Source organism: Eleutherodactylus coqui, chromosome 8, assembly GCF_035609145.1.
Source record: "Eleutherodactylus coqui strain aEleCoq1 chromosome 8, aEleCoq1.hap1, whole genome shotgun sequence".
In the NCBI taxonomy this organism is placed as follows: Eukaryota; Metazoa; Chordata; class Amphibia; order Anura; family Eleutherodactylidae; genus Eleutherodactylus; species Eleutherodactylus coqui.
The window spans coordinates 176,236,165-176,308,056 of NC_089844.1; the positions used below are offsets into that span (position 1 = coordinate 176,236,165).

At 45.2% G+C, this 71,892-nt stretch overlaps 3 protein-coding genes across 3 annotated transcripts in view; 1 reads left to right on the forward strand and 2 right to left on the reverse strand.

The window, feature by feature from the left end:
* Positions 1 to 2,960: 2,960 nt before the first annotated feature.
* Positions 2,961 to 9,890, reverse strand: LOC136577701 (uncharacterized). The gene is made up of 3 exons (XM_066577618.1): positions 9,766 to 9,890; positions 4,085 to 4,396; positions 2,961 to 3,790 (listed from the first exon to the last, which is right to left on the reverse strand). The coding sequence occupies exons 1-3, from the start codon at positions 9,854 to 9,856 to the stop codon at positions 3,432 to 3,434; spliced, it is 762 nt and encodes a 253-aa protein (XP_066433715.1). The 5' UTR covers positions 9,857 to 9,890; the 3' UTR covers positions 2,961 to 3,431.
* Positions 9,880 to 34,465, reverse strand: LOC136578036 (uncharacterized). The gene is made up of 6 exons (XM_066577944.1): positions 34,391 to 34,465; positions 26,223 to 26,515; positions 26,033 to 26,089; positions 24,776 to 25,075; positions 10,014 to 10,125; positions 9,880 to 9,898 (listed from the first exon to the last, which is right to left on the reverse strand). Exons 2-6 carry the CDS (start codon positions 26,497 to 26,499, stop codon positions 9,880 to 9,882), a joined length of 765 nt encoding a protein of 254 aa, XP_066434041.1. The 5' UTR covers positions 26,500 to 26,515; positions 34,391 to 34,465.
* A 24,239-nt stretch (positions 34,466 to 58,704) lies between these two features.
* Positions 58,705 to 71,892, forward strand: part of LOC136578037 (uncharacterized) — a 19,005-nt gene continuing 5,817 nt past the window's right edge. The window contains exons 1-7 of the mRNA XM_066577945.1: positions 58,705 to 58,770; positions 63,647 to 63,818; positions 65,254 to 65,276; positions 66,398 to 66,656; positions 67,801 to 67,998; positions 68,385 to 68,410; positions 71,029 to 71,311. Of these exons, the coding sequence (XP_066434042.1) occupies positions 58,705 to 58,770; positions 63,647 to 63,818; positions 65,254 to 65,276; positions 66,398 to 66,656; positions 67,801 to 67,998; positions 68,385 to 68,410; positions 71,029 to 71,311 (1,027 nt within the window). The remainder of the gene's footprint in view (positions 58,771 to 63,646; positions 63,819 to 65,253; positions 65,277 to 66,397; positions 66,657 to 67,800; positions 67,999 to 68,384; positions 68,411 to 71,028; positions 71,312 to 71,892) is intronic.

A 71,892-nucleotide genomic window follows, 5' to 3' on the forward strand; every position in this document is an offset into this window, starting at 1 on the left:
GTTGTCAGCTGTTACTAACAGCTCAGACCCCGACCTGCTCCTGCTTGATTGCAGGGGCAAAGGCTTTAATCATTTGCCATATTTCTATGATTGGGAAAGATTAAAGCCCAGGACCAAGCGCCATAAATGTACAGCACTTGGTCTTTAAAGGTTTGAGGCAAATTTGCTTGCATTTTAATTTACACTACAGTACAGTTAAAACTTTATGGTATGTTGCCTAGTGTAGCAATTTATACCTTAGCAGATCTTTGCATTCCCAAACAAATGCATTTTATTACCCATAAGTTTGTGAAATCTCTTCTGAAACCTATGCATTGTTCTGACAATTGGGCATTTCCATTCCCCTTCTCAATGCTTCACTGTCTACACTGACTCTGTAAGGAAACATCATAGTGGGTTATTAGGCACAAAAATTAACTGATTTTACTATTGATTTAATCAGATTTACCATAAATTGTAGCTGTCTTCTGCATAAGAAAGTATTTCAGCTTCACAAAAGAGTACCACCATGGAGACAAGGTTTATACCAAGCTATGGTAACTCTTCATATAGGAAGGTGAGAGTTTATTATACACCAGTACGGATCATTGGACAGGTCTGGTCCTATGGGGTTCACTCACTTTATTGGTGATGTTGGAGTGATCCCTTAATTTAGGTGATACTCAACGGGTAATGCAGCCATATCAATCAGGTATGCCTAATTTGATCAATGCATTGGAGAAGAGACAATGAGAAACACTCAGATGATGTTTTCAAGCTTTTCTGAAATGCTTTATTATTGAATAGTTTATATACAGAAATACAGAGCAGTGATAATAGTTGTCCAACTATCGTAAGTAAAGGCCCATTTTCAAGGGATGAATGTCAGGCAAACGATGCCTGACACTTGTCCCTGTGTGTCCTTGCTGCCATGCTGCTGCATAGGAGTGGGTATCACTGGCTCTCTGACAGAGCGGCCAGCAGGGGGCCGGGATGGCTGGAGGAGATTTCACTCCTCGCTCTCCTTCGCCCCTCTCTATTCACTTAACACAGAGGTCATTCAGTAGTGAACGGCTGCTGTTTATACTGAATGATCATCGGTCAGGATTTTATGCAGCTTAAAATACTGAACGACGATCGCTCAGTGTAAACAGCAGCTGTTCAGTACTGATCTTCAGTGCATACACAATAAAATTGTGCATGGAAGCCGATTCATACATAAGTTGCTAGGAGACTAAATTATAAATGGCATAAAGGAAGCAGGAATTTCTAGGCAGACCATGCAGGACGGAGTCTAGGGAGCATCACACCCATCCAGACTGCTGTCTGCAACTTCCGCTTGTTCTTCTGGGCTCTTCCATCACAAGAATAATGGTTTTGTTTTTAAAGTGGTTTATACTACTTCCGAAATAAGTAATACAAAACTAGCCAAGCCAGAAGAACAGTATCCCATTCTGAAGGTTCTCAAAACAGCTTTCTCCACGACAGCACAAGCAAATGTCACCTGGGCAATCAATGAAACGGATGCTTTTCTGTAAAGCTGGAGGCAGCTATATCTATATATATAAGGACGAAAGCCCTCACTGACTCACTGACTGACTGACTCGCCAAAAGTTCTCCAACTTCCCGATGTTGTAGAAACATAAATTTTGGCACAAGCATAGATTATCACCAAAATAGGAAAAGTAATTGGGTCCCAACTCGATTATTCAATTCTAGCGCAAAAGAAATGGCATCGAAATTTAACGTACATAATCTAAATCTCTCACTTCCCAATGTCATAGAAACTTAAAATTTGGCACGCGCATTGAATATGTCATAAATAGGAAAAGCTAATTGGTCCCAACTCGATTATTCAATTCTATGCGCAAAAGAATTAACGTCCAAATTTTACTTACGGAATCTAATTTTCTCACTTTCCGGTGTCATAGAAACGTGAAATTTGGCACGAGCATTGATTATGTCATAAATAGGAAAAGCTAATTGGTCCCAACTCGATTATTCAATTCTATGCGCAAAAGAATTATCGTCCAAATTTTATGTACGGAATCTAATTTTCTCACTTTCCGGTGTCATAGAAACGTGAAATTTGGCACGAGCATTGATTATGTCATAAATAGGAAAAGCTAATTGGTCCCAACTCGATTATTCAATTCTATGCGCAAAAGAATTAACGTCCAAATTTTACTTACGGAATCTAATTCTCTCACTTTCCGGTGTCATAGAAACGTGAAATTTGGCACGAGCATTGATTATGTCATAAATAGGAAAAGCTAATTGGTCCCAACTCGATTATTCAATTCTATGCGCAAAAGAATTAATGTCCAAATTTTATGTACGGAATCTAAGTTTCTCACTTTCCGGTGTCATAGAAACGTGAAATTTGGCACGAGCATTGATTATGTCATAAATAGGAAAAGCTAATGGGTCCCAACTCGATTATTCAATTCTATGCGCAAAAGAATTAGCGTCCAAATTTTACGTGCGTAATCTAATTCTCTCACTTTCCGGTGTCATAGAAACGTGAAATTTGGCACGAGCATTGATTATGTCATAAATAGGAAAAGTTCATAGGTCCCAACTCGATTATTCAATTCTATGCGCAAAAGAATTAGCGTCCAAATTTTACGTACATAATCTAAATCTCTCAATTCCCAATGTCATAGAAACATGAAATTTGGCACAAGCATTGATTGTGTCATAAATAGGAAAAGCTAATGGGTCCCAACTCGATTATTCAATTCTATGCGCAAAAGAATTAGCATCCAAATTTTACGTGCGGAATGTAATTTTCTCACTTTCCGGCGTCATAGAAATGTGAAATTTGGCACGAGCATTGATTATGTCAAAAATAGGAAAAGCTAATGGGTCCCAACTCCTTTATTCAATTCTATGCACAAAAGAATTAGCGTCCAAATTTTACGTGCGGAATGTAATTTTCTCACTTCCCGGTGTCATAGAAACGGGAAATTTGGCACGAGCATTGATTATGTCATAAATAGGAAAAGCTAATGGGTCCCAACTCCATTATTCAATTCTATGCGCAAAAGAATTAGCGTCCAAATTTTACGTACATAATCTAAATCTCTCAATTCCCAATGTCATAGAAACATGAAATTTGGCACAAGCATTGATTGTGTCATAAATATGAAAAGTTAATGGGTCCCAACTCGATTATTCAATTCTAAGCGCAAAAGAATTAATGTCAAAATTTTATGTACGTAATCTAATTCTCTCAATTCCTGATGTCATTTTATATAAAGGAAACGTCGCATGGTTGCCTCCACGTGGTCTTTCCTGGGTAACGCAGAGAACTATGCAAAATGGTGAACATATGTTTTTCCTCAGTATCTCTAAAGTAACCACGACTTCATAAGATTTTCCGTGTGAACACCAGATAAACACCAGTACCAAATTAACTTGGGCGAAGCCGGGTATATCAGCTAGTATTTCTATAAAAGTCCACACAGATAAGTTACTTGCAGCCTCTCTGTACGTTTCTCTATGGGTCTTTCCAGGGCGGGATGCTCCACCAGACACTTATATTGTGTCCCTTGATGTATCCCCAGTATTGGGATGATGGTCAGACGGGCTTTACAGCTGTAGGTGTTATCGGCCGCTCTCTTGGACTTCACACTCTGGTAAGCAGCAGGGTCAATCTCTTCATATTTGTGGTATCCAGTACGTCTCCACCAAGTAACATCAATTTCATCCGGGAAGTACCCTGAGATATTACACTTCAGGACGGCCGGGATGCCATGAACAACAGGGGAAATCTGAATCTCTGTTACACTTGGAGTCCATCTGTAATCTACAGAATAGGATGGAGAAATGCTTTGTAATTTGAAACCAACTTTACCAAAGAAAAAACATAAATATCACACAGGTATGTAGTGTAAGTAACATGTCAAGATGTGATGTGTAACGGCAGCTCATATTTCATAGAAATGGATGTGTTTAGCACAGGGATATAATATATGTAAACTGAAATGTTGCAGCCAAACCAGAGCTCTGGTCTTCAGGAGTAAGTCTCTTGTTTTTTTACTGTGCTCTCCATATATAACAGTATTAGGGGTCAGCGAGGAGGTAATATCCCACTCCTCACCTGAATCTCTGATAGACAGGTCCCTGGATTCTGGTTTCTCCATAGATTCATGTTCCCAGGTCACTCGTACTGTGAATTCTGGATCCTTATGGCGATTCTCAGGGATTCGGATCTCACTAGAGATGCTATAGGTTCTGTCAGGATTATCGGCCAATGATTTAGTGGATAATATTACTTCCTTTGTTCTCCCCACTTGGCACATCCATGTAATCTTGATGCTTTTAGGATAAAAGTTCTCTAAGTTCAGCAAATACTTCATCTCTCCGGGAATACACAGACTTCTCATCACTGGCTGTGACAGCCTGGGCTTTACTGAAATATGAAGGACAGAATGAGGTGAACATTTCCACATGTCATAGCACTCTTCATCCAGACTAAATAACTACACCTCGTGTCTACTCATTGAACATTAACAACTGGCCACATTTTACAGTTTATTTTAAAGGGATTGTCCCAGAATTTCAACTAATCCCTGTGAAGATTTCCATGCTGCCACCTGTGGTTCTATTGGTTTCCAGGAGCACACCTTCAAAGGTGTGGAATAATTGTGCTGGCTGGGTGTGGATTTCTCTTGCCAGCTAAACTCTACTGGTCTGCTGCACATATATACCAGTTCCTCTGCATAAGGAAGCTGGTATCCCTTCTCTCTGAACTAAGTGTTATGTATGTTAGTCTGTAGTGTTTCTCTCACCTTCCCTGAGGATGGTCTGGACACCTGTTGTCTCTGTCAGCATCTTATGCGAACCTCCTTCTCCCTTCTCCTGTTACACGTGGACCCTCTAGACATCTAATGTCTCGTATGGTCAAATGGGTGATTCCTGACATGGTTCCCTGTATGTCAGCAGTGTTTGAATTTCTTTCCCCTTGGTATGAGGACACTTGGTCTAGCTGTGGTTTGATATCTGTATGCATGAGAGTTCTGAGTGGAGTCCAGTTCTGTGGTATAAACAGCGATTTGTTTTGTATGTCTGTGTAGGTGGCCGGACATTTGGTGTGTACAGTCCTGTTCTGGGTTGCATGCAATTCCTGGTGTGAACTGTGTCCTGTCCTGCTACTTAACTTTTACCATCTCTGAGTGGGTTAGGTCCATAGGTTTCAGTGTGGGGCTGTCCTTACTGGGACAATCGCCCTGCTTGCAGGCAAGTTTCCTGGGGTAGTTTTCTTGTTAGAGAAAGGACCCGCGAGACAACAAACACCCATGATGTGGGCTTGCGGGCTTAAGTGTGTTGGCCAATTCACAAACTAATACCTTGTACTTCTATAGCAATTCCATCTGGTTATGTGTGCAGGTATGGTTAGATTCATGGTTTGAGCATGGAAGGAAGGATAGAACAATCCCTTATTCAAAGTACAGCGTTAGTGTACTTGGCTTTTTTCAGTAGTCCCACATAGATGAATGGAGTGGTATACTCACCTGCTGGCTCAATTCATAAAGGGGGACACAAGACCTGATTTATGTCAGCAGTGGGGCTTCAAGTGGTCAGACCCCTACCAATAAGACACTTATGCCCAATCTAGTGGAACAGGGATAAGATGAAATCTTGGGACAACCCATTAAAGGTTATCTGATAGTATCAGGCATACATAGCACCACACAGACAATGTAATTAGGTAGAAAGATAAAAATAGCATTCATAATCTGTGTTTTTTGAACTATCTGGCCATTACAGTTAATTTGGAGGGGAAGTGCTGAAAGATTTCCTTTAACAAACTAACATTTTCTGATGTTATATGTATCCCCAGATATAGCCATTAAAATATGCAAGTACTGTATATACTCAAGTACAAGCCTAGTTTTTCAGCACATTTTTTTTGTGCTGAAAAGCCCCCCCTCGGCTTGTACTCGAGTCAGGGGAGGCTTAAAAAAAAACCTCTGTCTCCGGCAGCGGGGCGGCAGGTTGCTTGAATTCTCTCCGCTGTCATCCCCCGCTGTCATTCCCCTCCATCCTCTTTGCTCGGCTCTGTCATCCCGCGCCGTCAGCGCTTTGTAAGTAAGAACTGTGATTGGATCAAGCATCAGCCAATCACAGCCGGTGCTTGATCATTCACAGCCAATCAAGCTGCTTTAGAATTTCCCCTGCTGTCATTTCTTTGCTCGGCTTTCAAATCCCCTGCCGTCAGTGCTGTGTAAGTAAGCGCTGTGATTGGATCAAGCGCCAGGTGTGATTGGCTGGCGCTTAATCCAATCTCAGCGCTTACTTACACAACATTGACAGAGATGACAGAGCCGAACAGAGAGGATGGCGGGGGATGACAGCATGGAGAATTCAAGCAGCTTGTTGCACAGATAAGCTTGTCGGCTTATACTTGAGTCAATAAGTTTTCCCAGTTTTTTGTAGTGAAACTTATTGTCTCGGCTTATACTCGGGTCGGCTAATACTCGAGTATATACGGTAATCACAGAAAGAACAAACCCTCATATGGGTAGGTCGAGGCAGAAGTTAAAATATTCAGCCCTCATATCACAGAGATGCAACACAAAAAAAACTAAGTGTGATTGTTCTTAGGGAGAGAAACCAAGGAATCCTGTAGATATGATACCTTTTAAAGTCTAACAAAAATACATGATGTTAGAGCGAGCTTTCGGGGATATCTCACCTCATTTGTCAGGCTATTGAATGAAACTAGTTTGGATTGCACATAGTTATAACATACAGATGCAGAGGGGAGGAGAACACATTCCTTCTGATCTAAATAAATGTTCACACACAGAAATTTGAGACTGTTTTGCACTCAAAACTTAAAACAGATAAACAGAGTGGAGACGTACATTGTTTACAACCAGCTACTTGCAGGACATCACAGACCTACTGAACAAACTGTCAACCATAGATCCCCTCACAGATGATGCAATCCTGGCCACTATGGATGTGGAGTCCTTATACTCCAACATCCCACATAAGGAGGGACTGACCGACTGCCAGGCGCACCTTGAGGCCAATGGGGTTGCCTCTGGATCTGTGTTACAACTCACTAGATTCATCTGCACACACAACTATTTCTCCTTTGACAAAGAGATATTCCTGCAACTTACAGGGACCATTATGGTTAGTAAAATGGCACCACAATATGCCAACCTTTTCATGGCAAAACTGGAGAGTGACTTTTTGGCCTCCTGCCCCAACAAACTAGTGGCCTACTTCCGCTACATTGATGACATCATAATCATCTGGACCAACACCAAACAAGAGCTAATAGAATTCCATGATAGATTCAATGCATTCCACCCCACCATAAACATGACATTAAGCTACTCGTATACAGAAATCAACTTTTTGGACACCACCATAAAAATTTCAAACAACTCAATACAGACATCCCTATACTGGAAACCAATTGATCGGCCCACAAACCTCATATGGGACAGTTACCATCCTAAACACATCAAAAAGTCCATTGTCTACAGCCAGGCCATCAGATACAGCCAGATCTGCTCCAACCCTACAGACAGAGAAGAACATTTACACAATCTCAAAAAGACATTTTTAAATCAGGGCTACCATCCCACCTTAATTGATGACCAAATCACCAGAGCCACCAGGATACCCAGAAATCACCAGAGCCACCAGGATACTCAGAAATCAACTACTCCAATATGAAGAGAAAGAAAAAAAATGGATGTATACATCTAGTGACCTACAACTCACAGCTAGAGATACTAAGGAAGACTGCAAAGAAACTCCATCATACCTACACAAGGGTGACCATCTGAACATCATATTCCCAGACCCTCCCCTCCTATGTTACAGGCAAGCTCCTAATTTGAGAAACTGTATTATCAGGAGTGCATTGTTCTCTGACACAGAAAAAGGAACTTAGCCTTGTAAGGTAAGGACCTGCTCACATGTACTGACTGCGGACGGGATATAGATCTCAAACACAGCCAGGATGAGATCTCATTGCTACTCAGTTACAGAGGGAAATACTGAACTACCTGTGGCAAAACATTTTTGTGGTCAGGGACCCAGCATAGAGCAGATGAGAGTTATTATACTGAAGAGCAATTTCAAGTTGCAGCATCACAAAAGAATTTAGGAGTTTATACTTATAGTCATGTTTGATACCCTCAAGAATGGAATGAACCTCAACCCGAGATTCTCGCATAAGTGGAAAATATGAAAGGTTTGAAGGAGGTCCTCCTCCGAATTAAAATTTTTTTTTTTCTCTTTTTTTGTTTTTGTTTTTTCCTTTAAAACTTCATAAAAAACAGAACTTGATTTGTAATAATGTTGCCATCCTGTTTTGCCAACTAGAAAACAACAAGTTCGGATACGGCTTTAAAGAATGACAAGTTGGTTGATACAACACAATTTATTAATAAAATGAATAAATGATTATGATAAAACAATGACATAAAAATAGGTAATGTTGCATAAAAGTTTACAATGATTCTCTATAGGTAAAATACATATAGGAAGTGATAAGACATAAACACACTTTACAATACAAAAGACTTATAGACATACTTACAACCTTAAACACTTCTGCCTGGAGTTCATCTTTTCACTGGAGAAGCCGCAGTGAAGAGCAGACAGGTTTCATGGACCAACACTGTAAGAGATGGTCTTCACCTTACAGGTACAACATGCTTCTAATGCATTACGATTTGTATCCTATTTTATACACTGTAACTTGCTGAGTCATAGGCCATATTCTCCAAGCTTTACAACCAAGATGTTATCAGTCTGAGACCCCCCACCATCTTAAGTAGCCAGCTTGATTGATCAAAGGTTCAGAATCAACAACTCAATTCCCTAGACAATGCTGATGGAATCACAGGATTAACAAGACAACAGATTCCTGGCCATACAATGTATATGGACAGAGCTCAAACAAACATATACAAACAGAATTATAGTTAATGCAATTAGCATTGTTCTGTATAACTAAAACCAATATACATGTTAGACCTCTATCTTATGCAAAGAATTAACAAGTCGCATACACATTTCACAGTTACATCAAAGCTTCCTACACCAAGCAGGTTTAAGGTCCACAGGAGTGTTCATAGCATTTCACATTTAAGATAAAAAAATCGAGGATAAAGGAACATAAATAGCCATTTATATAGGCCTGCATTGGAGGGCTACAAATAGGCAATTATATTTGCACCACACATCCACTAGGTGGTGCTGCATCTCCTTCCATGTGCAGGTTGAAGGAGAGATAAGACACGCCACAAAACTGTCCTGAGCTCTGTGGACTGATTGTCTATTTGTTTGTTGTTTTAAGTTTTGAGTGCAAAACAGTCTCAAATTTCTGTGTGTGAACATTTATTTAGATCAGGAGGAATGTGTTCTCCTCCCCTCTTGCATCTGTATGTTATAATTGTGTGCCATCCAAACTAGTTTCATTCATTAGCCTGACGAAGGGGGTGAGATATCCCCGAAAGCTTGCTTGCTGTAATATCATGTATTTTTGTTAGTCATTAAAAGGTATATCTACAAGATGACTTGGTTTCTCTCACTGAGAACAATCACACTTTGCTCTACTGGCTAACACCGGACCAAACTTTTTTTTATTAAAAAAAAAAAACAAAGAACCCAACAATCAGCTGGCCATGGTCACAGTAGATTATCCTCTCTGCAGCTAATTGTACAGAAAAGTGTCTACACCCATTCATATGTTAGATCGCATATATGCCTTTTTAGTTTATATATTATAAATTCGGGATATCTTACCATAAATGGTCTTACAGTAAAACATCTTCTCATCATTTTGCTGATTGCTGACACCTCTACAGATGAAGGTCACATCTTTGTGTCTTTCCATACGTGGTATGAAGCTCAGTGATGTTACGTACTGATGTCCCTCCTGGTGTGATTTGATCACATAAGAGCTATTCAGTAAACTCTTTTCTTCCTTTTCATTTCTTCTTATCTGAGACGTCTGGATTACCTGATCCTGTCCAGCTCTTCTTATCAGCCACGTCACACGCAAGTCCTTGAGGCAGTGGTCCACTGTGCAGTACAGGGTGGCTTCTTCTCCATGATTCAGCTTAGGAGGACCCTCAATATCTCTTATTATGAATGATGCATTAGCTGTAGAAACAGCATAAAATAATCAAACATTACATGTACAATAACATGAAGCAGCAGTATGGATTTCCATCTGATATATTGTCACATAGACTCATCAGAAGGTTCTCCAAATCTCTCACTGGTAAACAAAATAAACCTTTTTTTAGCATCGTAAATAGAGATGAGCGAGTATACTCTCTAAGGCACATTACTCGAGCGAGTAGTGCCTTAGCCGAATATCTCCCCGCTTGTCTTTAAAGATTCGGGGACCGGCGCCAGTGGCAGGTGAGTTGCGGCGGGGGGGAGAGAGGGAAAGAGAGATCTCCCCTCCGTTCCTCCCCGCTTTCCCCCGCCGCTCCCTGCCAGCCCCCGAATCTTTAGAGACGAGCGGGGAGATACTTGGCTAAGGCACTACTCACTCGAGTAATGTGCCTTAGCGAGTATACTCGCTCATCTCTAATCGTAAACAATAAAAAAACATTTTTCTAGACCAACTTTTCATGCTGCTTCCAAATATGCATTCAGTTTTCTCCTATCATGTTCAGTTTTTGAAATATGACCACCTATGATTTTTACTGATTTTATGTATATTTCCAAAGTGCACCACGAATGGAATCATTCCAAAGTGCACCTAAGTTACATATATCATGCACATTTATCATCAATTTGTAATCATATTCCAAACAAACCATTAAAATTGCTGTGAACATGATTTTCTTTTGTACACCTTGTCTGGATCATCCCCATACAACATCCAGCAGTAATCTCCCATCATGCTTTCATTCCAGAATCCTTGGCAGCGACTTTGCATCCGTTGAACATCTTGGTGAAACCGCTCACCTTGCTCTTTACACACTGCTCCCAACTTTTCGGGAAAAAAGTTGAGATGGGAATCCAAAAAATAACAATGACATCTCAAATTTCTGTGTGAACATTTATACATTTATTTAGATGTGCCCCACCCCCCTTCCCTCTGTATGTTGTAATTGTGCTATCCAAACCAATTTGATTTAGTCTGATGAAGGGTCGATAAGAAAGAACCCGAAAGCTCGCTATAACATCATGTATTTTTGTAAGCCACTAAATTGTATCATATCTACAAGATTACTTGGTTTTTCTTACTGAGAACAATCACACTCAGATGAACTGATGTGCAATTGGTACACATGGTTTTTGATTCCCATTATGTAACAGAACAGCTTCCAAGCGTCACTTAGATGAGTCAATGAACAGACACCAGTCAGAATCTGTGTGTAATTGTGCTAAATTTTAAAAAAGTCCATTAATATCGTGGCAATAACACAATGGCCCATCGACAGTAAAAAAATGAAGCGAAGTCATGGTTACGTTTTCGATAGTGCCACACTTTAGCATTTTTTGCAAACAGGTGTTTCTGCTTAAGTCTTGATGCCAAAAGCTCTGTGTTATCTTTTGAGAGATAAGTCCCTAATCAAATCATTCAGCTCTTGCTAGAGGAATGGTTTCTGGCTCTTTTTCAACACCAGCGCTGTAGTCTAAAACTGCAGGATCTTTACCAGCAGTGGCATGCATATCAAATTCAGTTTCTTCCTTAATGGAAACCAATCCATTAACTGGAGGTACTGGAATTGGCAGTGAGGCATCATGAGGAACTGGTATAATGGCTGAATCCAAATTTGAATAAATGATATTTTATGTCTATTTTTTGCAGAAAAGCCAAATGTAGTAATGCTGCAAAACTAGCAATCCTTGTCATGATCCTTTGGCTCCCACCATATCATGGGCATCGCAAATGGAAGTGAAGCCTTCCAAACATGAAGCCAATCACGCAATCCACTAGAACATGCTGAGCAGATAACATGCAGAGCCCATGATTTATCCTGATCACCCACTGCACATCCCAAGGATGATGTGTAGATTTTTGAAAAACTTGCTGCAATTTTACAACACTGTCCTAAAGCTGTAAATAAATCACAGACATAGTTATACGTGTTTGGGTGATTTTTTGCATTTTCTAGGCATGCCAACAAATACATTTATGGCAAATGAAATCAATTCTGAAATGGTAAATAATACTGATTACATAGCACTCATATTACAACCAATACTGAAACATCATGCATCTCATCACAGAAACTAGACGTGCTACAAAAAACTGAAAACAGATTTGAAATCGACATGCAAAATCTATCTGGTCCGCCTGAAACCAACTCAGATGAAAAAAGTTTGTTGATTAGTGTGATCAACATCATATTTTTCCAAAGTAGATTTTGCCCGTATGAACAAAGGGCTCATTTACATGGGGTTGTGCAATTTCTGTGAAAAGGTACAGATTTCACTGCGCGTGTATCATAGAATCATAGAATGGTAGCGTTGGAAGGGACCTCCAGGGTCATCTGGTCCAACCCCCTGCTCAATGCAGGATCACTAAATCATCATAGACAAATGTCTGTCCAGACTCTGTTTGTAAACTTCCATTGAAAGAGAACTCACCACCACCTGTGGCAACCTGTTCCACTCATTGATCACCCTCACTGTCAGAAAGTTTTTTCTAATATCTAATCTGTGACTTCTCCCTTTCAGTTTCATCCCATTGCTTCTACTCCTTCCTTGTGGAAATGAGAATAAAGCTGATCCCTCTGCACTGTTACAGCCCCTCAGATATTCATAGATCACTATTAAATCTCCTTTCAGCCTTCTTTTTTTAAAACAGTATTCCAGATGAGGTTGGACTAAGGAAGAGTTAAGGGGGATAATGACCTCGCGTGATCTAGACTCTATGCTTCTCTTAATACATCCCAGAATTGTGTTTGCCTTTTTTGCGGTTACATCACATTGTTGACTCATGTTCAGTCTATGATCTATTAGTATACCCAAGTCTATTTCACATGTGCTGCTGCTTAGCTCAATTTCTTCTTATTCTGTATGTGCTTTTTTAATTTTTCTTTCCCAGATGTAGGACTTTGCATTTCACCTTGTTAAATACCATTCTGTTAGTCACCGCCCACTGTTCAAGTTGGTCTAGATTTTTTTGAATACTTTATCTCTCTTCTCTAGTGTTAGCAATCCCTCATAGCTTTGTGTTGTCTGCAAATTTATTGTTTTCCCTTAATTCTCTTTTGTGTACAAAAGTATACAAAAAAGGATGTTACATGGATGTTACATGGGAGTATAAGGAAATACAGGTATGAACAACAAGACAACAACTAGAAGCAACAAACGAGACAGTCCATATGCAGCAGCATATCTCCATGGTCTGACAATTTGGGCCTGTGGAATCCAAAATTATAAAGAGTTCCCCTGAACAAACCTTCTCCCCAACCCGTCTGAGGTCATTTTGAGAGATGTAGAAGGGATTCTTATGACCTCTGAAAAATCATATTTCCATATGATTTTCAGTCATATTTCGGTGGGAGGCCATCAGATCAGGAATATAGGCCCGGCATATTTCTAGTCAGGATTTTATCTATTAATTTATATCAAGCATGAAAAATAAATTATGCCAAGGTAGGCAGATATGCCATTTGGGGGTGATGCTGAGCTTCTACTGCAAAATGTGTGGATGTGTTTTGTTCAGCTTGCCAGCCCGATTCTGAAAATATAATTCAGATCGGGTTGGGACCTTCATACATCTAATAGTTTTCATTAAAAAAATTTGTATTTAACTGATGTGCCTAAACATATGGGAAACTCAGTTGTAGATCAATGAGCTTCCTGAGACTTCATTACCAAGTGCATGGTCATTGTTTTGCCAACTGGAAAACAGAAAGTTCAGATATGGCTTTAAAGAAGGACAAGTGGGTTGATACAACATGATTTATTAATATAAATGATAATAAAACAAATTTACATAAATATAGGTGATATTGCATAAATGTTTTGTAAACAATTCTTAAACAACAGTTACATCAATACTTACATCACCAAAAGCCTTAAAGGGGTTGTCCCGTGAAATCAAGTGAGGTTATACACTTCTGTATGGCCATATTAATGCCCTTTGTAATATACATCGTGCATTAAATATGAGCCATACAGAAGTTATACACTTGCCTGCTCCGTTGCTGGCGTCCTCGTCACCATGGTGCCGTCTAACGCTGTCTTCTCCTTCCATTTAGACGCGCTTGCGCTGTGCGGTCTTCTGCTCTGTTCAATGGGGCTGCTCCGGCGTGCTCGCGCTGGAGAGCTGGTCTGCGCATGCGCAGAAGACCTTGGCGGCGCGAGCACGCCGGAGTGGCCCCATTGAACAGAGCAGAAGACCGCACAGTGCAAGCGCGTCTAATGGAAGGAGAAGACAGCGTTAGACGGCACCATGGAGACGAGGACGCTAGCACCGGAGGGGGTAAGTGTATAACTTCTGTATGGCTCATATTTAATGCACGATGTACATTACAAAGTGCATTAATATGGCCATACAGAAGTGTATAACCCCACTTGATTTCACGGGACAACCCCTTTAAGTATACTTAAATGCAACAGCAAAACGTAAGAGAGCAGGGGGACTCTTGGGAACTACACAATGAGAGGGGATTCCCCATCACAGGTCCAAAATGCTTCTAACTCCCCCAAACCCTCTCCAGTCTTTTATATTTTTTATGATTTATTGATTAGATATTTGCATCACAAATATCAATGGATGGAGTTGCTTGTTGGAAAAGGTCATAATCTGAAGTGACAATTAACCAGATCAGATAAACAAAACTGATTCTTAAAATAATGACAGCACCAAGCTCCAAGTATACATAAGGCTCTAGTTCAGTTTTAACGCTTTCCAATCCAATTTGTATTCTGGTTTTCCTAGAGGGCTTACTCTTTCTCTTCTGTTATACAACGGCGCTATATGCTGGCTAAAGCCAGTACTGCATGAGGTGTCATGTTGGATAGGCTCTGACAGCAGAGAGGCTGGCAATATACAGTAAGAGAACCCCGACGGATGTCTTCCAACATCGGAGCTGTACAGCCTTAATTTAGCGGGTTTAGCGGGTTTAACGCATTTGTCTCGGTTTCTTCAGAGTGGATGTTGGGATCAGGGTCGCAACTGTAGTTAAGAGTGGGTAGAGACTTAGTGTACGGCCTCCGGTGTTCGCCGACCCAGTAAGAAAGAACAGAAGAGGGGGCTATGTTCCCCTTAAATGGTGGGTTGGATGTTAGAGGACTGGCTCTCGCCCTACCTGACGGAAGTCGGCGCCGCGGACCCCACGTCTACAATGGCGCTTCTAATTTTGCGCCAGGGGTTCCATGTTTTTAGGTATCTATCGTGGGTACCATTGTGCCAGCTAGATAACTCTTCCAGATTCGATAAAAGATCCACTCTGTCCCTCCAAAAGGTCAGGGTGGGGTGCTCTTGCTTTTTTAACATAAGAGGGATGAGGGCTTTGGCTGAATCAAGCATGAATGCAATCAACCTATGTTTTAGGGGATGGAAGGCAGGCGTTGGCTTCCACAAGAGAACCACCTCAGGGGATAGGCTGAGATTCGGGGAGAGCATTTTCAGAACCCTCTCCACCCCGCTCCAAAAGGGGGCAAGGAGGGGGCAGCTCCACCATATATGTATGTATGAGCCCGGGGACGTCTCGCACCTCCAGCACCTGTCATGTGAAGTTAGTTTGTGATCGAATAACCATTGCGGGGTCCTGTACCATCTTGCCAGAAGCTTGTAATGCGACTCCTGGGAGGTGACACATAAAGAAAGGCCGAAGGCCGTTTTGAGTATAAGTTTAGTCTCTTCTTGGGTAAATGTAACTCGAAGTTCTCTCTCCCAGGAGGATAAGAAAGCTGGTTTCGAGTCACGGGGGGGGGGGGGGGAGATGAAATTATTTCGGAAATGTGAAATTTTCCTCGTAGTATTAGGTCCCGCTCTGATTGTAGTTTCGAAAGGAGTCAGAGGTCTAGTGGACCTGAACCGCATGAAGAAAATACTGAGCATTATTTCTATGTGTGCGGACACCAGAAAGGGGAGCGTCCGGTTGGGGAGGAGCTCTTTTAATATTACTGAGGGAGGTTTGTGGGCTAGATGGAGGGCATCTTGGATCTTTTTGTCTGCAAACAGATTCCAAATATGGGCCGAGCAGGGGTCTAGGGGTAGCTCCAAGACCTTATATAGAGCTCATAAGGGGGTGCAGGGGGAGGGCCCTGGGGCCAGAGTTTCCCTCAGGCTGTCCCATGTTTCCGCAGGCCCCCTCAGGAGCGGGTCGGCCCTTTTACCTATCAGGTTTTCTTGTCCGGGAACCAGAGATCTTCCTGGAGGGTGGGACCGTAAGAGGCCCTAGCCAGTGCCTGGACGAGGGGGTCTTTACTAGGATGGGAAAGTTCCGTCCCATAATTTAGTTGAGTGGCTTGGTAAAATTCCTGAATGCATGAGAGATCTATACCTCCTTCAGTGCGTCTCCTGACCAGAAGGCAGTAGGCCAGTGTTGGCCTCCTCCCGATCCATAAATATCTAGAGAAAATTGAGCGGAGAGTCTTGAAAAAATTGGCTGGGATAAATATTGGGAGCAGTCTAATTTTGTATTGTATAATGGGGATTACATAAGATTTTAGGATATTTTTCCTTCCCATCCAGGAGATGAAAGGAAATTCATATTGCCACAGAAGATTCTTGGTCTTGGTTATAAGTGGGGGAAAATTTGCTGTGCAAAGGTCTTCAGATTTCCTAGTGAGTCTTATTCCCAAGAAATCAATTCCAAAATCTGTCCATGAGAAGGGAGAGTTAGACTTCAGAGAGATATATCGAGATGCGGGGATTGATATGTTGAGTGCGGTGGATTTATCAAAATTGATTTTAAAGTTCGAGAGGGAGCCAAACTCCTCCAGGAGTAGAGTAAGTCTGGGAAGGCTATCCTCAGGTTTTGTGACCAGGAATACGATATCGTCCGCATACGCTGCGGACGAAAGAGTTTCTTTACCAATTTTTAATCCATGGATTAGAGGGTCATTTCTGACCCTTTGGAGGAAGGGTTCCAATGCCAATACAAAGAGAATAGGTGATAGGGGGCAACCCTGGCGGGTGCCATTATTTATATTAAATGCCGGGGAGAGGGCGTTGTTAACTTTTAATCTTGTGTGGGGCATGGCGTACAGGGAGAGAATTGCCCTGACAAAATCTGAGGGGATGTTGAATTGCAGAAGGACTCTCTCCATGTACAGCCAATTGACGCGATCGAACGCTTTTACAGCGTCGGTACTTAGGAAGGCTAAAGGAATGTTGTGGGTTTGGGCGTATTTTGCTGCATGCAAGAGTCTCAGGCAATTATCTTTAGCATTCCTCCCTTTGATAAAGCCCGTTTGTTCTGGATTAATTATTTTAGTGACATATTTTTCAAGCCTTTTGGTGAGCAGTTTCGCCCATAGTTTCATGTCGAAATTAATTAAAGAAATTGGCCGGTAGCTTCCACAGTGTTCTGGGTCTTTGTTTTCTTTGTGGACTAAGGTTATATGAGCTTCTTGTGCTTGTTTTGTCAGGTTATCACCCTGTAGAAGGGAATTAAAGAGTCGGGCTAAATGTGGGGCTAAGGTGGCTCTGAAAGATTTATAATAAATTAGCGGAAGGCCTTCCGGGCCGGGGCTTTTCCCTGCTGGGGAGGAGGAGAGAAGGTCCTCTACCTCCTGGATGGTAACGGGGGTCAAAAGGTCGGGCGCTGCGTCGTTCGGTATTTTGGGTAGGTTCAGGTCTTTTAGAAAGGAGTCAATCTGGGACGTGGCGTAGGCTCTGGTCTCCCGGGTAAGTGGTTCGCTGAGGTTGTAAAGGCGGGAATAGAATTTTTAAAATTCTAGAGCTATTTCCTCTGTCGAGGAGACCTGAGAGCCTTCATGGGTTTTGATAGATTTAATGTAGTTGCGGGAATGAACTTTTTTGATAAGGGATGAGGTGAACTTGCTCCCCCTGTTGCCCTGAGCATAGACCGTGTGTTTGAGATAGAGGTGTTTTTTGTTGAACTTCGTTTCAAGTTTAAATTCCTTTCGGAGCGAAGTTAATTTGTCCTGTGTTAACTTGATTTCTGAGCTTTTTGCTACTTGTTCAAGTTTAGCAATTTGCGAAAGCTTATCATCTATCTCTTTTTGTTGTGCTTTTTTCGTTCTAGTGCCCAGGGCAATCAGGAGTCCCCTGATATAAGCCTTATGGGCTTCCCAGACTATCGGGAATTGATGTTCTTCAGATGTATTAATTTGGAAGTATTCTTCCAGGGAGTTATTCAATTGTGTTCTATCTCGCTCTAAGTCGAGCAAGGAGGGGTTTAGTTTCCAGCGCTATTCTCGCCGAGAGGTGTTAGGTAAATTTAGGTAAATATGTACCGGCGCGTGGTCTGAGATAAGAATCGAATCAATCCTTGCCCGAAATGAAGCTTGTAAAAGAGAGGAGGAAGTGAAAATATAATCAAGGCAATGGTAGGATGCATGGACTGGGGAGAAAAAGGTATAATCTTTCGAGGAGGGGTTCATAAACCTCCATACATCCACCACCCTGACTTCTGAGAAGGTGCGAATGAGTCTTTTCAATTTCCTCTGGGAGATCTGAGACCTCCCAGTGGAAGAGTCTAATAATGGGCATAAAGCAAGATTTAGGTCACCTCCCAGGAGGATGGGGCCCGAGGCAAAATGCTTGAGAATCTCTAATTGTTTAATTAACCAAGGTACTTGGTCCGTATTTGGCACGTACAAGTTAGCAAGGGTCATTCTGACATGGTTGAGGGAGCCTCTTAAGAATAGAACCCGGCCTTCCTCGTCTGAATGCTTGGCTTCGCATGTAAAGGGTAAGGTGCTGTGTAGGAGGATTGAGACTCCCTTCGAGGCCGAAGTAGGGTGGGTACTGTGGAAACCCTGCGTATATTGCCTACCTGGTAGGGACAGGCACTTATTTCCCCTGAAGTGGGTCTCCTGCAAGAAAACAATCTTTGAACCATACCTCTTTAGAAGTAATGCGATATGGTGCCTTTTAGAGGGTGAGTTGATCCCCTTAACATTGAATGAGGTAATGCGCAGAGGGGAGTCCACGACGGCGGAGTCCGGCAGGCAGGCTGGGCGGCTCGCAGAGAGTGGAGAGCGAGGGAAAGAAAAGAGAGTTAGACAATGGAATTGCGTGTTGGTTTAGAGGCAATCAGGCCCGCTCTTATGGGAATGGGAAGGAGAGGGAAATCAGGGGAGGAGGGGGAGAGAGGGAGGGGAAGGAAAAGTGGGCACAAAAGGAAGGTAAGGGGACTATGGACACTTACACGTAAACAAAACAGTTAAGCAATTGCAAATGAGAATACGGTTAGGGAGAGGTCCAAAATCGGGACCTCACGCTTAGGTGGGGGCTAGTTGTCTGAACTACGAGAAGTCGGAGGACAGACAACCGAAGGTACAGCCTGGTCAGTCAGGCGCCCACAAGGTCTTAAAGATGTGCGACATAAACTATATGGACAATAACAGCACACTAAGAACATGAAAACAACGCTGCAAGGTTGCATAAAATTAACGCAGGTAGATTTGCGGATGTTGAGGGTTTAGGACAGTTTAGGCCATTGAGAGTCCAGTACTAGCTCGGAGAGGAGAACAGCCACCTCCTCCGAGGTGTTACTTCTTTTCTGGGGAATACTCCAGAATGGGCTAACGGGGACCGAAGTCCAGCACAAAGAGCACTAACATGGAGCGGCTCAGGGGGCAGGGGCGCTCCCCTCAGGTGTCCACATTGTAGAGGGGTTCTTTGGTTTTTTTCTTTTTTCCCCTAGGGGATTTCAGGCTGCCAGCCTGCTGCCAGGACTCCGGGGGAATCAGCTTTGAGAGCTTCGGAAATTCGGAAAGGTGAAGCCAGCAGGGTAAATCAATGGGGTCGAGCCCTAGGTGTTCCCAGCTTTTTTGTAGATCCTCAGGAGATCCAATGGTGAGGCGGCGGCCATTGTGTGAGATGCTGATGCCGAAAGGAAAAAGCCACAAGTACTTTATGTCCTTTGCTCTCAGTGCTACCAAAAGAGGGCGTAGGAGACGGCGTTTCACCAGTGTCGAGGGGGACAAATCCTGGTAAATCTGTACGGGGGAGTCCCCATATTTAAGGTCCTTTTGGGCTCTTCCAGCTTTCAAGATGGCCGAGGTGTCTTGAAAAGAGAGGAGTTTGCAAATAACGTCCCGTGGGGGCTCTGATGAGGATGAGGGGGGGGGGGGGGGGGGGTCTGAGCGCCCTGTGTATGCGCTCAATAGTTATTGTAGAGGCTCTTTCTGTGCCCAATAGGGTTGCAAAAATTTTGGCGGCTACTTTGCAGAGAGCCTCAGAAGCCCAGGATTCCTGGAGCCCCTTGAAGCGGATGTTACAGCGCCGATTGCGGTTCTCCAGGTCTTCCTGCATGACTAGTGCCTGGTTTATGTGGTCATGTTGGTCCTTAAGTACTTGCGCCATAGCTAAAGCATGTGAAGAGACCGCAGCTGAGGATGACTCTAAGTCCTCTATTCTGCGCCCCATATGCTTTATGTCCTCCTTTATTTCAGCCAGTTCAGTCATTACAGGGTGAAGGGCATTCAAGATAAGGTCCTTCATAAATCCTCTGGACACATTCTCTCTGTCCTCATCATCCGAGGAGAGCTCCCCCTCCCCCTCCTTACTGTGTGCTGCAGCTGCCTCATGAGCCGGCGCCATCATGGAGATAGGGTGAGGAGAACGAGCGGCCCGTTCTTTCAGGCACCGCTGCATTCCAGGCTGGTTTTTCATAGAATGAGGGGTACCCAAGTGCTCAGTGCCTTTGTCCTTGCAGGTCCTTCCCATGTTCGCGGGTCTGTGTAGCGGTGAGAAACCTCCGTGGGTGCCGTTCTGCAGGAGCTCAGGACTCAAGCGGCCATCTAGCTCGGCAGTCAGGCTCTGCCCCCCAACTCAGTATCTTCATGATGATACTACCCAAATAAATACAGGTGGGAGAATAAAGAAAGGGGGGTTATTTACATCACAGCACAGCTCTTGTCCGCGGAAGATGAGATGATGGCCTGTTCTAAATTTAAATATCAACAGGCAGGGGAACTGAGAAACTGTCATACCTGCATCCTAACTATTCAAGGCCTGCATGGGGATTATACAGTGGGTAAAAAAATTGGACGCTAAATATAGATCTAAGGCTGGACATACAGAACCAAAATGGCTGACGGCCTAACAGTCTCTATATCACAAACACGGTATGAGATACTTTGTCAAATGCTTTACTAAAGTAAAGATATACTATATATACTGCATTTCCTGACCAACCCAGTCTGTGATTCTGTCATACAAAGAAATGATATTAGTCCGCCATGACTTGTTTGTTACAAACCCATGCTGGCTCTGGTTAATTACTCCATTCTCATCCAAATACTTGCATACATGCTGTTTAATAATCAGTTAAAAGATCTTTCCCGGCATAGAAGTCAGGCTCACAGGCCTATAGTTTCCTGAATCCACCTTCTTCCCTTCTTTGAAGATAGGGACAACATTTGCCCTTCTCCAATCTTCTGGGACTTCTCCTGTCCTACAGGAATGTTCAAAGATTATGGTGAGTGGTTCTGCAATTACCTCTTTACATATGTTACTATGTAATTCATCTGGGCCTAGAGACTTGAATTAATTTATGTTAGCTAAGTGTTCCCTCACCATCTCTCTGCTTATAGTTAGCCTACAATCTTTTATTCATTCAACAGCACAGGGAAGATCAGTTGATGCTACATTTATTTTCTGAAACAAAACAGATACAAAATAGGAATTTCAAAGTTTAGTCTTCTCGATATCCTTTTTAACCCATCACAGAGAGGAGAGGGGACACCCCAAGTGATCCCGCCTCTACTGCCGATTTTTCACAGATCAACTATTCGAGTATCCCTACTGCTATGATCAAGCGTCATGGAGAGCCTTGGTCGATCACTATAGCGTGATTGCAAGCACAGAATCGTTAGAGTATAGGTGGATTTGTACCCAGCTTTCCCAGGCCTCCGTTTACATGCAAAGGGAAAGCTCAAATCACCACCTGGTCCAGTCTAATGGCTCACACACTCTACAATACATCTGCACACCCTCGCTGCCACCACCAGCTTATTCTCCGACGAGCTGGACACCAGATTGAGTTACTACCACATGCTCTTTGGAGTATGGATAATTTTAAATGGACAAGGCTCAGCTAATAAATTGCAGATTTATTCTAAAAAAAGGGACTAGCAGTGTAAATAAATAAATAAATAAATATATATATATATATATATATATATATATATATATATATATATATATATATATATATATATATATACACACAAAGGATATACAACAAAAGGTGCTACACAGGAGCATAAGTGTATATGTACAAGCAGTACTAAAAAATACACAAGGAATAAAATAAAACAAAGATACCAGGCTAAAGATCAGTCCAATTTTTGGTAGTGCAAGGTCATGCGAACAATGGGCAGCCCTTTGTCGTAGCGGATCTCCGAGATCTAGCAGAGGGCAGAGGGAGTCCCCCCGACTTTAAAGTCTCCTCGGACCACACCTCCTCCAGTCTCCTTTCAACATCACTAAGGGGTGTATTGAATGTATGCATAGCCTACTTTGATGGAACTCCAATTAAATTTTTTTGGACATTTTTCCTCCAGTAGCACTACCATGGGAAGATTATGGCTGCCAGGCTGCATACATAATACCAGCTATCTGTGGGTACGAAACACGATGTGCAGCTGATGAACTACTATGCATATAGGCCATTCGGTGGGTCCGGATGGTCACGCAGTGGCAGAAGTGCATGTGTTAGGCCTGCAGCGCTCTCCCAGTTATGAAAATAAAATTGGTGTTGCTTTGGGAGTTTTGTATGATCCATAATTCCCCACTATGGATTTCCCCTATTATCTATAACTCGTGCCGATTTGTCTGCCTGATGTCCCTTGCTTTAAAAGAGAGCCAGGGCCATACACAACTTAGCACATTCCTTTCACTGCTCCCTTGTTTATATGAGAAGGACATCTGCTCCTCCAGCCTGGGGACCTTAGCACTTCCAAGACACTGGGTGGGAGGAATGCAGGTGATTTCTGTGGAAGCTGGGAATAGCAGAGTAACAGTTGCCTGCTCACCCAGCTATCTCTGAATGGCGGTGGTCCGATACACCAAGATGGGTAATGATTTTCGGGATGCCCTATATCACATAACCAATTCACCATTTTCATCCTGTATTTTCATCCATGGTGGAGTGGACAATGGTTGAAGACTACAGGTGAAGAAATGCCTGGGCCACGCAAGTTGCAAGCACGGTTTCCGGGGACATCTCCTGGTTCCCGGCTACCTTCAGGAGCCGGGAGCCAGGACATTTTAAATTTACTAGGGCTCCCAGCCTTCTTGAAGATAACGTTGGCTCCATAGCAGGCCAACCGCCTGCCCATACAACAGCTGATTAGTGCTGCTCCCCTGCCTCCAACAATCAGCTTTTGCATTGGCTGCTCTGCTCTCCTGCTGTGCCAGCTATGTAGGCAAATGGCCGGTAGCTCTGTGAGAAGGATTTGCAATCTTTTTCAGCTGCCGGCCTGGTCCGAATTTCGTCATGTTCGCTCTATAGGACACGCTGCGACTTATAGAGCAAAAAATATGGTACCTTTCTGGAACTTGCAGTATGTGTGTGTTGCAAGGTGCTCTTGTTGTGTATGCACATTTTTTAATGTCTCTGTGGCATCCGTTTTTCGCGCTTGCAGTAAAATGCAGGAAGGCCCAACTAATGTCACTTTTCTTGTTTTCACTGTTTTTCGGCAACATGCACAAAAAAATGCAGAGCATGTACAAGTAACATCCATATTCACTTAGCTTTTTTATGCTCCTATAAACTTTCATGGGGAATTTTAATCTGTGAATACAGAACAAAATAGGACATTTGCATTTTATTGAATATAATTAAATTTTACACGTGTGGATTTTGAGATCCATGTTAAGAAAAAATGACATGTCGATTCTTGGTGTATTTTCTGCACAGAAACCATGTTGAGGTGGCTGCACACATATTTGCCCCATGGGGTTAAATCCACGTGTGGATCCGCATGCAAATTTGCAGCATTCTCAGGGTCAGACGTGATTTTTGGTTAATTGTCAGATTTGTGTCACAAGAATCTAAAACCGCAGCCAGTTCCATTCTGCTAGTACCTGCACCCACACGACTCTTCACCTTATGCTGCAGCAGCAGCTGAAGTAAGCCAGTGAATGGCTGCAGTGGCCACATGTCTCTGGTTTCTGAGACATTACCACAAAAGGAAACACAGAGCAGCAGCTGACTGATGGAATGTGACAACAGGGTTGGGTGAGGCAGATGAGCCTTCTTTTATGTTTTTCATCACCCTGAGCAAGTTTTAAAAACTTTTTGGGCCTGTATACCCTCTTTAATTTATCACGCCATCACTGAGCTTAAAGGATGCATTACTATATGCAAAAAACCAATGCTAAAAATAAGTCAGCAATAGCTGATCGTCTGAGGTTTCCTGCTCAGGCGCCAAAACACAGTGTACAGAGCGGAAGCAGATCGCTCCACCTCCGGTTAAGTGGCTAGCACTGGTAATTAAAATCAATGGGAGCTTCATCTGCAATTACCAGCGCTGCCTACTACACGGGTCTGTGAAGATACGTCATCAGTAGAAATGACTGGGAAAACCCAGTTAAGTTCAGGACTCTGATTCAGCCATTCCAAAACACAAATCTTCTCACAACTGTATTGTATCTGATAGCTCTTTATAGAAATCTTCCTACCTTGATCTATGATAGACAGTGTTTGCTGCCCCCTGGTGTTTGTATACTCGTGTTCCCAGCTGACGTGTACTGCAGACTCTGGATATCGGAGGGAATCTTTAGAAATTCTGACTTGACTGCACACTGAGAATGATGTTTGATCAGGATTTTCTTTGTAGAGCTCCTGGGATGATAAGATTTCTGTTGACTTCTCTCCTCCACACTTCCATTCAATGTGGAGATATCCGGGATATAATGCTTCTAAGGTGACAGAGCACATCACCTCGCCCGCGTCACTCAGGCGTAGCGTCATGGGTCTGTCTGAAAACCACAAAATATCTTCATTTTCTTTACAAACTATCATTTCACCTACCAAATACCCAATGATTTTGCATCAATGATAACTCCATCGGTACTTCTGTACTTCCCTGCAGCTGAGGGATATTTTGTTTTATGGGATGCTCTGGGGTTTTGTTTTTTATTCATATCTTTTCAGGAAAGTTTGGCAACAATAACCATGTGCAGTTATCCACTATACTTGTATTATATCTAATAGTGCTATCAGCAGGCACAGGTGACACAGTTCGTTTCTACTTACAGTTAGTTAGGAGAGGTAGTGCTACTCGTTTTACAGAATGCCAAGACAGCATCAGGACTCATATAGGCCAGGCAGGGCTCCTTTGGAGAAAGGTATACAAATAATAGATGTAAATGCCCCAGAGCACTACTTATTGAAAAGTAACTTTCCTATAAGTCAATGATCGATCCTTTTAACAAGCCCTGTTGCATGACTAAAGTTATAAACCAGAGTCTTAACCATAAGTTCAAGTCACCTATCTACAGATTGCTGTTTAGGGGTTCTGATGAACCCTGTTGTGCACTGATAAGGGGCAAGAACTCCAAAACAGCTGACTGCAGATGGGTGGCTTTTCCATATGGAGAAGACTCTGGATTTGCTTATATCCTTAGTCCTGTAACAAGGCCTGTTGAAAGGTCGGTCATTGACTTATAAGAAAGCTACCTTCCAATAGGTGGTGCTATGGAGGCATTCTAACATCTCCCATGTGTATACCTTCTCACAGTTGATATTGGTAGAATGGCAGCTGATCTCCATGAAAGTCAAGCAGAGAATAAACAGATCAGATCCACAGACATCAGGAAATATCATGAGATCACTATTACATTACTGATGTCTCTGGTCAATACGTTTGGCATTTGGGAAATCAGTGCTGAGATGGAGCGGAGAAAGGAGGAAATCTTGTGCTTTCTCATTCTTACCTTCAGGAGCTAAACACCTTGATTTCACCACTTGGTTTAGCCTTACAAATCGGTTTACTGTACACAAATAGAGGAAAAGGTTAATGGCAGTAAAAAGGTGAATCGAATGACTTTATAATTAGTGAAAGTGCCAATACTGTACTCTCAGAGCTTCCTTCGGATAGTTTAAATATTTAAGGCATTATGTTACCCATTAACAAGTCTTTCTGGAGCTCATCCGCTACTTTCTTCTCATTGATCTTGTCTAGAACTTGCAGGGTCACCTCAACCCCATAGACATCCTTGTAGTATTCCCTGATCAGATCAGCAACATCCCCCCAGTCCTTGTCTTCCAGTTTGCCCCTTGGGATCCTCCTATAGTTCTGATTTACTTCAATTTCAGATAGCTGATTGCGAAACTTCTTAAACCCCATCTTCTCTAGATTCTCCAGAGCGTAGACCAGGACGTCTCTCACCGTCAGCCCCATCTTCCCCTATAAGGGACTATCAAAAAAGTTTTTGTAAGACAACACCATTAAAGGCTACAATAGAAATAAATCTAGTAGACAGTGATGATCACTAAATGACTACTTTATTAGAGACCCCATCTAGCACATTGGATCTCCTTTGGCCTAGAACTGCAGCAGTTTGTTGTGGTGTAAATTCCACTTCACTTTTGTGGACTACATAACGCTCACCTAGTAAGTGGAAGTGCTGCTTCCGAGATTCAACCCAGGTATCACTTGATGGATGGGTGCCCACTAGCATGGCAGAGCTGCAGGGTCTTAGCAGACCTAGATCAGATCTTCCAGTTACTATTGTCACTACTGGGAGATGTTTTTCCCCATAATGGGGCTCCCATGAATGCTGCTCCTATGGACACCCCATGCACAGTGGAAAAGTGTGAAATGGAAAAACAAAAATGACAGTGTGAATAACCCTCAGTGGTCTTAAATGACATCATGGGGGATACAGATGTTAAGAAAATATGTAAAAACATTACGGGATAAAATAAAAATATATTTATAAAACAAAAACAATTAACTGTTGACACCAACCTAAACCATATCCACTCTGTAATCTGAGACTATACAAATTATATATTAAAACATCCAAAACAAGATGGGGAAGCCCTTCCTGTAATTTATTTTCGTATAAATCTACTAATTTTAAAAATTAACAACTATAAAGAAAACTTTTTTTTTTGCTTCTTGCCTGTAATAAAACAAAAAAACGGAAAAACACAGTGAAAAAAGATATAAAAAAATAGTCCTTAATGTAATGAAAAAGAAAATGTAGCAGCAATAATTTTGGTAGCTGAAGAAAGAAAAATAAGGCCTTAAAACCACCACATGGGTAAAATCCATAAAACATGTCTGATCCTATACAACTGAAGCACCCTGGTACTTAAAGGGTTAAAATAGCCACAGCCCTTTTGTATATCATATAATATGACATACCTACAAGTTCTGTTGACCTTATCTCTGGATTTGTGTAGGAAACTATTAATTTGGCCTGATGGTCAATTGAGGGTGCTATGGTTCCAAGAGGAATCGACCCTTTGTAACATTCTGACTTTGGATGTAGTATCTAGTAATACAATGTATCTGAGGATCAGCTCTCTTCTCCCCTCTGATGACAGTGGTCACTAATAGTCTGTATGTTGGTTGCTGCATACAGAGAGGGCAAGCAGGATCAAGTTCATGGCGCAGATAAGCAGCAAACCCCGGATCCTTCACCCTCCACTTTTGCTGACGAGGCCCAACACATAGAGCACATTTCTCGGGTTTTCGCTCACTTCAGATTGACACATTTCCTGCCTGTACAAGTCTGAGGAAGTGAGCGATTTCATCACTGTTTATGTTGTGTCTAGACATACAAAGCTTCAGCACTTGTTGTAGGAGCTTACACTCTAATATAATTCACAGTTCCCAGTTACTTGCAGAGAGATCACACTTACAACCTCTGAGCTCTTCCATACCTTAGTGCTGTACAAACAAAGAAGGGAATATTTGGGGTGCTGGAGTCACTTACTTTGCTTTGCTCCTGCTTGGCTTCCTCTTGCTTAATTTGGGCTTTTCAGCAATGAAACAACATTCATCCCACCCATCGGGGAGTAGACAATGAGGTCCAGCCAGCTCTGCCTATTGTATATATATGCTGGGAGGGTTTCTATTTGAGCACTCATAGTCAGAGCTGTCGTAGTGTACTAGCCCACTTGACAATCTTCCCAGTAAGGACAGAATTAACAACTACCGATAAAGGATAGCTGAAGAGAAAATTAAATTCTCTAGACAAGACTGATGAGGGCATAGCTTACCATACCACTCTCCTCATTTGCTCATTTTTGAATAAACAACCCACTCTGGCATGACTTCCAGAGTCTCACTTCGGGTGTTGGCATTTGAACGTGACAGTGTGTGGGATAAAGGGACTGCCCAGTACCTGTTTGGAAATTCTGCTGAGCCAGGCGGAACCTGGGATGCATCAGCATATGCTATGGGGTCCTTATATAATACTTCTCCTCAAAGCCTGAAATAAAGAAGAACAAACACTGGGACCAACATTCAGACAGAAAAAGAATGTCTTGTTAGGAGAATTTAAGATGGACAGAAGTGAAAAGAGATTTTACTACCCCCTTGCCTTAGAAGACGGAACATTTTTGTCGACATACTTCCAGACTAGACTATAAATGGAAGCAAAATTACAAAGCCCCTAAGCTGCCCCTCTCCTATTAGAGCGTAATACTCTACACCCTATCTAGGGTACTGCAGCTGGAACCCTCATCACTCCAGACAAATATGGGGATGCACATACGGAATAAATCCAATTTGAACACTGGAGGTTTAGTAGGACACACATTTCCTAATTTGGAGGAAACCTCACTTACACCTTCAGCTTCCACCTGTAAGGACACTTACAATAGATTATGTGGGAGTTAAAACATTTCAACACTCCACTACTTCATCTCCTGCACGTTTTCTTAAGCGTTTCAAATAAAACAATTGCTCTAAACATCATTAACTTAAGGCATTTTCAGCTACGACAATTGTCCTTAGAAAATAGTCCTTCGAAAACCAGTGCTAAGTTGTTGCTTGGGTACGTTGCTGGACAATCCTACATTTAACTATCTCAGTGTCTTGTCTCTGGGTGCAGGTCAGAGCACACATTCCATATTGACACAATTATGTCTGTACCGACTGGTAAAAACGTTGAACAGTAAGAAACAACCATCCTGAAGCACAAAAAAGGTGGTGTTCCTCTTTAAGTCAAGTAGATGAAGGAATGGCTTAAACAGCGATTGTCCATAATGTCTTTACATACACAGGTTGCTCAACCTCAGAGAGAATCTCTAGTCATTTTGTACATACAGCAATAAACTATTTACAGTTATTTACAAGTCTCTACCTTGCAGGGAGTCAATTTTTCTCTGTTACTTATCAATAGCCCTCACTCCTGAGGCATTCCCAGGGGATTACATGGTCCTTCCCTTTTGACTGTCTGTCGTAAACCCGGTGGGGGGCTCATGCATCTCAAAAGAGTCAATGTCCACTGCCCAAAATTGTAAATGGGGTACCCGATAACATAGGGCCACATTATTTTCATGGACAAGCATTCACGACAGGTACTTAGATATCACAGGTCCAGTTGGGGCCGCCCTGGGGAAAAGTATTTTAAATAGAGAACCCTTAGGGCGAGCACCCACTGGCGTTTTTTTACCTGCGTTTTGCGTTTTTCCTGCACAGGCATAGAGATAACGTGTTCCTGTCCACTGGCGTTTTTTTTGCGTTGCGTTTGCGTTTTTAACATAGGAACTGTCAGTTGCATATGTGTCCCTATTTTTCTCCTAATGCACCCATGAATGTCAATGGAAATTAACGGAAAACGCCGCGAAAACGCCGCGAAAAACGCGCGGAAAAAACGCGAGAAACGCGGCGAAAACGCTGCGTTTTTTTCCCGCGGAGAACGCAAACGCCAGTGGGTGCTCGCCCTTAAGGAGTAACCACACTACGTAATGACGCAGCATGGGAGTGGCTAGCATACGCATCATTAAGTAGCGTGGTTACGCCACTACCGGCCGGCTCTGTGGAGCGCAATGCTGCGCCTGACCTCACTGGCTATGAAGACCGGGATAACGCAGCGACGGTCATCATCGCTCCCCCAGAGCTATTCCCTGGTACACCTGTTGGGAAAACCCCCCTCCATAATCCCAGGGACCGCAACGGGGCGTTCTACCCATTATGACGCCATCAAAAAGGGTCGGCCAACGTTTCGTGAATGCCCACCAGTCCCTACAAGAATACTTACCACCTATTAAGCTTTTGGCGTTACATTACAGTAAGGGAATAATGGAGACATGGCTTGATGATAAGTGCGATTGGGCAGTGAATTTACAGAGTTACAACCTTTTCAGAAGAGACCGTCGAAACCAGAAAGGGGGAGGGGTATGTCTATACATTAAATCCTACTTAATGCCGAGGCTACGGGAGGATATAGGTGCAGGAAATGAACACGTGGAATCTCTGTGGGTAGAAATACAGGGAGAAAAAAAATAACAAAATCCCGATAGGGGTTTTCTATAGGCCACCAAAGCAACAGAAGAAACTGGAACCTTACTACTAAGGCAGATAGAAGAGGTGTCAAACCACAATGAAGTAATTATCATGGGAGACTTTAATTGTCCAGATATAATATGGGAAAACGAAACCTGCAAATCTCACAGGGGTGATAAGTTCTTGAGATCAATTAAAGATAACTACCTTATCCAACTTGTGCAGGAACCAATGAGAGGGAGGGCAATTCTGGACTTAGTACTAACTAACAAACCGGACGGAATAAAGGGGGTACAGGTTGAGAGGCACTTGGGGAACAGTGACCACAATATAATCAATTTCCAGCTGTCATTCAACAAGAAGCCTTATCAAGGAGTGACAAATAAACTAAACTTTAGTAAAGCAAAATGTGATTAGCACAGAACTACTATCGGTAACATTAATTGGGACAACATCCTCAAAAATAACAGTACAGAGGACAAATGGGAAAAGTTTAAAAGGATCCTAATCACCTCATGCGAGCAGTTCATTCCTTTAAAAATTAAAGAGCTTCAAGTAAAAGGAAACCAATGTGGCTCGACCAGATGGTAAGGGGGGCAATAAATGAAAAAGAGAAAGCTCAAACTACTAAAGCAAGAAGGCAGCGAAGAAGCGTTAAAATCATACAGGGAAAAAAACTAAATATGCAAAGATAAGATCAAAATAACTAAGGAGGAGGCAGAAAGACTGATTGCCAAAGAGAGCAAAAATAACCCTAAACTATTCTTTAATTATATTAACAGTAAATGGATTTGCACCGAGAGCACCGGACCTTTAACAAATAATGTAGGAGAAATCATTGAAGATGATGGAGGGAAGGCAAACCTATTAAATAGTTTCTTTTCAAGCGTATTCAAGAACAAAAAGGAAATGCCACATGAGATATAGAGGAATAAAATGAACCCCTCACAAAATATCTCATACCCAACGCAGGAGGAGGTGCGGAACTGGTTAAAGAAGATTACAATCGATAAATTGCCAGGCCCAGATGGAATACACTCAAGAGTTCTAAGGGAACTAAGTGATGTGATAACAAGGCTGCTATTTCTAATATTTATGGATACTATCAAGACCGGGGTTGTACCATTGGATTGACGCATTGCCAACGTGGTTCCAATTTACAAAAAGGGCTCCAAAAGAGCGCCTGGTAACTACAGGCCGGTAAGTCTCACTTCAATAACTGGAAAAATATTCGAGTGATTTCTGAGAGACGCCATTGAAGAATACCTCAAGGAGAACAACGGAATAACTCCTCACCAGCATGGGTACATGAAGGGTCGATCATGTCAGACCAATCTGATCAGCTTCTACGATGAAGTAAGCTCTAGGCTGGACCTGGGAGAGTCTATTGATCTATCATTCTGTTCAATATATTTATCAACGACCTGATAGAGGGGCTGCACAATAAAATATCAATATTTGCAGATGACACAAAATTATACAATATAATCAATGCAACGGAGGACAATGTACAGATACAAACTGACCTAGATAAGCTGGGGGCTTGGGCAGAAAAATGGCAAATGAAATTCAATGTTGATAAATTTAAGGTTATGCACATGGGCAGGAGAAACGGATGTCACCAATATACACTTAATGGGGTACTGCTAGGGAAAAGTGATATGGAAAAAGACCTGGGGGTACAAGTGGATTGTAGATTAAACTGGAGTAACCAATGCCAGTCGGCTGCTGTAAAAGCTAATAAAGTCTTGGGGCACATTAAAAGAGGCATATGGGCGAAGGATGAGAACATTATCCTCCCACTATATAAGGCACTTGTCAGGCCTCACATGGAATAAAGCGCACAGTTCTGGTCACTGGTGCTCAGTAAAGATGTTACAGTGCTTGAGGAGGTTCAGAGAAGAGCAACTAAACTAATACATGGAATGAGGGGACTGGAATACCCAGAGAGGCTATCAAAATTGGGATTATTTACCTTGGAAAAAAGACGGCTAAGAGGCGATCAAATAACTCTGTATAAATACATGAGGAGACGATACAAGGATCTCTCCCACGATCTGTTTATACCCAGGACTGTGACAGTAACAAGAGGGCATCTGCTACGTCTAGAAGAAAGCAGGTTTCATCGCCAACACAGAAAAGGGTTCTTTACTGTAAGAGCAGTTAGACTGTGGAACTCTCTGCCTGAGGATGTGGTGATGGCAAAATCCATAGAGGAGTTTAAAAGGGGACTTGATGTCTTTCTAGAGGGGAAGGATACTACAGGATATAAATCTTAAATTAATTGTTAATCCTGGTATACAGGCAAGTAGGAACCATTAGAGGTTGATCCAGGGATTAGTCTGATTGCCATAAGGGAGTCGGGAAGAAATCTTTCCCCCAAAAGGGCTAATTGGCTCCTGCCTCTTGTATTTTTTTTTTTTGCCTTCCTCTGGATCAACAACATAGGAGGATAAACAGGCTCAATTAGATGGACATTGTCTTCATTCGGCCTTACATACTATGTTACTATGTTACTACCATTTTAAGCTGATCAGCCTCTCATTTCTGAAAGATTACACGGTTTCCAGCCACCTAGCATGGTTTGAGACTGTCCTTTTATCAAAATCGACACTCAAAAAAATTGTTTCAGTCTTTTATGACAAATCATTATCAGAAGAAGCTCCTAAGAAAACATGTTATATGTCTAAGTGGGAAAGAGAGCTTGATAAGGAATTCTTTGCATCCAAAATAAACCAAATCTTGTTTAGATCACAGAGTTTTTCAAGAAGTGTGACCATCCAAGAAAACTCATACAAAATAATCACTAGGTGGTTTAGAACATCCCACACATTAGTAAAAATGCACCAAGACATCTCAGATAATTGTTGGCCGTGTGGACAAGAAAAAAGAACAATGCTCAATATATGGTGGAGTTGCCCCACCATTAAGAAATTCTGGGCTCAGATTAAACTCAAGGTGAATGAGATTTGAAAAATGAATTTTACTCTCCACCCCAGATAGTGCTTCTGAACTTCTCTGAGTTAGACTGCCCATTGGGCAAGAAGCACCTGCATATGCATTTCATTAGTGCAGCACAACTACTGATACCCATGAAATGGATAAATAAAGATGCACCCACAACATCAGAATGGACACTCAGGGTGTCATAAATCTGTCATCAAAAAGAAATATCCAGCTAAGAGACCTGGTCTCGTGATACATTTCTTAAATTATGGTCAACTTGGTTGATGTGGAAGCAGGTAACTCCTTTGGAGTCTGATGATTCACAAGGGGTGCCACACGTGGCACAGAGTATAGTAGAAAGCATGTAAAATCAGCTACGATCATTATTCTTCTTAAAACTTCTTCTTTCTCCCTGTAAACATCTGTGACAAAAGTTTATTGAAGTTTGTGATAGTTTTGTGAAGTCGATTAAAATTTAATACAGATATATTTCATTCTTGTTATATGCTTAGTATTCAAAGATATATAAGATTTTGTAACGTAAACATTGTACAATTTTAGTGAAAAGTTACGTGACGCACTTTTCTGTTATATATATCGTTGCTGGTCTCTAATTAAATGAGATTTGATTAAAAAAAATAGGTCCAGTCCTTTTGTATCATGTAATGACATACCTACAATTTCTGTTGACCTTATCTCTGGATTTGTGTAGGAAACTATAAATTTGGCACGTATTTAGGGTGATATGGTTCCAAGAGGAATCCACCATCTGTAACCTTCTCATTCAGTAGATTTTCTCTCTGGATGTAGCATCTAGTAATACAATGCATCTGAGGATCATCTCTCTTCTCCCCTTCTGATGACTGCAGTCGGTACTAACCTGTATGTTGGTTGCCGCATAGAGAGAGGGCAAGCAGGAGCTAAATATTCAGCAACTTCATGGTGCAGATAAGCAACAAACCCCGGAACCTCCACCCTCCACTCTTACTGACAAGCCCAATGCATAGAGCACATTTCTCAGTTTTACTCATTTCAGGTTGAAGCATTTCCTGTCTGTAGGCATCAGTGAGGAAGGGTAGCTGAAGAGAGAATAAAAGTCACTAGACAAGACTGGTGAGGGCATAGCTTACCATACCACTCTCCTCCTTTGGTTGTCTTAGAATAAACAACCCACTCCAGCATGACTTCCAGAGTCTCACTTTCGGTGTTGGTATTTCAACGCGACAGTGTGGGGGATAAAAGGACTGGCCAGTACATTTTTTGGAAATTCTGCTGAGCCAGGCAAAACCTGGGATACATCAGCATATGCTATGGGGTCCTTGCGTAATATTCCTCCCCAAAGCCTGAAATGAGGAAAACAAAAAAAAAAAACTGGACCTGAGACAGAAAAAGGATGTCTTGTTAGGAGAATTTAGGACAAGCAGAAGTGAAAAGAGGTTTAATCGCCACCCTCCGCCCCCTTGCCTTGGAAGATAGAACCCTTTGTGGATGTACTTCAAAACTAAACTATAAATGGGAGGAAAATTACAAAGGAGCCCCTAAGCTGCCCCTCCACTAAGAGTGGAAAATACAAAAATGGGGATGTGCAAAAGGAATGAATCCTATTGGAATTGCACAAGCAGGCACTGGAGCTTTAGTAGGACACACATTTCCTAATTTGGAGGAAACCTCACTTACACATTCAGCTTTCTTTCTCTTCCGCCTGTAAGGACACTTAGAATAGATTACTTAGGATTTTAAACATTTCAACACTCCACTACTCCATCTTCTGCACATTTTCTTAAACATTTCAAATAAAACAATTGCTCTAAACATCATTAATTTAAGGCATTTTCAGCTATGACAATTGTTCTTAGAAAATAGTCCTTCAAAAACAAGTGCAAAGTTGTTGCTTGGGCACCTTGTCAGACAATCTTACATTTAACTATCCCAGTATCTGGGTGCAAGTCAGAGCACACAGTCCATATATTTATACAGCTGTATCTACACCTGCTGGTAATAATGTTGAGCAGTAAGAGGCGCCACCCTGAAGCACAAAAAAGGCGATGTTCCCTTTTACGCCAAGCAGATGAAGGAATGGCTCACAACAGTTGTTGTCTATAATGTCTTTACATACACAGGTTGCTCAACCTTAGAGGGAGTCTCTAATCATTTTGTACATACAGAAATAATCTATTTAAAGCTAAAAGTCTCTTCGTTTGCAGAGTGCCCATTTTTCTCTGTTATTTATCAATAGCCCCCTCTTCTGGGGCATTCCCAGGGGATTACAGGGCCCTCGTCTTCTGACTCTTTGTCCGTCACGAACCCGGTGGGGGTCTCATCCATCTCAAAAGAGCCAATGTCCACTGATGAACACAATGAGGGGCTAGGCCACTGAGCACCCTGCATTTCCTTTTCCCACTCCAACATGTCATCCTCAGATCCTGAATGGCCTGCTCTGGTGGGCTGTCGAGCCTAATGAAAACAGTGGGGAACAGGGTTCTAATGTGGGCCTGTATGGAATTCCATAAGAAATGTCAAGATCTGGCAGATGTGGATCCCACCTTGCAGCACATACCTGCAGTTTCCTGCTGTTCTGTTTCCTGATGTCCTTCCTCCAAGTCTCAAAATACAAACACAAAATTGTAAACGGGGTACCCGAGAATAAGAGAGGTTCCGGCATGACTGTTAGTGCCTCTGCATTATTTTCGTGGACCAGTATTCACGGCGGGTACTTAGACATCACAGGTCCAGTTGGGGCAGCCCTGGGGAAGAGTCTTTTAAATAAAGAACCCTTAGGGCTAACTGCAGGATTCTTGGAGGGAGGCGCCTGAGCCGGGGAAGACTCATGGATGATGGTGCATTCACCCTGAGCCTCCGAGCCTACCGGGTCATCCACAGCCTCTGAAGCTTGTGCAAACCCTTGGGGAGACCTTCGTTAGGGGTGCAGCTCCTTACCACATGCAACCGGGTGATGGTAGGTCTCTCTACCCGTAGTCTGGTCATGGCAATGTCCAGTGCCGAACAGCGGCAACTGCAGGTCTCATCCCAGCAACCGCAACAACATGCCGATCCTCTCCTGCAGCAGAAGAATATACAGCAAGGGCTCCTGGAGGCAATATCAGCTCTTCCAACTCTTTCTCGTCCCTGAACATGCAGCAGGGCTCCACCAGGGGGTAGCCATCCAGAACTCCCCTTAGAGCCATCATCAACTACCGTAGTGTGATGCCGCCTTTTGCGCGTCTCTTCTTTCACTCTGCATGCACCTCCTCTTCTCCAGAGCTCTCTGCCACTCTTGCGGCACTCCACAAAGGCCCCGCCCAGGGGTGAGTCCTTGCTAAACTTTCCCATCCTCTCCGTTGGGGAATTCATGTCCCCCTACTTTCTCTATACTGCTTGCAGGCATTTCTTGGCACCAATAGTTCACAGGCTTTTGGGGGGATGATACAGAACGCAAGCAGGCACCATCTTGGGAGTTCTTGACGCAGCACTACGTTTCTTCCTGTTCACCACCATCTTTCAATATCAAATCATGGAACAGCATCAAACAGTCTCCTCTCAATATACAGCACAGTTTAGCACACATTTTCACTGCATTCCACAATAAATGACATGACAACTTTATTCTATGGGTCAGTACAATTACGATACTAAACTTGTATAGGTTTTTTTTTTTCTGAACTACTTTTATTTTCGTTCAAAGTTATTTAATTTTTCTAAATTATTTTCTGCCACCATCTACTGCACACAATACCTTTTTTATTTTTCCGTCGACGTAGTTGTGTGAGGGCTCATTTTTTGCGAGACGTCCTGTAGTTTACGTTGGTACTAGAGATGAGCGAGCACCAAAATGCTCGGGTGCTCGTTACTCGAGACGAACTTTTCGCGATGCTCGAGGGTTCGTTTCGAATAACGAACCCCATTGAAGTCAATGGGCGACTCGAGCATTTTTGTATATCGCCGATGCTCGCTAAGGTTTTCGTTTGTGAAAATCTGGGCAATTCAAGTGATGGGAACGACACAGCAACGGATAGGGCAGGCGAGGGGCTACATGTTGGGCTGCATCTCAAGTTCCCAGGTCCCACTATTAAGCCACAATAGCGACATGAGTGCCCCCCCCCCTCTTAACAACTTTTACTTCTGAAAAGCCCTCATTAGCAATGCATACCTTAGCTAAGCACCACACTACCTCCAACAAAGCACAATCACTGCCTGCATGACACTCCGCTGCCACTTATCCTGGGTTACATGCTGCCCAACCCCCCCCCCCCCCCACGACCAGTGTCCACAGCGCACACCCAACTGTCCCTGCCCAGCCTTCAGCTACCCTCATGCCACGCCACCCTCATGTCTATTTATAAGTGCGTCTGCCAGAGGAACCGCAGGCACACACTGCAGAGGTTTGGCACGGCTAGGCAGCGACCCTCTTTAAAAGGGGCGGGGCGATAGTCCACAATGCTGTACATAAGCAATGAGAAATCCAATCCTGTGCCACCTCCATCTGGAGCTGCACACGTGGGCATAGCAATGGGGAACCTATGTGCCACACACTATTCATTCTGTCAAGGTGTCTGCATGCCCCAGTCAGACCGTGGTTTTTTATAAATAGTCACAGGCAGGTACAACTCCGCAATGGGAATTCCGTGTGCACCCACAGCATGGGTGGCTACCTGGAACCCACCGGCTGTACATAAATGTATCCCAGTGCAGTGCCCTGGACAGCAGAGCTAACGTCAGATTAAATGCAGGTGGACTTCGGCCCACACTGCATGCCCCAACCTGACCGGGCTTTTTAATTCATAGACACAGGCAGGTACAACTCCCTATTGTGAAGTCCCTGTGGACCGACAGCATGGGTGGGTGCCAGGAAGCCACCGGCGGTACATAAATATATCCCATTGCATTGCCCATCACAGCTGAGGTAATAATGTCATGTTTAATGCAGGTGGGCTTCGGCCCACACTGCATGCCCCAGTCAGACTGGGGTTCTTTAGAAGTGGACACATGCAGTTACAGCTCCCTGTGGACCCACAGCATGGGTGGTTCCCTGGAACCCACCGGCGGTACATAAATATATCCCATTGCATTGCCCATCACAGCTGAGGTAATAATGTCATGTTTAATGCAGGTGGGCTTCGGCCCACACTGCATGCCCCAGTCAGACTGGGGTTCTTTAGAAGTGGACACATGCAGTTACAACACCCTGTGGACCCACAGCATGGGTGGCTCCCTGGAACCCACCGGCGGTACATAAATATATCCCATTGCAGTGCCCAACGTCAGCTGTAATGCAGGTGGGCTAAAAATTAATTGGATTACACTGTAGGTGAGGGCCCCCAAAAATTGGTGTACTAACAGTACTAATGTAGCGGAGAAAAATTGCCCATGCCCAACCAAGAGGGCAGGTGAAACCCATTAATCGCTTTGGTTAATGTGGCTTAATTGGTAACTAGGCCTGGAGGCAGCCCAGTAAAAATAAAAATTGGTTGAGGTGAAAGTTTCAACGCTTTAATGAGCATTGAAACGTATAAAAATTGTTTTGAAAAATTATATGACTGAGCCTTATGGGCCTAAGAAAAATTGCCCGTTCGGCGTGATTACGTGAGGTTTCAGGAGGAGGAGCAGGCGGAGGAGGAGGAATATTATACACAGATTGATGAAGCAAAAAGGTCCCCGTTTTGGATGGTGATAGAGAACGATGCTTCCATTCGCGGGTGCAGCCTACATATTGTTTAGGTATCGCTGCTGTCCGCTGGTGGAGAAGAGAAGTCTGGGAAAATCCAGGCTTTGTTCATCTTGATGAGTGTAAGCCTGTCGGCACTGTTGGTTGACAGGTGGGTACGCTTATCCGTGATGATTCCCCCAGCCACACTAAACACAGTCTCTGACAAGACGCTAGCCGCAGGACAAGCAAGAACCTCCAGAGCATACAGCGCGAGTTCAGGCCACGTGTCCAGCTTCGACACCCAGTAGTTGTAGGGGGCAGAGGCGTCACAGAGGACGTTCGTGCGATCGGCTACGTACTCCCTCACCATCCTTTTACAGTGCTCCCGCCAACTCAGCCTTGACTGGGGAGCGGTGACACAGTCTTGCTGGGGAGCCATAAAGCTGGCAAAGGCCTTGGATAATGTTCCCCTGCCTGCGCTGTACATGCTGCCTGATCTCTGCGCCTCCCCTGCTACCTGGGCCGCGGAAATGCGCCTTCTGCCACTAGCGCTGTCGGATGGGAAGTTTACCATCAGTTTGTCCACCAGCGCCCTGTGGTATAGCATCATTCTCGAACCCCTTTCCTCTTCGGGAATGAGAGTGGAAAGGCTCTCCTTATACCGTGGATCGAGCAGTGTGTACACCCAGTAATCCGTAGTGGCCAGAATGCGTGAAACACGAGGGTCACGAAAAAAGGCATCCTAACATGAAGTCAGCCATGTGTGCCAGGGTACCTGTACGCAACACATGGCTGTCTTCACTCGGAAGATCACTTTCAGGATCCTCCTCCTCCTCCTCCTCCTCTGGCCATACACGCTGAAAGGATGACAGGCAAGCAGCAACTGTACCCTCAGCAGTGGGCCAAGCTGTCTCTTCCCCCTCCTCCTCATGCTCCTCCACCTCCTCCTCCTCCTCTGGCCATACACGCTGAAAGGATGACAGGCAAGCAGCATGTGTACCCTCAGCAGTGGGCCAAGCTGTCTCTTCCCCCTCCTCCTCATGCTCCTCCCCCTCCTCCTCAACGCGCTGAGATATAGACATGAGGGTGCTCTGACTATCCAGCGACATACTGTCTTCCCCCGCCTCCGTTTCCGATTGCAAAGCGTCTGCCTTTATGCTTTGCAGGGAACTTCTCAAGAGGCATAGCAGAGGAATGGTGACGCTAATGATTGCAGCATCCCCGCTCAGCATCTGGGTAGACTCCTCAAAGTTTCCAAGGACCTGGCAGATGGCTGCCAACCAGGCCCACTCTTCTGTAAATAATTGAGGAGGCTGACTCCCACTGCGCCGCCCATGTTGGAGTTGGTATTCCGCAATAGCTCTACGCTGCTCATAGAGCCTGGCCAACATGTGGAGCGTAGAGTTCCACTGTGTGGGCACGTCGCACAGCAATCGGTGCACTGGCAGATGAAACCGATGTTGCAGGGTCCGCAGGGTGGCAGCGTCCGTCTTGGAGTTGCGGAAATGTGCGCAGAGCTGGCGCACCTTTCCGAGCAAGTATGACAATTGTGGGTAGCTTTTCAGAAAGCGCTGAACCACCAAATTAAAGACATGGGCCAGGCATGGCACGTGCGTGAGGCTGCCGAGCTGCAGAGCCGCCACCAGGTTACGGCCGTTGTCACACACGACCATGCCCGGTTGGAGGCTCAGCGGCGCAAGCCAGCTGTCGTTCTGCTCTGTCAGACCCTGCAGCAGTTCGTGGGCCATCTACCTCTTCTCTCCTAAGCTGAGTAGTTTCAGCACGGCCTGCTGACGCTTGCCCACCGCTGTGCTGCCATGCCGCGCGACACCGACTGCTGGCGACGTGCTGCTGACACATCTTGATTGCGAGACAGAGGTTGCGTAGGAGGAGGAGGAGGGTGCTTTAGTGGAGGAAGCATACACCGCCGCAGATTCCACCACCGAGCTGGGGCACGCAATTCGGGGGGTGGGTAGGACGTGAGGGGTCCCAGGCTCTGACTCTGTCCCAGCCTGCACTAAATTCACCCAATGTGCCGTCAGGGAGATATAGTGGCCCTGCCCGCCTGTGCTTGTCCACGTGTCTGTTGTTAAATGGACCTTGGCAGTAACCGCGTTGGTGAGGGCGCGTACAATGTTGCGGGAGACGTGGTCGTGCAGGCCTGGGACGGCACATCGGGAAAAGTAGTGGCGACTGGGAACCGAGTAGCGTGAGGCCGCCGCCGCCATCATGCTTTTGAAAGCCTCCGTTTCCACAAGCCTATACGGCAGCATCTCCAGGCTGATCAATTTGGCAATGTGCACGTTTAACGCTTGAGCGTGCGGGTGCGTGGCGGCGTACTTGCGCTCGCGCTCAAACAGTGGCGCTAGCGACGTCTGGACGCTGCGCTGAGAGACATTGCTGGATGGGGCCGAGGACAGCGGAGGTGAGGGTGAGGGTGCAGGCCAGGAGACGGTAGTGCCTGTGTCCTCAGAGGGGGGTTGGATCTCAGTGGCAGGTTGGGGCACAGGGGGAGAGGCAGTGGTGCAAACCGGAGGCGGTGAACGGCCTTCGTCCCACCTTGTGGGGTGCTTGGCCATCATATGCCTGCGCATGCTGGTGATGGTGCCTCCCCAGCTGATCTTGGCACGACAAAGGTTGCACACCACTGTTCGTCGGTCGTCAGGCGTCTCTGTGAAAAACTGCCACACCGTAGAGCACCTTGACCTCTGCGAGGTGGCATGGCGCGAGGGGGCGCTTTGGGAAACAGTTGGTGGATTATTCGGTCTGGCCCTGCCTCTACCCCTGGCCACCGCACTGGCTCGGCCTGTGCCCACACCCTGACTTGGGCCTCTGCGTCCTCGCCCGCGTCCACGTCCTATAGGCCTACCCCTACCCCTCAGCATGCTGTATTACCAGTAGTGCAGAAACAGAACGCTGTAATTAAATGTGCCGCTTATTGGCCTGTGTTTGGAGGCTGACTTCGCTTACGGAACGCCAGGAAATAATTTTGCACAAGCCTGCTGTAACACTTAGCTGACTGCGTATGAATTTGGAGAACTACTACACCCAGCACAGACCCAGAACACTGAGGACAGTCACAGGCAGCCCAAATAGATTTTTTTCCCCAAGTTTTTTGCAAAGGCCCACTGCCTATATTCAATCAATATGTCTTCTGTCCCTGCCTAAGCGCTTCTGGCCCTGGAGTATGTCAAAGAACTGCAGACTGTTGCACTGTGGACTGCAATACAGCGGTGATTTCACAGCCCAGACAGAGCCAGGAAATAATTTTGCGCAAGCCTGCTGTAACACTTAGCTGGCTGCGTATGAATTTGGAGAACTATTACACCCAGCACAGACCCAGTACACTGAGGACAGTCACAGGCAGCCCAGATAGATTTTTTTCCCCAAATTTTTTTGCAAAGGCCCACTGCCTATATTCAATCAATATGTCTTCTGTCCCTGCCTAAGCGCTTCTGGCCCTGGAGTATTACTGCAGGGCGCAATGCTCTGCACGGCCGATATACAAAAAAAAAAAAAAATGTGCAACACTGCAAAAAGCAGCCTCCACAGTACTGCACACGGTTAGATGTGGCCCTAAGAAGGACCGTTGGGGTTCTTGAAGCCTAAAATACTCCTAACACTCTCCCTATAGCAGCTCCAACAAGATAGCACTGTCCCTGATCTCTGTCAGAACCCATCTGTGGCGAGCCGCGGGTGGGGCCGATTTTTATACTCGGGTGACATTTGATCTCGCCAGCCACTCACTGCAGGGGGGTGGTATAGGGCTTGAACGTCACAGGGGGAAGTTGTAATGCCTTCCCTGTCTTTCAATTGGCCAGAAAAGCGCGCTAACGTCTCAGAGATGAAAGTGAAAGTAACCCGAACATCGCGTGGTACTCGTTACGAGTAACGAGCATCTCGAACACGCTAATACTCGAACGAGTATCAAGCTCGGACGAGTACGTTCGCTCATCTCTAGTTGGTACCATTTTGGAATACATACATATTTTTCATCACTTTTTATTGCATTTTTTCTAGGAGACAGGATGACCAAAAAGTAAAGTTCTGGCGATCTTTATATATTTTTTTCAGACTACGTTCACCATGCGGGGTAAATATTGTGCTGCTTTGATAGATCGGACTTTTATGGATGCGGCTATATCAAATATGTACTTTTGTTTTATGATTTACATTTTTTTTATTATAGATATGGTAAAAGGGGGGTGATTTAAACTTTTATTACTTTTTTTTTACAGTTAGTAAAACTTTATTGATCTTATTTTTATTCTTTTTTTAGCCCCCTAAGGTACCACAACTACCGATGCTTTGATTGTTCCGGCAGTAAGACGTAATGCCGTAGCATTACATTATACTGCAATCAGACAGGCAGCCTATCAAGCCACTCCCATAATGCCCTACAGGGATGGCTTGGGGCCTTTCAGGAGGACCCTGGCTGCAATGACACTTACATTGCTCCCTGCGATCTCATTGTGGGCGGCCGTACTGTTTGGGGGCATTTAAAGGGTTAATAGCGCTGATCAGCTGCGCAGCTGACTGCAGCTATTGCCCATCATTGTCAGCTGTAATAAACAGCCAACATCTGCGCTGTATGAAGAGAGGTCGCCCCGCGATCTTTCGTCATACATACCCTGATGCTGCATGACGTAAATGTACATCCTGGAGCGTTAAGGGTTTAAATAAAGTAATGTGATAGACAGATCACTGTATCTTACATTTAAGGACTCTACAGTGACAGGGTCTGTTCAACTGGATTGGCGCATTGCAAATGTGGTGCCGATATTCAAGAAAAGGTCAAAAAGTGAACCTGGAGACTACAGGCCGGTGAGTCTTACGTCTATTGCGGGTAAAATGTTTGAGGGGTTGAAATGCTATTCTGGAGGACCTCAAGGAAGATAGCTGTATAACTCCATATAAGCACGGCTTTATGGGAGATCGCTCCTGTCACACCAACCGGATCCACTTCTACCTGGAGGTAAGTTCTAGACTGGACCGATGAGAGTCATTGCATCTTTAATATTTAGACTTTTCCTAAGCGTTTGATACTGTGCCGCATATAACATGAGAATGCTCTGTCTGGGTGCGAATGTGTATAAGTAACTGGTCAGTGATAGAAAGCAGAGGGGGGTTGTAAATGGTACATACTCTGATTGAGTCACACAAACTGCTAATCTGACTAGAAACTGAACATGTAACCCCAAAGAGATCTGAGCTGGTCAGAATTAAGATCACATGACAATCCGAGGAGAAAGTGGCCAGGAATTTCAGACAGAAAGAAATAACTAACCAAGTTAACACAAGCCGACATGTATATTGGGGGACAGCTAGTGGGGTACCACAGGGGTAAGAATTGGAGGGATCACCGTTGCATTTTGGGTATCATAAGTGTCACTATTGGGCCTTATTCTCTTAATATATCTATTTGTGGAGGGATTGTATAGAAAAATGTCAATATTTGCAGATGATACAAAACTATGTAAAGTAATTAACATAAGAGAGGAGAGAATGTGGTTACAGGAAGGTCTGGATAAGTGTAGGCAAAAAAGTAGCAAAGGAGGTTTAACATTGAGAAATGTAATTTGATGAACATCGTCAGAGGAAATACATGTCACCATTACACACTAAATCGGAAATCACAGGAAAACACTGACATGGAATAGGGGGTTTTAGTTAACTATAAGCTTACCTGGAGCAACCAGTGTCAGGCAGCTGCTGCCAAGGCAAATAGGATCATGGGGTTCATCAGAAGAGGTCTAGGGGCACATGATGAGAACATTGTTCTTTCTCTTTAGAAGTCACTGGTCAGACCACACATGGAATATTGTTTTCAGTTTGGGTCACCGGTACTCAAGAAGGACATATCAGACCTTGAGTGGGTACAAAAACGAGAGATGGCTGAGGGCAACCTAATAACTATGTATAAATATATCAGGGGACATTACAGAGATCTCTCCCATCATCTGTTTATACGCAGGACTGTGACTGTAACAAGTGGGTGCCCTCTATGTCTAGAGGAAAAAAGGTTTCTACACTGACACAGAAGAGCAGTGAGACTATGGAACTCTCGGCCTGAGGATGAGGTGATGGCAAACTTGATAAAAGAGTACAAGAGGTGCCTGAACGTTACAATATTACGTTATATCACTGATTACTCTGGTTGCCAGATTGGAGTTGGGAAGGAGTTTTCCCCCCCCTACGATTAGGAAAATTGGGTGATTTCGCCTTCCTTTGGATTACCAATGGGAGGTAGGGTGAATAGACTGAATTGGATGGACAGAGGTTCTCCCACAGATTCGGCAGAAAATACCAGAAGAAAAGCACTGCATTCAATGCTTTTTCTTCCAGCTTAAAACCGGACAGCTGAACGGAAACCGAACAGACCCTATTCTAGTCAGTGGGGTCCATTCAGTGCTGTTCGGCCATACACGCTGAAAGGATGACAGGCAAGCAGCATGTGTACCCTCAGCAGTGGGCCAAGCTGTCTCTTCCCCCTCCTCCTCATTCTCCTCATGCTCCTCCTCCTCCTCCTCAACGCGCTGAGATATAGACAGGAGGGTGCTCTGACTATCCAGCGACATACTGTCTTCCCCCACCTCTGTTTCCGAGCGCAAAGCGTCTGCCTTTATGCTTTGCAGGGAACTTCTCAAGAGGCATAGCAGAGGAATGGTGACGCTAATGATTGCAGCATCGCCGCTCACCATCTGGGTAGACTCCTCAAAGTTTCCAAGGACCTGGCAGATGTCTGCCAACCAGGCCCACTCTTCTGTAAAGAACTGAGGAGGCTGACTCCACTGCGCCGCCCATGTTGGAGTTGGTATTCCACTATAGCTCTATGCTGCTCATAGAGCCTGGCCAACATGTGGAGCGTAGAGTTCCACCGTGTGGGAACGTCGCACAGCATTCGGTGCACTAGCAGATGAAACCGATGTTGCAGGGTGCGCAGGGTGGCAGCGTCCGTGTGGGACTTGCGGAAATGTGCACAGAGCCGGCGCACCTTTCCGAGCAGGTCTGACAAGCGTGGGTAGCTTTTCAGAAAGCACTGAACCACCAAATTAAAGACGTGGGCCAGGCATGGCACGTGCGTGAGGCTGCCGAGCTGCAGAGCCGCCACCAGGTTACGGCCGTTGTCACACACGACCATGCCCGGTTGGAGGCTGAGCGGCGAAAGCCAGCGGTCGGTCTGCTCTGTCAGACCCTGCAGCAATTCGTGGGCCATGTGCCTCTTCTCTCCTAAGCTGAGTAGTTTCAGCACGGCCTGCTGGCGATTGCCCACCGCTGTGCTGCCACCCCGCGCGACACCGACTGGTGGCGACGTGCTGCTGCTGACACATCTTGATTGCGAGACAGAGGTTGCGTAGGAGGAGGAGGAGGAGGAGGAGGAGGAGGTTGGTTTAGTGGAGAAAGCATACATCGCCGCAGATACCAGCACCGAGCTGGGGCCCGCAATTCTGGGGGTGGGTAGGACGTGAACGGTCCCAGGCTCTGACTCTGTCCCAGCCTCCACTAAATTCACCCAATGTGCCGTCAGGGAGATATAGTGGCCCTGCCCGCCTGTGCTTGTCCACGTGTTCGTTGTTAAGTGGACCTTGGCAGTAACCGCGTTGGTGAGGGCGCGTACAATGTTGCGGGAGACGTGGTCGTGCAGGGCTGGGACAGCACATCGGCAAAAGTAGTGGCAACTGGGAACTGAGTAGCGCGGGGCTGCCGCCGCCATCATACTTTTGAAAGACTCCGTTTCCACAACCCTATACGGCAGCATCTTAGGGCTGATAAATTTGGCTATGTGCATGTTTAACGCTTGAGCGTGCGGGTGCGTGGCGGCGTACTTGCGCTTGCGCTCCAACACTTGCGCTAGCGACGGCTGGACGGTGCGCTGACAGACATTGGTGGATGGGGCCGAGGACAGCGGAGGTGAGGGTGTGGGTGCAGACCAGGAGACGGTAGTGCCTGTGTCCTGAGAGGGGGGTTGGATCTCAGTGGCAGGTTGGGGCACAGGGGGAGAGACAGCGGTGCAAACCGGAGACGGTGAACGGCCATCGTCCCACCTTGTGGGGTGCTTGGCCATCATATGTCTGCGCATGCTGGTGGTGGTGAGGCTGGTGGCTCCCCGGCTGATCTTGGCGCGACAAAGGTTGCACACCACTGTTCGTCGGTCATCTGCACTCTCAGTGAAAAACTGCCAGACCTTTGAGCACCTCGGCCTCTGCAGGGTGGCATGGCGTGAGGGGGCGCTTTGGGAAACAGTTGGTGGATTATTCGGTCTGGCCCTGCCTTTACCCCTGGCCACCACACTGCCTCTTGCAACCTGCCCTGCTGCTGCCCTCGCCTCCCCCTCTGAAGACCTGTCCTCAGTAGGCGTAGCAAACCAGGTGGGGTCAGTCACCTCATCGTCCTGCTGCTCTTCCTCCGAATCCTCTGTGTGCTCCTCCCTCGGACTTACTGCCCTTACTACTACCTCACAGATAGACAACTGTGTCTCAGCGTCATCGTCCTCCTCACCCACTGAAAGGTCTTGAGACAGTTGCCGGAAGTCCCCAGCCTCATCCCCCGGCCCCCGGGAACTTTCCAAAGGTTGGGCATCAGTCACGATAAACTCCTCTGGTGGGAGAGGAACTATTGCTGCCCAATCTGAGCAGGGGCCCGAGAACAGTTCCTGGGAGTCTGCCCGCTCCTCAAAATGTGTCATTGTAATGGAGTGAGGAGGCTGGGAGGAAGGAGGAGCAGCAGCCAGAGGATTCAGAGTTGCAGCAGTGGACGGCGTAGAACTCTGGGTGAACGATAGATTGCTGGATGCACTTTCTGCCATCCATGACAGGACCTGCTCACACTGCTCATTTTCTAATAAAGGTCTACCGCGTGGACCCATTAATTGTGAGATGAATGTGGGGATGCCAGAAACGTGCCCTTTCTCCTAATCCCGCAGCAGTCGGCTGCGATACACCTGGATCAGAAGCTCGACCTGTGCCCACACCCTGACTTGGGCCTCCGCGTCCTCGTCCGCGTCCACGTCCTCTAGGCCTACCCCTACCCCTCAGCATGCTGTATTACCAGTAATGCAGAAACAGAACGCTGTAATTAAATGTGCCGCTTATTGGCCTGTGGCTGACTTCGCTTACGGAACGCCAGGAAATAATTTTGCGCAAGCCTGCTGTAACACTTAGCTGGCTGCGTATGAATTAGGAGGACAACTACCCCCAGCAGAGACCCAGAACACTGAGGACAGTCACAGGCAGCCCAAATAGATTTTTTTCCCCAAATGTTTTTGCTAAGCCCCACTGCCTATATACACTGTATATGTCTTGTCTCTCTGCGTCACCACTACTGGCTCTGGAGTATGTCAAATAACTGCACTCTGTTGCACTGTGGACTGGAATACAGCGGTGATTTAACAGCCAGCACAGAGCCAGGAAATAATTTTGCACAAGCCTGCTGTAACACTTAGCTGGCTGCGTATGAATTAGGAGGACAACTACCCCCAGCAGAGACCCAGTACACTGAGGACAGTCACAGGCAGCCCAAATAGATTTTTTTCCACAAATGTTTTTGCTAAGACCCACTGCCTATATACAGTGTATATGTCTTCTGTCCCTGCGTCACCACTACTGGCCCTGGAGTATGTAAAATAACTGCACACTGTTGCACTGTGGACTGGAATACAGCGGTGATTTAACAGCCAACACAGAGCCAGGAAATAATTTTGAGCAAGCCTGCTGTAACACTTAGCTGGCTGCGTATGAATTAGGAGGACAACTACACCCAGCAGAGACCCAGTACACTGAGGACAGTCACAGGCAGCCCAAATAGATTTTTTTCCACAAATGTTTTTGCTAAGGCCCACTGCCTATATTCAATAAATATGTCTTCTGTCCCTGCCTCACAATATATGTGTTCTGTCCCTGCCTCACAATATATGTCTTCTGTCCCTGCCTAACCACCACTTCTGGCCCTGGAGTATGAATAATTACTGCAGGGCGCAATGCTCTGCACAGCCGATATACAAAAAAAAAAAAAAGTGCAACACTGCAAAAAGCAGCCTCCACAGTACTGCACACGGTTAGATGTGGCCCTAAGAAGGACCGTTGGGGTTCTTGAAGCCTAAAATACTCCTAACACTCTCCCTATAGCAGCTCCGGCACCAACAGCACTTTCCCTGATCTCTGTCAGAACAAATCTGTGGCGAGCCGCGGGAGGGGCCGATTTTTATACTCGGGTGACACCTGATCTCGCCAGCCACTCACTGCAGGGGGGTGGTATAGGGCTTGAACGTCGCAGGGGGAAGTTGTATTGCCTTCCCTGTCTTTCTATTGGCCAGAAAAGCGCGCTAACGTCTCAGAGATGAAAGTGAAAGTAACTCGAACATCGCGTGGTACTCGTCACGAGTAACGAGCATCTCGAACACGCTAATACTCGAACGAGTATCAAGCTCGGACGAGTACGTTCGCTCATCTCTAATAATATGTGATGTTGTTGTATGCCCTGTTTACTAAAATGTTACTAATAAAACTACAGCTCACCTTGCAAAAAACAAGTTCCTGTACAGCGTCATACTCTGAAAAATTCTTGGGCTTAGAATATGGCAGCATTCTTTTTGTAAAAGTAGTAAAACTAAAAAAAAAAAAAAAAAAAATATACATTTGCTATTGTCATGTTTGTACTCACCCACAAAATAAAGTTAACACATCATTCTTACAGAACCATGAGCGCCATAAATTCCAGAACCTAAAAGAAAATGACGCAATTGCATTTTAAAAAATATTTCACTTGATTTTTGAAAGTTTTTCAATAGATTATAGGGTACATTAAATAGCGCTATTAAAAAATACAACGTGTCCTGTAAAAAACAAGCCCTTATGCAGCTACATTTTCTTTTTATTTAAGCCGAAAATGAAAAAGTTATGGCGTTGAAAAAGCATGGACAAAGAAATTAAAAAAATTGAAGAATGTTTGCTCATTAATTCGTTAATAATAATATTAATAATAATAAAGAAGACTACCTCTATACACCAGCTGGAAATCTTCCTCGAGAGGCTTCTTTAAAGATTCATGCTGGACACTACATGAGAAGTGGCGCTTTCTTCCACCGGTGGGTGTTATAGTCATGGTGCTATCCAGCTTTCACCTTTTTGTACTCATCTTGTACTCCACTTCCTCTCGCTGTCAGGGTCCCCCAGGACTCGGTCCTTGGCCTCCTTCTCTTCTCTATCTATATAGCCCCAATAGGACTAACCATCCACCAATTTGGCCTCAAATATCACCTTTATGCTGATGACACCCAACTGTACACTTCTTCCTGTGACATCTCTGCACCTTTCCTCAAAAACATATCCAACTGTCTGTTTGCTGTCTATAACACTATGTCCTTCCTCTGTCTCAACATTAATCTCTCAAAAACTGACCTTCTGTTTTTTCCACCCACTACCAGCCGACCTTTCCCCAACATCTCCATATCAGTAGCCAGCACCACCATATCCCCCAGACAGCATGCCTACTGCCTCGGGGTCACACTGGACTCGGACCTCTCCTTCACTGTTCACATCCAATCGCTGGCCCGAACATGCCACCTGCACCTCAGGAACATTGCAAAAATCCGTCCGTTCCTGACCATGGACATGCTAAAGACAATCGTTGTCACTCTCATCCAGTCCTGACTCGACTACTGCAACTCACTGCTTACTGGCCTTCTCCGCAACAGACTCTTCCCTCTCCAATCCATATTAAATGTGACAGCTACACTCATCTTCCTATCCAGCTTCTTCTCAGACACCTCTGCACTGTGCCAGTCACTGCACTGATTGCCCATACATTACCGAACTCAAATTAAACTGATCGCCGTCACCCACAGAGTTCTCCATGGAGATAAAATAATAAAATGGAAGCCTAGCAGAGTCTCCAGCCTTGAAGGTAGGCTGGAGGCATATAAGTTGGGGCATATGAGGACTACCTTCAAGGCTGGAGACTCTGCTAGGCTTCAATTTTATTATTTTGGTTCTCTTACCAACAAACCTATTTCTGGGTACCTATTGTGCGTAGCCCTAGATCCAAAGTACTTAGTGATTGTGACTGGGCAGTCTTCGTTTATTGTAAACGGGGTTTACTTCTAGCCCAAATCAGCTCAGGGAAAGCTAGTAATTTTGAGGCTGGGAAAAGTTATAGGACCAGTACGTTTATGGTCACAATACGGGGGATCGTCGCTAGAGATGAGCGAACGTACTCGTCCGAGCTTGATACTCGTTTGAGTATTAGCATGTTCGAGATGCTCGTTACTCGTGACGAGTACCACGCGATGTTCGAGTTACTTTCACTTTCATCTCTGAGACGTTAGCGCGCTTTTCTGGCCAATAGAAAGACAGGGAAGGCATTACAACTTCCCCCTGCGACGTTCAAGCCCTATACCACCCCCCTGCAGTGAGTGGCTGGGGAGATCAGGTGTCACCCGAGTATAAAAATCGGCCCCTCCCGCGGCTCGCCACAGATTTGTTCTGACATAGAGGAGGGAAAGTGCTGTTGGTGCCGGAGCTGCTATAGGGAGAGTGTTAGGAGTATTTTTGGCTTCAAGAACCCCAACGGTCCTTCTTAGGGCCACATCTAACCGTGTGCAGTACTGTGGAGGCTGCTTTTTGCAGTGTTGCACTTTTTTTTTTTTGTATATCGGCCGTGCAGAGCATTGCGCCCTGCAGTAATTATACATACTCCAGGGCAAGCAGTGGTGGTGAGGCAGGGACAGAAGACATATATTGTGAGGCAGGGACAGAAGACATATATTTATTGAATATAGGCAGTGGGCCTTTCCAAAAACATTTGGGGAAAAAAATCTATTTGGGCTGCCTGTGACTGTCCTCAGTATACTGGGTCTCTGCTGGGTGTAGTTGTCCTCCTAATTCATATGCAGCCAGCTAAGTGTTACAGCAGGCTTGCACAAAATTATTTCCTGGCTCTGTGTTGGCTGTTACATCACATTCCAGTCCACAGTGCAACAGTCTGCAGTTATTTTACATACTCCAGGGGCAGTAGTGGTGACGCGGGGACAGAAGACATATACAGTGTATATAGGCAGTGGGCCTTTCCAAAAACATTTGGGGAAATAAATCTATTTGGGCTGCCTGTGACTGTCCTCAGTGTACTGGGTCTGTGCTGGGTGTAGTTGTCCTCCTAATTCATACGCAGCCAGCTAAGTGTTACAGCAGGCTTGCGCAAAATTATTTCCTGGCTCTGTGTTGGCTGTTACATCACATTCCAGTCCACAGTGCAACAGTCTGCAGTTATTTTACATACTCCAGGGCCAGTAGTGGTGACGCAGGGACAGAAGACATATTTATTGAATATAGGCAGTGGGCCTTTCCAAAAACATTTGGGGGAAAAAATCTATTTGGGCTGCCTGTGACTGTCCTCAGTGTTCTGGGTCTGTGCTGGGTGTAGTTGTCCTCCTAATTTATACGCAGCCAGCTAAGTGTTACAGCAGGCTTGCACAAAATTATTTCCTGGCTCTGTGTTGGCTGTTACATCACATTCCAGTCCACAGTGCAACAGTCTGCAGTTATTTTACATACTCCAGGGCCAGTAGTGGTGACGCGGGGACAGAAGACATATACAGTGTATATAGGCAGTGGGCCTTTGCAAAAACATTTGGGGGGAAAAATCTATTTGGGCTGCCTGTGACTGTCCTCAGTGTTCTGGGTCTGTGCTGGGTGTAGTTGTCCTCCTAATTTATACGCAGCCAGCTAAGTGTTACAGCAGGCTTGCGCAAAATTATTTCCTGGCTCTGTGTTGCCTCTTACATCACCGCTGTATTCCTGTCCACAGTGCAACAGTCTGCAGTTATTTTGCATACTCCAGGGCCAGTAGTGGTGACGCAGGGACAGAAGACATATTTATTGAATATAGGCAGTGGGCCTTTCCAAAAACATTTGGGGAAAAAAATCTATTTGGGCTGCCTGTGACTGTCCTCAGTGTTCTGGGTCTGTGCTGGGTGTAGTTGTCCTCCTAATTCATACGCAGCCAGCTAAGTGTTACAGCAGGCTTGCGCAAAATTATTTCCTGGCGTTCCATAAGCGAAGTCAGCCACCAACCACAGGCCAATAAGCGGCACATTTAATTACAGCGTTCTGTTTCTGCACTACTGGTAATACACCATGCTGAGGGGTAGGGGTAGGCCTAAAGGACGAGGACGCGGGCGAGGACGCGGAGGCCCAAGTCAGGGTGTGGGCACAGGCCGAGCCAGTGCGGTGGCCAGGGGTAGAGGCAGGGCCAGACCGAATAATCCACCAACTGTTTCCCAAAGCGCCCCCTTGCGCCATGCCACCCTGCAGAGGTCAAGGTGCTCTACGGTGTGGCAGTTTTTCACAGAGACGCCTGACGACCGACGAACAGTGGTGTGCAACCTTTGTCACGCCAAGATCAGCTAGGGAGCCACCTCCACCAGCATGCGCAGACATATGATGACCAAGCACCCCACTAGGTGGGACGATGCCCGTTCACCGCCTCCGGTTTGCACGACTGCCTCTCCCCCTGTGCCCCAACCTGCTACTGAGATCCAACCCCCCTCTGAGGACACAGGCACTACCGTCTCCTGGCCTGCACCCACACCCTCACCTACGCTGTCCTCGGCCCCTCCAGCAATGTCTCTCAGCGCAGGGTCCAGACGTCGCTAGCGCCACTGTTTGAGCGCAAGCGCAAGTACGCCGCCACGCACCCGCACGCTCAAGCGTTAAACGTGCACATTGCCAAATTGATCAGCCTGGTGATGCTGCCGTATAGGCTTGTGGAAACGGAGGCTTTCAAAAGCATGATGGCGGCGGCGGCCCCGCGCTACTCGGTTCCCAGTTGCCACTACTTTTCCCGATGTGCCGTCCCAGCCCTGCACGACCACGTCTCTCGCAACATTGTACGCGCCTTCACCAATGCGGTTACTGCCAAGGTCCACTTAACAACAGACACGTGGACAAGCACAGGCGGGCAGGGCCACTATATCTCCCTGACGGCACATTGGGTGAATTTAGTGGAGGCTGGGACAGAGTCAGAGCCTGGGACCGCTCACGTCCTACCCACCCTCAGAATTGTGGGCCCCAGCTCGGTGGTGGTATCTGCGGTGGTGTATGCTTCCTCCACTAAACCACCCTCCTCCTCCTACGCAACCTCTGTCTCGCAATCAAGATGTGTCAGCAGCAGCACGTCGCCAGAAGTCGGTGTCGCGCGGCACGGCAGCACAGCGGTGGGCAAGCATCAGCAGGCCGTGCTGAAACTACTCAGCTTAGGAGAGAAGAGGCACACGGCCCACGAACTGCTGCAGGGTCTTACAGAGCAGACTGACTGCTGGCTTGTGCCGCTGAGCCTCCAACCGGGCATGGTCATGTGTGACAACGGCCGTAACCTGGTGGAGGCTCTGCAGCTCGGCAGCCTCACGCACGTGCCATGCCTGGCCCATGTCTTTAATTTGGTGGTGCAGCGCTTTCTGAAAAGCTACCCACACTTGTCATACCTGCTCGGAAAGATGCGCCGGGTCAGCGCACATTTCCGCAACTCCAAGAGGGACGCTGCCACCCTGCGGACCCTGCAACATCGGTTTAATCTGCCAGTGCACCGATTGCTGTGCGACATGCCCACATGGTGGAACTCTACGCTCCGCATGTTGGCCAGGCTCTATGAGCAGCGTAGAGCTATTGTGGAATACCAACTCCAACATGGGCGGCAGCCTCCTCAATTATTTACAGAAGAGTGGGCCAGGCCCTTCGAAACTTTGAGGAGTCTACCCAGATGGTGAGCGGGGATGCTGCAATCATTAGCGTCACCATTCCTCTGCTATGCCTCTTGAGAAGTTCCCTGCAAAGCATAAAGGCAGATGCTTTGCACTCGGAAACGGAGGCGTGGGAAGACAGTATGTCGCTGGATAGTCAGAGCACCCTCATGTCTATATCTCAGCGCGTTGAGGAGGAGGAGGGGGAGAAGCATGAGGAGGAGGGGGAAGAGACAGCTTGGCCCACTGCCGAGGGTACACATGCTGCTTGCCTGTCATCCTTTCAGCATGTATGGCCAGAGGAGGAGGAGGAGGAGGAGGAGGAGGAGGATCCTGAAAGTGATCTTCCTAGTGAGGACAGCCATGTGTTGCGTACAGGTACCCTGGCACACATGGCTGACTTCATGTTAGGATGCCTTTCCCGTGACCCTCGCGTTACACGCATTCTGGCCACTACGGATTACTGGGTGTACACACTGCTCGACCCATGGTATAAGGAGAACCTTTCCACTCTCATTCCCGAAGAGGAAAGGGGTTCCAGAATGATGCTATACCACAGGGCGCTGGTGGACAAACTGATGGTAAACTTCCCATCCGACAGCGCTAGTGGCAGAAGGCGCAGTTCCGAGGGCCAGGTAGCAGGGGAGGCGCAGAGATCAGGCAGCATGTACAGCGCAGGCAGGGGACCATTCTCCAAAGCCTTTGCCAGCTTTATGGCTCCCCAGCAAGACTGTGTCACCGGTCCCCAGTCAAGGCTGAGTTGGCGGGAGCACTGTAAAAGGATGGTGAGGGAGTACGTAGCCGATCGCACGACCGTCCTCGGTGACGCCTCTGCCCCCTACAACTACTGGGTGTCGAAGCTGGACACGTGGCCTGAACTCGCGCTGTATGCCCTGGAGGTGCTTGCTTGTCCTGCGGCTAGCGTCTTGTCAGAGAGGGTGTTTAGTGCGGCTGGGGGAATCATCACGGATAAGCGTACCCGCCTGTCAACCGACAGTGCCGACAGGCTTACACTCATCAAGATGAACAAAGCCTGGATTTCCCCAGACTTCTCTTCTTCACCAGCGGACAGCAGCGATACCTAAGCAATACGTAGGCTGCACCCGCGGATGGAGGCATCGTTCTCTATCACCATCAAAAACGGGGACATTTTTGCTTCATCAATCTGTGTATAATATTCCTCCTCCTCCTCCTGCTCCTCCTCCTGAAACCTCACATAATCACGCCGAACGGGCAATTTTTCTTAGGCCCACAAGGCTCAGTCATATAATTTTTGTAAATAATTTTTATACGTTTCAATGCTCATTAAAGCGTTGAAACTTTCACCTGAACCAATTTTTATTTTAACTGGGCGGCCTCCAGGCCTAGTTACCAATTAAGTCACATTAACCAAAGCGATTAATGGGTTTCACCTGCCCTCTTGGTTGGGCATGGGCAATTTTTCTGAGGTACATTAGTACTGTTGGTACACCAATTTTTGGGGGCCCTCGCCTACAGTGTAATCCAATTAATTTTTAGCCCACCTGCATTACAGCTGACGTTACATCAGCTGTGTTGGGCACTGCATTGGGATATATTTATGTACCGCCGGTGGGTTCCAGGGAGCCACCCATGCCGTGGGTCCACACGGAGTTGTAACTGCATGTGTCCACTTCTAAAGAACCCCAGTCTGACTGGGGCATGCAGTGTGGGCCAAAGCCCACTTGCATTAAACATGACATTACCTCAGCTGTGATGGGCACTGCAATGGGATACATTAATGTACAGCCGGTGGGTTCCAGGGAGCCACCCATGTTGTGGGTGCACACGGAATTCCCATTGCGGAGTTGTACCTGCCTGTGACTATTTATAAAAAAACACAGTCTGACTGGGGCACGCAGACACCTTGACAGAATGAATAGTGTGTGGCACATAGGTTCCCCATTGCTATGCCCACGTGTGCAGCTCCTGATGGCGGTGGCACAGGATTATATTTCTCATTGCTTCTGTACAGCATTGTGGGCTATCGCCCTGCCCCTTTTAAAGAGGGTCGCTGCCTAGCCGTGCCAACCCTCTGCAGTGTGTGCCTGCGGTTCCTCCTCATGGCAGACGCACTTATAAATAGAAATGAGGGTGGCGTGGCATGAGTGCAGCTGAAGGCTGCGCAGGGACAATTTGGTGTGCGCTGTGGACACTGGGTCGTGCAGGGGGGGGGGGGTTGGGCAGCATGTAACCCAGGAGAAGTGGCAGCGGAGTGTCATGCAGGCAGTGATTGTGCTTTGTTGGAGGTAGTGTGGTGCTTAGCTATGGTATGCATTGATAATGAGGGGTTTTCAGAAGTAAAAGTTGTTGGGAGGGGGGGGGCACTCTTGCCGCTATTGTGGCTTAATAGTGGGACCTGGGAACTTGAGATGCAGCCCAACATGTAGCCCCTCGCCTGCCCGATCCGTTTCTGTGTCGTTCCCATCACTTTCTTGAATTGCCCAGATTTTCACAAATGGAAACCTTAGCGAGCATCGGCGAAATACAAAAATGCTCGAGTCGCCCATTGACTTCAATGGGGTTCGTTACTCAAAACGAACCCTCGAGCATCGCGATAATTTCGTCCCGAGTAACGAGCACCCGAGCATTTTGGTGCTCGCTCATCTCTAATCGTCGCCCATGTACAATTAGTGAACCTTTGTCCTAGCATTGATAGGCATTGTTACTATATTTCAAATACTTCATCCTAGCATTGATAGGCATTGTCTCTATTGCTCACATACTTTGGGATACCTTTTGGTTCCTTTCTTTCATTCATAAGGCTCCTGATGAGTCGCATTTTACCACAGAAACGCGTCAAGCCAATTAACATCGAGTCTACTAACATCTAGCTTTGCTTAGTAAACCATATAGGTTTTCTTTTCAATTTGGAATACAGTATAGATCAAAGCTTGGGTATGTCCATATCGATATCTGGACTTCATCCAGCAAACCAGAACTAAAACGACCCCATCCTTTTTTAAATCTATTCCTGCTTTGATCATCAAAAATATTTTTCAAATAAAACCAAGCGCTTGTATAGACTTGGTCCACACCGCATCAATAGTGGACAAGCTGAGTTGATTTGGACGGCGGTACGCACCCGTTTCAATTTTTTTCATTTGTCCTACGGTGGGAATGGGCACGTCGGCACTGTATTCCCGGCTGGCCACCTCCTACTAATGGAAGAGTCACCATGGCGCCCAGGTTGACCATAGAGTAAAATTTACATGAAAGCACGGAATACCCATATTGATTGGCACCGCGCAATTGCTCCTCTACTGTAGCGCCAACTGTGGTAGACTACGGTGCTTATTTTTCTAATTGAGCATCTATTTGCTTTCTCTCTGTGAGGTCCTTTATATTTTATAAGTTATTATTAAAAGTTCTGTTTTAATTAGGAGTCAAATCAGTGAAGAAGTTGTGCAAGAGCTGATGTACTCTGCAAAATCTGCTGAGGTTCTGTGTGACCAAAATCACATCTCATCTGTACACTTTTAACCCTTATATCCCTGCACATTCTGAACTGTTGCAAGGTTCTCCAGGTTTAACACGGTGCAATGCAAAGTGCATACAAGATACATTATTATGCATGTGGAAAATATGCTTTATGCAACCACATAACAACTTTACACTGGGGTGTAACATGGACTCTGGCTGTGGGACACTACAGTAAGGAATGCTGATATTACTCCGACACATGCCCTGATCCTCATAATTCACCTGGAATGATACCAGTGCTTACAATGTGGTTGAATTTTCCTTATCTCTGCTCATAAACCTTTAAGTCACGCCTGTGGCATTCTCATTGTGAAGTGACATGGACCTTGAACTGAGATTAATGATCAAACCTGAAATACATGTCTATGATCAAATGGTGTCTAAGGTGACTCAGAGCACAGTCAGATCCAGGAACCATTGTAAGGATAGAAGGACTGGTCTGGCAGCTCCCCGAGGCTGCAGGATCTCTACCTGTCGCTTCTTAATGCTAAACTGCTGGTCATTATTGGAGGTGGTCCTGGCAAATTCGTAACATTATGGTAATGAGCAAGAAAGGCAGGACAAGACAAAGGAACCACCCAGGAAGCTCCGAGGCCTCCGGGAAAGAGGAGACGGCACCGTCTGTAGGGACAACGCGGCCAACATTTCACGTCTCCATGCAGTAAGAGACCAGAGCCAGAAGAGATCATACTGTACAATGGTTGTGGGATCATCTCAGATGACATGTCTGAACTGGTTGTATGACTAATGTTTCCCACAAGGAAATGATAACAATTGATTGATTGATGATGTAAGTTTAGGTGATTTCTCTTAACCCTTAGGGACGTGGCTTTTTTCTTATTTTTGTTTTTTCCTCCTCATTTTCAAAAAATCATAACTTTTTCATTTTTACGTTTACATAGCGACATGAGGGCTTGTTTTTTGCAGGACTAGTTGTCTTTTTCAATGGTGCCATTTAGTGTATTACATAATTTACTGGAAAAGATTTTAAAATTTTCAATCGGAGTGAAATTGAAAAAGGATAATGCAATCGCCCCAACTTTGGGAGGGTCTTGTTTTTATGGCTTACACATTGCAGTAAAAATTACATAATAACTTTATACTGTGGGTTAGTATGATTACGATGATACGCATTTTTTTATATAGTTTTACTTTTGCGGTATTACTTTTAAAAAATAAAAATACTTTGGAAAATGTTTTTCGGGGGATAGCGTGACCAAAAATGTGCAATTCTGGAGGTTTTTATTTATTTTTTTCTGACAATATTCACCGTCCGGAATCAATAATGCATTATTTTGATATATCAAACCTTTGTGGATGCAACAATGCAAACATGTTTTTTTTTAATTTAATTGGTTTTTATTATTAATATGGGAAAAGGTGTTTTCTTTAACCCCTTAGTGACTAAATAGTGGTGGCCTAATTTTTCAAATCTGACATGTGTCACTTTAACATAGAATAACTCCGTAAAGGCTTTGCATATCCAAGTTTTTTTAAATAGTTTTTTTTGCCACATCTTGTACTTCATTTAGGTAAAAGTAAATTGATAGAATTTCTGTATATGTATTAAAAACGCCTAAATTGGGAACATTTTGAAAATTTTTTAATTTTTTTTCACATTTTTAACTGCAATACTCAAATATGTGCAAACATACTGTACAAATTCTTGATAAGATATATTTTTCCATCTGTTTACTTTATTCTAGACACACATTTTGAAAGGTTTTTTTAACCATTTAGGAGACGTACAAATTTAACATTAATGATTAAAATGTTAAGGAACATTTTGTTTTCCTACTCGAAGCGAAGATTGTAAAGCCTCATAGGTATCAGAATAATGGATACCCCCACAAATTACCCCATTTTAAAAATACACCCCTTAATGTATTCACTGAGGGGTTGTCAGGAGAATTTTGACCCCTCAGTTTTTTTTTTCAGGAGTTAATGCAATTTAAAGGAGAAAAAAATAAAATTTCATATTGTTGCAAATATGTCATTTTAAAGACAGTTTTTTTCTATAGTGCACATGAAAATGAGGATTTATACCCCAAAATGGTTTGTCCTGTGTGCAGAAGCATACCCGTTGTGGCCCTAATATTATGTCTGGATGCACAACGGGGCCCAAACTGAAAGGAGCAGCCGGTGGCTTTCAGAACAGACATTTTGCTTGAAGGTGTTTTAGGCCCCATCGCCCACTTGTAGAGCCCTTGAGCGGCCAAAATGATAGAAAACCCCCACGAATGACCCCTTTTAAAAAACTAGACCCTTAACGAATTCATCTAGGGGTGTACTGCGTATTTTGACCCCACAGTTTTTGAATGAATCTAAGGAAAGCAGAAAGAAAAAATTACGATGTTCATTTTTTTGGTAATTCTGTCATTTTGAAAACAGTTTTTTTATACAGCACACATATGAATAAAGACTTTCACCCCATAATGGATACCCCTGTTTGTCCCGTGTTCAGAAACATATCCAATGTAGCTCCAAGCTGCTTACTGGACACATGGCTAGGCCTGTAATGAAGGGAATATTCTTAACTTTCAGGGCACAACTGAATAAATTCCAGGCCCCATTACTCACTTGTACAGCCATCAAGCTGCCAAAGTGATAAAGTGCCCCCCACAAATGACCCCATTTTAAAAACTAGTTCCTTCAGCGCATTTATCTAAGAGTGTACTGAGCATTCTGACCCCACAATTTTTGTGAATTTTTTTCCACAAATATGTTTACTTCCATGACAGTTTTCTTTGTTTCAAGCAGGAAAACTGGGGAGATGCATCCCAATTTTTTTAGCACTAGTTCTTCTGTGTTCAGCAATACCCCCATTGTAGCTCCAGTCTACTTACAGGACACATGGCTAGGCCTATAATGGAGGGAACACCCGTAGGATTTCAGGTCACAACTGAATAAATTCCAGGCCCCATTGCCCACTTGTGCAGAAAAAAATGTAATCTCTAACCCCCCCCCCCCCCTTTGGCATCCCTAAATCTTACATAAAAGTAATAATGTAAACTCTGTGGTATGTCTGAAAACACAGGTAATTACGGAGGCCCGGTTGGGATGGGCACAAGAGGCAATAAATCCGGGTATCCCTTCCTCTCCCATGCTTGATGCAAATCCACCACTTTTTGGGGGGTATTTCTTGACCTCAGCGGCAGGGATGGGTTGTAAAAAGTGGCGCTCTGTGGGGCTCTGTAATCTTGCTGAGGTGCGGTGGTCTCACACAGAAGGCGCTCAACAATCTGCTCCTGGAACTGCAGGAAGGCGAGCGTTCCCGGGGCTTCTTGTAAATTACGTATTCCAAGTAGTGATCTGAATAACGCCGGGCTCACACGGCCGGATGTGGATCCCAGCTGTGAGCCCGTCCATGGCCCTGCATGCTGCCACGTAATGTACTGTGCATAACTGCGTACTCACACAGGCGGTCATGCGCAGTACACCTTTTTTCGTTTGTTTATTTATAGTAGTGATAACACGGGTACCCACAGCCCGTCTACAATGTCGTTGCGTATGGGCTGCGGGTATATCTGTGACTATGGAGCATAATGGGCTTTATATTGCAGATATCCACAGTAAAACAGAAATCCTGCATTCTGTTTTCTGCGAGTGGATTATGTTTTTCCCACCCGCTAATGTGAGCGGAATTGTGTAATCCAATGCATTTGATTGATCCACATATTACCTCGGCTCAAATGCATGCAGAATCCTCAATTCCTGCGACCGACTTAAGGTAGATTGCTACCATTTTATCATGTTACCGGGGACCGCTCACCGGGGCTCTCAGTCACTGCTCCAGGCTCTTGGCTGCCCTCATGGATCGGATCTGTGATGGGAGGTGAAACAAACTTTTTTTTAACTTTTACATAGCCTATCACATGACCAGGGACTGTATACCCCTGTGAAATCTCCCGGCTCTCGGCTACCTTTGGTATCCAGAAACAGGGAGATTTTAAAATACGATCCGTGAGTGGAGATGAAACTTTAACTTTTTAAACTTTTTTTTTAACTTTACATGATCGCCGTTATCCAATGAATAACGGTAATCATGTGACCAGCATACCACAGTCCTTGGTGACATCGCCTTGCTCTCGGCTACCTTTTAAATGCCCAGGCTCCGCAGTTCTGCATATGCGTCTAACATTTTGCCGAAGGCACGCAAGCACAGTAGCCGGTGGCAGGTCCTTGCAGGAACAGATCGCCGCGGGACGTCACTGAGGCCGCATTTCAGTATTTTCAATTTTCCTTACAGATCCGATCTGTGAGGAGAGATGAAACTTTAACTTTATTTAACCTTTTTTTTTACTTTTATGCAATCGTTAGATAATGGTGATCTCATGGCTGGGCGTCGCACACTGCAGCCCCTGGTGACAGCTCCAGGCTCTGGACTACCTCTGGTAGCTGGGAGCCAGGAGCTGTCACTCTTGCAGACCCCAGGGCTTTAGTCTGCAGGACCTGCATGTTTTTACAGTCCTGTAGATTAAAGCCCAGGTACTTAGAACGTGAAAACACGTATGTGTGGTCACTAAGTGGTTAAACTTTTACTTCCTTTACTTTTTCCAATAATATATATTTTTTTTCTATTTGATTTTACATTTTATTTGAGTTCTCATAGGGGACTTGAACTTGTGATTGGTTGAATGCTCATATAGTATAATGTAATACCACATTATTACATTATATGGCATTTATTCATGCCAACTCTGGGGGCATTCAGAAGGCACCCTGCAATCGCATCACAGGGGGCCATTCATGTCCCCCGAACAACGATCAGAGTATTTAAATGCCACTGTCAGAATTGTCAGCATTATTAAGAGGGTTAATAGCCACGATCAGCACTAACACTGATCACAGATGTTGCAGGCTGGTATCTGCTATCACAGACAGTCTGCACCCGCCTTGTATGGAGTAGAATGAGTTTGTCACCCCACTCCATATAAACCCCACACACCCAGGATGTAAATGTGCACCATGTGGTGTTAAGGGCTTAAATAACAAGAGCTAGAGTTCCCTCCTAATATTAGATATTCTAATATAAACTGCCTTCCACTAGGGGGTAGCACTGTGGTCCTGGTGGCTGAGAGAGCTGACAATGGCCCCTCTGCCACATAAGACACCACTATTATAACTGGCACATGGTAGGTGGGTGGGTTACAGATTTTGCCTTGGACTCCAGAGTTTCTAGTTATCATGTTACCCCTCTGGCCATTTCCTTGTCTCTAATAACATATTTACCAAGACGAATTGCTAACTTTGTCTTTCAGAATGTCAATGTCCCTGGTAGGGTAGAGAGAATTGCTGAAAGAAAGGACGTTGGTCTTGAGAAGAGGCAGGAGCTGAGGGACCTGAAGATTAATGCACTGTGCTCGGAAAAGATGGAGGACGTAATATACCAAAAACTGAACCAGATCAGGGAGATCATGGAGAAATGTAAAGGTGGGTCATGTAAGGGAACAGTGCTGATAATAACCAGTGCCACAAGCTCATTCTATTACATGGCTGCAATGTGTCCATGACATATTTACTCACAGTGGTAAGGAGCCTCCTCTGTTTTTATGGCACACATGTCAGGATGTTCTTATTACTAGGGCTCTGCCTCGCTGTATCATGATCTCCTCATAGGTTTGTATGTTTGCAGACTCCTCTAGTCTTCTGCTTCTTTCTCCCATTGACCACATATCTTCTCTGTAGATCTTACAGATCACTACCAGATTCAGGGTCGTACCTATAGGGGGTGCACAGGTAGTAGTCGCAACCAGGCCCTGGAGCCTTAGGGCGCCAAAGGCCCCTCTATCATATAAGAAAACACCAGTATTATAAATGGCACTTAGTTGGTTGGGAGGCTATATTACAGATTTTGCGTAAGAGTTCCCTACATTTTGCCTTTGCCTAATCTTTTCAGATTCTAGCAATGGCCATCTGCTAGTATTGCATCAATGGGATTTTTAAGGTGCCGGGAAAAGTTGTGGAAGGGTCTCCATGCTGAACTTTTGCATCCGGGCCCATGAGTCTTTAGCCATGCCTCTGACCAGATTCTAACACGTTCCTTTACTTTGCACCTTCCATTGATCTTTTATCATTGATAAATGCAGGTGAGGATCTTGTCTTCGACCCTGTGGCCCCTATTGCTATTATAGCCTTCCTTCCTCTAAGCTTCTAATGACCTTGTGTTTCTATGTCAATGTCCCGGTGTAATACCGCATTTAATCACAATGATTATCGCTGAAAATTCACTCAAAAGCCATCTTTTGAGCAATAATCGTTGCGTCAGCTAGCTGAAAGACGATAAGTCTTATCAGGACCGCACGCTGAGTTCTCAGCGGGATACTGCTGATACTATTGTTTCAGCTGGTATCCCGCTCAGAGAAAACAGCAGCAGTATGCAGAAGACAGGGCACCAGTTGTCTTCTGTATACCCCCCTCGAAGCACTTAGCTGTATACTATCTGAGCACTCCATGAAAACAGCAGCAGTATGCAGAAGACAGGGCACCAGTTGTCTTCTGTATACCCCCTCGGAGCACTCAGCTGTATACTATCTGAAAGCTCCGTGAACACAGCAGGAGTATGCAGAAGACAGCGCTCCAACTGTGTTCTGCATACCCTGCTCGGAGCGCTCAGTTGAATACCAGCTGAGCGCTCCGTGAACACAGCAGGAGTATGCAGAAGACAGAGCTCTAGCTGTGTTCTGTATACCCCGCACGGAGCACTCAGTTGAACACCAGCTGAGCGCTCTGAGAAAATAGCAGTTCTCAGAGCGCGTAAATGCCCACAATGATTATCGCTCAAAAGATTGCCTTTAAGTTGTACAGAGTAATATCAGAGGAATACACAGTGAATCTGCTCTTATTGTCTCTTTTTTGTTATTTCCAGAGATCACAAAAGGGAAGAAATCGGTGAGATTTACCTTTATTAAGAAATTTTAGAACGGCAGAAACAATGTAGAAATGTTTCCAGTCAAATCTCTAATCTTGACAATGTATTTGGATTGTGAGGTCGAGGATTCATCTTGTAAAACTTTGTTTACTGGGATATTCAGGGCGTTTCACGTACCAAGCAATCAGGGCAGATAATTGAGGTGCCCCAAAGAGAAAGTGAATTGAATGTTTTCTAAGCCCCATCAGACCCACCTGTAGAGACTTTAGACATAATGTGAAAATTTTAATCTGTTCCTCGCCAAGTTCATTGTGAATGTGCTGAATCAAAGTGAGATGATGGGAGTTATAAGTACAGGTAAAATAACTATGAGGCAATATTCTATTACCTTTGATTGGCTGCAAATCCTGAACCTTGTGTGGCGCAGAGTGTTAAGGCAGCAGAAATGTTCTCACTCTTGACCTGAAGGTTGTGGGTTCAATCCGCATGTGGTTCAGGTAGCTGTTGCAAGGTTGATTTAGCCTTCCATCCTTCTAAGGTCGGTAAAATGAGCACCCAGCTTAAAGATGACTAGGGAAGACAATGGCAAACCAACCTGCAAAAACATCATGTTGAGATGTCAGTCATGACTTGGTGCTTGCACCAGGCGACTTTACCCTGCAGTGTCCATTCTCCATCAATAACTATAGACCTTGTAGTAAAGGCTTTGAATCATCGCTTTTCTCTACTTATTAGAGAAGATCACATATTATCAAATGAGTGGTCCTAGAGCTAGGCTTCAGCCTCGTCAAGCCTTTTAGCGGGGTGTGTCCAAATTAGGTGAAAAGCGAAGGCAAGATGTAACATTTAAAAATATTGAGGACTCCTTAAGTTGACCACAATTACTGGAGTTACTAGGAGAGTAGGTGGAGCTCAGAATCCATAAAATCCATACATTTAATATCAAGACACTAGAAATGTTTCAATCCCAAGAGTCAGTGCATCTAGATCTTGCTGCTGGTGCCCAACCTTGAAAGCATCTTGTGAGCGTACCAACACTGGCTATTATCTATAATGTTCATTGGTACTGTAAAAAAAGTGCTACTGTACATCATTATCAGTGCTCCGATGTATAACTTTATAATGTGCTGCGCTATTACAGAGTCAGCTGGGGTCAGGACACAAGGTTGCGATCATGTCAGCTCTGGAGGAGAATGTCGAGTGGCTATTTAGAGTTATAGGTTCTTCGTATTTCCAAGAAGTGGTGACGGGTCTGAATCGTATCAACATCATGAACATGAAGACAAAGAATTTGGAGAAGCTGCTGGCTGAATACACATTCTGCTTCTATGTATCCAATGAAGAAGAATGGACTCAGGGTGCGTCACCGTCTAAGAGGGTTAAATCACTGTCGGCACAAGGTAAGAGACTGAATGCCGCCATATGCTCTTTGGGAACGAACTGGACGACAGTGGTCAAAGATATAAGGTAACTGGACCGAGTCATTTCACCCTCTTCTACTACTCGGTGCAAATAATACAAAACCAGACTGCAAGGGAGAAATACTTTAACTAGCATGTGTCCTGGGGTAAAGTAGAAAAACAAAAGACTGGTAACTTGGTGAAACTCTCCAAAGATGCACCAAAATACCAGTTTTTGCTTTCTTATATCTAGTCCACCCACCATTGGTATGTCTACCTGGTTGAGAGCACCACTCCCACCTGCCTTCTATCACCCTCCTGAAAGCTGTTTGAGTCCTGGTATTACACCTAGATTTCTGGTTTCTGACACTTTTAGGTTTTCTCAATCCCCTTTCGTTTACCCTCAGCTTTCTGGAATGAAGTATGGCAAGTTTATTGAGAAGTGCACATCTTTTAATAAATTTGACACATCTTAATCCAGTGCAAATCACATTAATACTGCTTTTTGACACATCAATTCTAATTGAATACCTCTATTGATTTCTGTGGAAGAATTGTTTGGGCATGCTCTGTAATATGTGGAGAGGTCACTAAGGAGAAGATGAGCCTGTTCCCATCATCTCTTCACTTCCATGTGAAAGAAAAATGGGCATACTCTATGATATATACAGAGGTCAATGTGTAGGGAAGGAGAGAAAGAAGTGACCTGCTCCCATCACCTCTTGACTTCTATGGAAGAGTGTAGTGGGCATGCTCTGTGGCCTTTGCAGGGAGGTGGAGCAGATGAACTGTGACCATTACCTATAGCCTTCTATGGGAGAATACTGTGGGCATCTGAGAGGGGTAAGTTGTGACATTCACATATTGTGAATAGTGGATACTGTTAGTTGTAGCTTTGTAGTTGGGGTCATTATAACCCCTCCCACTGGTGATAATGAGATCACTGCTGACTCTACCCCTGTGTACACAGAATAAGCTGAAAAGTGACTGGCAGTGTCAGCCTATTGTGAGGGCTCAGTGGAGAGTGGGAAAATTGTAATATATCGTCCAGAGAGTTTCATGAAAAAAGTAAAAAAATAATAATTACCCTAAAATGTTGCGTTATACAATAGACGATTATCTGAGCAAAGTGGTGTGATTACAGGGAAGAAGAACCTGGTGGTGGTGATTGATGATATAGCGGTCAGCAGTGACGAGGAGAAGACTCGGCTCCTGAAGCAATATCCTGATATAAGTAAATACTCCAAGGGTCTCCTCCTCTTCAGTAGGACAGAGAAAGAATTGGTCAATCAGAAGTTGTTTTCTAACCTCCCACAGCTGGAACCAGACAAGGCCGCCAGAGGTTAGTGAAGAACATCCTCCCCACAAGCATCATGAGGGGTTTATGTAGAGAGAAAAGTTACCGGGGAAGAATGGAATTATAGGAATGATAGGTCGAAAGTATTCAAAGTCCATAGCAAATCCGCCATGTGTATAGGTACCCAAATAGTAGTAGTAGGGCTAACCCTGACCTAATAAGTACAACATTAATTATTCTAGTAGTGCTAGTAGCAATAGTAGTAATAACACAAGTAATAGTAGCAATAACAAATATAGTAGTAACAATAATAGTCAAGGTAGTATAGCAGCAATGTAGGTGTTAATTGTAGTAAGTAGTAGTAATGATGGTCATAGTATTAAAAGCATTGTCCATGCATTGATTTACTCAACTATCTTCTCACTCCACAGGTTCTGTGCGGGTCATCTCTCCAAAGGTGAGGCATGAAATGTTAGTCCTCCTATGACGTAGGACGATATTAATCAATTTCGTCTACAGTCTATTTGTACAGCCCTCTGAGGTCTGCAGCCCTGTGTGCTCTGCAGTCTTCTGTGGTCTGCAGCCCTGTGTGCTGTGCAGTCTTCTGTGGTCTGCAGCCCTGTGTGCTCTGCAGTCTTCTGTGGTCTGCAGCCCTGTGTGCTCTGCAGTCTTCTGTGGTCTGCAGCCCTGTGTGCTCTGCACTCAGTCTTCTGTGGTCTGCAGCCCTGTGTGCTCCGCAGTCTTCTGTGGTCTGCAGCTCTGTGTGCTCTGCAGTCTTCTGTGGTCTGCAGCCCTGTGTGCTGTGCAGTCTTCTGTGGTCTGCAGCCCTGTGTGCTCTGCAGTCTTCTGTGGTCTGCAGCCCTGTGTACTCTGCAGTCTTCTATGGTCTGCAGCCCTGTGTGCTCTGCAGTCCTGTGTGCTCTGCAGCCCTATGTGCTCTGCAGTCTTCTGTGGTCTGCAGCCCTGTGTGCTTTGCAGTCTTCTGTGGTCTGCAGCCCTGTGTGCTCTGCAGTCTTCTGTGGTCTGCAGCCCTGTATGCTCTGCAGTCATCTGTGGTCTGCAGCCCTGTGTGCTCTGCAGTCTTCTGTGGTCTGCAGCCCTGTATGGTCTACAGTTTTCTGTGGTCTGCAGCCCTGTGTGCTCTGCAGTCTTCTGTGGTCTGCAGCCCTGTGTGCTCTGCAGTCTTCTGTGGTCTGCAGCCCTGTATGCTCTGCAGTCTTCTGTGGTCTGCAGCCCTGTGTGCTCTGCAGTCTTCTGTGATCTGCAGCCCTGTGTGCTCTGCAGTCTTCTGTGGTCTGCAGCCCTGTGTGCTCTGCAGTCTTCTGTGGTCTGCAGCCCTGTGTGCTCTGCAGTCTTCTGTGCTCTGCAGCCCTGTGTGCTCCACAGTCTTCTGTGGTCTGCAGCCCTATGTGCTCTGCAGCCCTGTGTGCTCTGCAGTCTTCTGTGGTCTGCAGCCCTATGTGCTCTGCAGTCTTCTGTGGTCTGCAGCCCTGTGTGCTCTGCAGTCTTCTGAGGTCTGCAGCCCTGTGTGCTCTGCAATCTTCTGTGGTCTGCAGCCCTGTGTGCTCTGCAGTCTTGTGTGGTCTGCAGCCCTGTGTGCTCTGCAGTCTTCTGTGGTCTGCAGCCCTATGTGCTCTGCAGTCTTCTGTGGTCTGCAGCCCTATGTGCTCTGCAGTCTTCTGTGGTCTGCAGCCCTAGGTGCTCTGCAGTCTTCTGTGGTCTGCAGCCCTGTGTGCTCTGCAGTCTTCTGTGGTCTGCAGCCCTATGTGTTCTGCAGCCCTGTGTGCTCTGCAGTTATCTGTGGTCTGTAGCCCTGTGTGCTCTGCAGTCTTCTGTGGTCTGCAGCCCTGTGTGCTCTGCAGTCTTCTGTGGTCTGCAGCCCTGTGTGCTCTGCAGTCTTCTGTGGTCTGCAGCCCTGTGTGCTCCGCAGTCTTCTGTGGTCTGCAGCCCTATGTGCTCTGCAGTCTTCTGTGGTCTGCAGCCCTGTGTGCTCCGCAGTCTTCTGTGGTCTGCAGCCCTATGTGCTCTGCAGTCTTTTGTGGTCTGCAGCCCTGTGTGCTCTGCAGTCTTCTGTGGTCTGCAGCCCTATGTGCTCTGCAGTCTTCTGTGGTCTGCAGCCCTGTGTGCTCTGCAGTCTTCTGTGGTCTGCAGCCCTATGTGCTCTGCAGTCATCTGTGGTCTGTAGCCCTGTGTGCTCTGCAGTTTTCTGTGGTCTGCAGCCCAGTGTGCTCTGCAGTCTTCTGTGGCCTGCAGCCCTGTGTGCTCTGCACTCAGTCTTCTGTGGTCTGCAGCCCTGTATGGCCTACAGTTTTCTGTGGTCTGCAGCTCTGTGTGCTCTGCAGTCTTCTGTGGTCTGCAGCCCTGTGTGCTCTGCAGTCTTCTGTGGTCTGCAGCCCTGTGTGCTCTGCAGTCCTCTGTATTATACAGCCAAGCTTTGAGTGGGGGATGCAGAAGACAAGCGGGGCCACTTTTCTTCTGAATCCAGCTGTTTCCCGCTCGGAGCGCCCGGCTGTTGTACAGCTTATCGCTTCGAGTGGGGTATGAAGAACACAGCTGGACAGCTGTGTTATTCATACCCAGGCTGTGTTTAGGGAGCAGGATACAGCTGAAACAATAGTATCAGCTGTATCACGCTGTGAATTGCTGATAACTGATCACTGATCTTTCAGCATGCTGAAAGACAATAATGAGCGACCGCTTAATGAAAACTGCACGATGTTACTGGAGTTGGACACAACGATTATCGCTCTTAAGATGGTTTTGAGCGAAAATCATTGTGTCTAAATCAGCCTTTATGGTTTAAGCCAAACCAAAATCTTCCCTATAAGGAAAATACTCTAATTCGCAGTCAGCTGTTTCAGGGTTCTCACACCTCATCAGTGTATAGTGGGGTTCTGGTTGGCTGAGTAAAAGGCCTGAGATGTAAGTCCAGGAGGGTATTGTTTCTCCTTGCCAGTTGGTGTAGGGAGTCTTAAAGACAATGCAGTGTTACCTGGGAAAAAAGTATGCAAATAGATCTCTGTGGATGAAAGAAACGCTTGAATCTTCAGGTCCATATTTTATTTTTACTTGAAGGTTGTGATTGGAATAAGACATAAAGTGGGAGTTTTCTTCAGATCAGAAGACAGAAATTTCTCCTGGCTGATGACCCTGCTGACTTCGGAGGCCTTCAGAGACCATGTCCTGTCCGTCCGGCCATGCTTCATCTCTAACAGTGGACATCAGCAGCTGGAAGAAGACTTATCCCACTGCACATTTGGGATCCTCTATCACACCAAGAACAGGGGCAAAGTCAACATTACCGATATGACAGACAGTCTGTATGACGAGGAACTACAACGTCTGTCTGTGACCCTCGGTAAGAACACAACTGAAAATGATGATAGGAGAATGATGGAGGAGTCGTCCTCGGGCTCTTCTCGACAGCTGAAGATGATCTTATAGACTTCTATAAACTTCTATGAGCCCTTCTTTCTTTCCAAGAAGAGCCGAGGAGTGACAATCACAGCTCCTTCATGTCAGTGATCAGTGGGGGTTTCAGCACCCAGATCCCACTGATCAAAAGTGTAGGTAGTCCTTTAAGATCCATTTTACAATAGATCCATTACATTTCTTACTGGTCTTGACAGAAATCATTTTGCTAATGTGAAACAAGCCTTAAAGGGATTTCCATATGGTCTTTTAGGACATATAGACATCATAGAGAGGGGTCTCCACTCTATGAGCAGAACAGAGAGCTACTTTGTATGGGCGGCTATTGTTTTGGCAGACTTGAGGCATCCTTGCATTCCAAGATAGTCATTCATCTAAATTCCCGACCTGTAGTACTTCATGTGCGGTTGCTACATGGTAATCATTGATTGGTCATGGCCTCCACAGAAAAATCAGCTGTTTTCCAGGGGTTCAGGAAGAAGGACAATGGGCAACCAGTTGACCGCC

What these genes read in the sequence shown, in the direction of transcription:
- LOC136577701 (XM_066577618.1), bottom strand. Translation starts at nt 9,856, where the DNA reads ATGGAAAGACACAAAGATGTGACCTTCATCTGTAGAGGTGTCAGCAAT. An exon ending in TTACTGTAAGACCATTTATG is followed by an intron (nt 4,397 to 9,765) that starts GTAAGATATCCC and finishes TTCATATTTCAG; the next exon opens with TAAAGCCCAGGCTGTCACAG. An exon ending in CCTGTCTATCAGAGATTCAG is followed by an intron (nt 3,791 to 4,084) that starts GTGAGGAGTGGG and finishes CCTATTCTGTAG; the next exon opens with ATTACAGATGGACTCCAAGT.
- LOC136578036 (XM_066577944.1), bottom strand. Translation starts at nt 26,499, where the DNA reads ATGGGGCTGACGGTGAGAGACGTCCTGGTCTACGCTCTGGAGAATCTA. An exon ending in CCAGAAAGACTTGTTAATGG is followed by an intron (nt 26,090 to 26,222) that starts GTAACATAATGC and finishes ATTTGTGTACAG; the next exon opens with TAAACCGATTTGTAAGGCTA. An exon ending in AAGGTGTTTAGCTCCTGAAG is followed by an intron (nt 25,076 to 26,032) that starts GTAAGAATGAGA and finishes TGTGGTTTTCAG; the next exon opens with ACAGACCCATGACGCTACGC.